The sequence below is a fragment of the Humulus lupulus genome, chromosome X (assembly GCF_963169125.1).
Source record: "Humulus lupulus chromosome X, drHumLupu1.1, whole genome shotgun sequence".
Lineage (NCBI taxonomy): Eukaryota > Viridiplantae > Streptophyta > Magnoliopsida > Rosales > Cannabaceae > Humulus > Humulus lupulus.
In genome coordinates this window covers 118,194,744-118,266,832 of record NC_084802.1, presented here as the reverse complement: position 1 = coordinate 118,266,832, position 72,089 = coordinate 118,194,744, and positions in this window count along the sequence as shown.

Sequence of the window (72,089 nt, the reverse complement as noted above, 5' to 3'; positions counted from 1 at the left end):
CCATCAGAATTAATAGATTTATCAAAATATAACTAAAACCAAGAAAGCATCGAAATACCATCAAACTAGAATCGAAATTGCATCGAAATCAGCATCTACATATCATCGATTTTATACAAAAACAAAACTGAGAACCATGCAAGCATCGAAATGACATCGATTGCGCATCGAATGAATATCGTCTTCATTTAATGGTCATCGAAAAACAATTGATGGAGCATCTGTTGAGTATCGATGACACAACATTTCAATTATTTAAAGATATACACATGCACTGAATTTCATCGAATTACCATCGATTAAGCATCGAAATGGCATCGATGTGGGATCAAATGAACACCGACACAAAATTTTTGCATAACTTAAACCCGATCTTCCAAAACGATGCACATAGAATCAAACCCATTTAAAGCTACATTTTTTAAAAATAGAGAATAAAATCCTATATTAGGATTAAAATCAAACCCATTTCATCGATTTTATACATTACAATATAATTGTTTTTTTAAAAAAAAAATATAAAAACCACCCTTACCGTTGCCGGTAATTGAGAAGATGTAGCTTGAGAGAGTTTTGCCTGAGAGATAGTGAGAATGTGAAGTCTAAGAGAAAATTCCACTGAGAGAAAAATGAGAAAATACGGCTAGGATTGGAGTGTTTAATGATAGTGGTGTTTTTGTCAAAAAAAATTATAAATGACATATGTTTGAGAGAGTAAGTTATGTTAGCATTTTAAAAAAATTAGCTATGTCATAAGGTATGTAGTGTAAAAATTCAATTCTGTATTTGTTTTTCCTTCCCTTTTCACTAGAATAAATGTTCAGCATTAATTTTGGAACTTACCCATATTTTTATTTATAATATTATTTGTATTTCTACAGTAGCGAGTATTAAAAGGCAAAGTTGGCATTGTATTTCATCAATGTCGTGAGATGTAAAAATAGAGCACAAATGTGTAGAGGCGGACACATATCGTCAAGCCACGACCTCCTTTTAATGCGGGCTTTCGTATTTGGGTTGGTCTAGGCCCGGAATCTTACTCATTTACAACAAGCCCAAAGACCCTATACCCTGGAATTTTATAAGAGTAAATTACATTGGGAAACTTACAACTATATACTTAATACGGGAAAAAATTCAAAAAATACGGTTAATGAAAATATTTACATACATACGGTAGAAAGTTGTATACACAGGAGAGATATTAATCCGAAAAAGTAACTCAGCTGAAAAATAATTCTACATTAATCGACTATATACTCCAAGCTTGCTACACAAAATAAAAACAAAAAAATGTATTTTTGTTTTTCAATAAAATATAATTACTAACATTAATAAAAAAAATTGTAAATATATAATGATATGAATTTAAATATATTAATTAAATAATTTTTTATGAAATTAGTTATATTTAAAAAAAAACCATTTAATGATAATAAATATTTTCTTATATATAAAGTACTAAAAACTTTGTAAGATAATAAATAAAAAAAATCATTAAAATGGAAATAAGTTGTAACAAAAAATAAATATAACAAAATGAATGGAAAATCAAATTATAAATAAGTAGTTACAAAAATATGAAAAAGCAATAACATAATTGTTGATAATAAATCCTACAAAATTTTGAAAGTATTACTAACCTAAATTTACAAAATTGCTAGTAATTAATCTTGTAATTGAACAATATATTTATAACACATGTCACAAAATAATTAGTGATTACTTCAATAACCCTTTAAAATTATTAATAACTCATGTTTACAAAATTGTTAGCAACTAATCTAATCATAATTAACATTTTAGTAATCATTTGGTAATTCATCATTACAAGTTTAACTCATTGTTACCAAATTGATAACTCATTGTTACAAACTTACACTTAATTGTTACGAAATTGGAAACTCATTGTTATTAATTTGGAACTTATTTTTACGACCTCATAACTCATTGTTATAATATTAGTAACTCTTCCTTGTAAAAATATTTAAATTATATAAAGTTTATAGTAATATTTTTCTGTGTAGTTACAAAATTGTAACCAAAGTGTTGACTGTGTTTTTAGCCAACGACGTGAGAACGTCAATAACGACAAACCTTCAAGAGAATTTAAACGACACAGACAGTTTAATCAAGAAAAATAAATAACACACAAGATTTTATAGTGGTTCAGCCTTGTTCAATCGGTAATAGCCTAATCCACTTAGAGATTTTATTACTTTATCTACACTCAAGATCAGATGAACCAGTGTCAACTGAGTTTCTTCAGTGTAAATTTTTAGGAATACAAAAAGGGTTCTCTCTCAAGGAAAACACACTTTCTCTCTCTAGAACTCAGACCAAATCTCAAATTGCCAAAAGTCCTTTTCTGATCCCATCAACCCTCTATTTATAGGCTTGGGATCCTAAACTAATATCCCCCTAGGATCGGGATATTTTATTACTCATATTATATTTAAATTACACAAAATATTCAAAATACAACAGATTCCTCAATTCGAGTGAGGAATGAGAGATTCCCGCGATGCCCAGACTGATTCTTGCTGAAGCCGTTTCTGGGAATTTGACGTAGTCTGGTCCATTTGTTTGATGAATATCTTCTTCTGGTCGAACACATGCATGCTGGACACACACAAGTGCTGGTCGGACATATGCATGCTGGACACATGCATATGGACCATACTCCTTGGACTGCTCCTCGGACCAAGGTCCGACCAGTCACTTTTTGGGCTCACCTCGGACCACAGCCTTGGGGTCTCCTCGAACAAAGGTCCGAGCACACCTCTAGTCTCTCCTCAGACCAAGGTCCGAACACCTCTCTTGGCTCTCCTCGGACTAAGGTCCGAGCCACACTTCATGGGGCTTCTCCTCGGACATGGTCCGAGCCACCCTCCTTGGCTCTCCTCGGATCAAGGTCCGAACACATGCATGGGGCTTCTCCTCGGACATGGTCCGACCGGACCTCTTGGAGTGCCTTCCTCGGACCAAGGTCCGAGCACATCACTTGTCCCCCTCCTCGGATCAAGGTCCGACCGGACCTCTTGTGGCCTCTCCTCGGACTAGGGTCCGAGCCCATCACTTGGACTCCTCGGATTAAGGTCCGACCGGACCTCTTGGAATGCTATCCTTGGACCAAGGTTCGACCGGGCACACCTTAGCCCAAGTATTCTCCTCGGGTGCACTTAGCTTGGTTATGACATCTCTAAGCAGTCCAAACTCTTCACTGATGTACTGGGCTACTGCTAAGCCAGATCACCCAACTATTCCATGCCACTTGTCAATTCTATTGCCACATCATCATTTTCAAATTTTGGGATAACATTTGCCCCCCAAGTTTATTATATGATACTCTCACATAATAAACTTTTTTCTCCACAGTTGACGGCATTATACAAAAAATAACTGTTCATCTTCCCGCTATGCAGCACAACTTATAGGCCATGATCACTGCAAAAAACTGTCCATGATCGTGGGGAGAAAAAATAGCCCCGGAATGCCAAGGGTCCAAAAATAAATAATAACTCCCACTTTTTTCCCTTTAAATAACCCCACATTTACACATTTTTCTTCACACAAGCAAATCACATTTAAAAAAAAACCCTCCTTTTTCTTTCTTCTTTCTTGGCCGAACCCCTAAGCTTCTCTTCTCTTTGGCCGAATCTTCAAGGACTTCAAGGGAGGCTCTCCATTTCTTCAAGCAATTTCCAAGCAAGTCAAAGGTTCTTCAACCTTGAGTAAGTTTTCTTCTCCATGCTTGTTTTTTTTTTTTTTAAATTTCATGAAAATCCCATGCCATGGCCGAAACCTCCTTGATAGCTTTTTTTTTCTTGAGTTTGTTCATGAATCTCATATGAATGCTTGTATAATGTGTTGGTTTGTTGGGTTTTGAGGATGTTTGTGCTATGGGTAACCCAACATTTCCCTTAATTTCATAGGAATTTCAAGAAAAATAGGTTAATTTGATATAAATCATGAGTATGGGTTTTGGGGTTTTTGATAGCATAGAAATTTTCAAGAACATGAAAAAACCTTTCCACTTCCATGTTTTGATCTTGTATTTGTATGTTTGGATGAAAAAATGTGTTTATGATAGGGAATATAGAACTTGCCTTTTCGGATTGGGTTTTATTTTTGGCTCAAAGAAAATAGGGAATTTTTGGTGAGATTTTGGGTATTTTTAGGGAAGTGGCCGATCGGCCATTGAATTTTCTGGGTAAAAATGTGGTCCGATCGGACCACACGGATTCACCTCCTCGGACACCCATGTCCGATCGGACATCTTGGGCGGTTGGTGCTGGGCTCCTCGGACGCATTCAGCTCGAATGCAAGGCGTGGCACGCCTCTCCTCGAACGTGCTTCTCCTCGGACGCAAGGCACGCCACTTCCCGAACCTCCTTGGACATCTTTCCGCTCGGACGTAGGGCACTAGGCACACCACTCCACGTTAGGCATCCCTTGGCCTCTCCTCGGTCACATGGCATCCGATCGGATGCCTAATTACCCTTTGCATATATGCCGGCCAAGTGTCTCCTAGGACACGCCCTTAGCCCAAGTTCACACTTGTATGCATGCGGATGGGCACACCTCTCCTCGAGCCTTTGGTGTCCGATCGGACCTCTCCTTGCCCTGTATGTGTCTCGTAGGATGGACAAGCCTTCATTGGCATTAGGAAATTTTAACCACTTAGGAAATTTCAAATATTTTTAGGTACCTTTAAGTACTAAAAATCTTTTTTCCATGCATGCTATATTTTTACCACTTAGATAAATTTTTCTAAGTATAAAAATAAATTTTGTTCTTGTTGAATTTTCTCTGTATGGTTACTCACCTCCCCGTTTTTTATTTATTTTTGTAGATGAATCGCTCTGATTATAGGGGAGGTGACAACCATACGGACTCCGATACATCCATCCCGCAGTCAATAGAGACTCCTCAAAACAGCGATTCCTCATCACACTCTTCCACCAGTTGCACTCCCGAGGATCGCCTTCGTCGCTTCAAGCGGATCCTTCCCCGCTCAGCCTTGTACCTTCTTCATGACGAACAGTTTCTTCAACAAGCTTCCCAGTCGACGATGAGGGTGAAGAAATCTAACAGACTTCCCCAGGACCAAGATCCACAAGTTGCCCGCAGAGTGGTGCAGAAGGTGGTGGAGCGCAATCACGCCCGCACTGCAACTCCTTCAGGAGAACCCTCTCAGAAGTTTGCCACCGTGATTCAAAACTTGGCCATTCAAAAGCAACAGAAGGGGAGAGAAGAAGAACCTTCCTGGTTCACTGCCCAAGCTTCAAAGCTTAATCCCGGGTCGTTCCACAAACACATCGAGGCTTTGGGTTTGAGTGGGGCGAGCGTGATATGCCCGGGCTCTCATCAGAGAGCCAATAGGCCTGGTGGAGCATACTGTGCTTGGTCCAGGCATCATGCCCATGTAGGAGCGACACTCCCATTACATCCCTACTTCCGATCTATAGCAGATTATTTCAATGTCTCCCCATTCCAGATCGCACCGAATGGTATCCAGGCATTGTCTGCACTATATATTCTCTACTTCCTGCATGGTTAGGATGAGCCTACCCCTCACGAGGTGCGCTACTTATTTGACTTCAGGAGCAATCCCACCCACAACAACACGGGCTTCTCCCACCTCTACCACAGGCAAAGGGGGACTACATACCTTAGTGGTATCTCCCACAAGTTGAACCCCGGGAAGTATCATAAAGAATATTTCCTTACATCGGAGGGTTGGGTCTTCGAGGCGTTGACAGTATTTTTCCCTTTGTATGATAAAGGGGTTTTCTTAGGAGGAGGAGCAGTCTAGGTTAAGAGGACCAATTGAAAAGTCTCAGCCAAGGTCACAACGACGAGACTTGAAAAAGCAGGCGGAGGGCTTGAGACTGCGGATGCAGTCTCGGCCTCTTTGGTGGGCTTGTTATTCTTGGAGAAGACCCGACCTTGTTTCAAAATTTTCGATGAGGGGGTCTGCTGAGGAGGTTTTCTAGATCCGAATCCATCTTGCCTGTAAGAGATAGTGAAAACAACATAAGTATTCATTCATAGTTAGTTGAAACAAAAGTACAGCATTAGAAGGGAAACCTAACTGAAAGAACTCAAAGTCCAAGAAATATCTAAGTCATCTGAGGATATCTCGATAACTTGAGTGGGTTCCTTAGATGGGCCTAGTTCCTCACCTCACAATGTGGGAGGTAACTCAGAGAGATCTCACCAATCATTCAAGCCATATTGTAATCATATGCCTTCCCATACTTCATTAATTCTATACATTGTTTGGGATTTGGCCAGCCAACTATCATCCCTATGGACTATATAATCTACCCTTGACCAGTTCATAAAGTTATTCTCGGGGTTCTTAAAAGAAACTAAGACATTCGGCTCTGTTCAAAAAGAGTGTGAGACCAACCATACATATTGAGGATAACTTTACCTCCATCAGATGAGCCCAAGGAGGCTTCATCTTGAGCTTCATTCCCTGAGTAAGAGGGTTCGTCGGGGGAGAGAGAGTAGAGGGTATCGAGCTCAAACCCATTTTTTTCTTCCTTGGAAGAGGTTTGGAAGGAGTAGGGACATGGACGTCTTCCCATCTTTGATATTTACGAGTCCCAATGTCATTTGTAGACTCTCCTTCGCCAAGGAGACCACACAGACAGAGCTTGCGCTTGTGAAGTAGGTAATGGAGGGACCACTTGCCATATGGAAGCTTCAAGATTTCTTCTCGATGATCCACCATATCCTTGGATGGAATCAAGCGGTCAAAGTTGGCTACACAATAATGTGGATAAGCATTCGAGCGCAAAAATGATAAAAATTGAGTCTTAAAAATACTGAGACAAGAACTTATGTATGTGTTGGAATGAGTATAATTTGGAGGGGTCAAGACCATTGGTACAAAAGAACTGCTTCTTAAAGTTGGGAGGATGGTTGAGAATATCTTCAAAGAGACTTCTCTCTCTGGGCTAGCTTGATAGAAAATAGAATCCATCTGCGTCGTTGACTCGCGTGGGGTTACTCTTGAGGCAAAAAAGATAGAGAATCTCATATGCCGAGGGCCCCTCCCACCTCATCTCTTGATATAGTGACCTCAGGGATGTTAGGAATCTATAGGAATTGGACTGTAATTGGAAGGTATCTATACCGACCCAGTCGGTAAACTTCTTGAAGTAATATCTTAAGTACAAAAGAGCCCCAGCTCGCATATGTTGCAAATCCAGGCCGCGAGCTTATATTTTCGCTCCAAGTTGCCTTCACCCAGAGCATTGCTGCTCCCCTCGTTAGGATTGGGAGCTTGACAGACTAGCTCTATGGACACTTTTAAACCATGACAAGATAGGATGTCCAAAACGTGCTTTGAGGACGTGACAGAGCTCGGGTAATGACCAGCCTCGAAGAATTCACTTTTTGAAGAGGGGAGAGAAGATGCATGAGGGGTTGAAGTAACGTCCTCCTAATCCAGGACCATTACACTATGTAATTAAATAATGCTTAACTTGATAAACGAGTCATTTGGACTTAAAACGTGTAATTGAAACTAACCACATGTTTAAGTACTAAAAATTTTGGTCAAAAGTCAACCATTTCATTAAAAGAGTTTGATTTCAATACATGGGACCCCAACATAGTTTAAAACTATTACAAACTCAAAATGTATACCAAAGCTGACCAAGACAGCAAAATTATGGTCCAACCCTAGTTCCCACTGATAACCTCGGTCGTGGCGGACGAGAAAGCCGCATATGTACACTTTGCCTCCGAAGCTCTCCAACTCATGGCTGGTCCAGTTTTTCCTTTCCTTTACCTGCACCATTTAGCACCTGTGAGCCAAGGCTCAGCAAGAAAACATAATCATGCTCATAAGCAGTAAATCATTAGATCACAGAATCATAATTAGCATGCCCAGCAGTAATAACCCTACTCATGCATGCGATTAATCTAGATAAGTGACTATAAAGCCACACCAGGGTCTATTTCCCAATTCCTCGTATATCAAGCCTTAAAGCTGGCCAAGCGTACTTGGCACTTATTATTTCAGGTGGCCTTAGGGCCGTTCAAGCGTATATCACACTTCCTGGTTAGCTTAACCACATCGGTCGGTGTTCAACACGCTATTGCTTCCCTCGACTCATAAGCCGAGCCTTTAAACCCTCGATTGATAAGCCGAGCCTTATAAGCTTTCAACTTATAAGCCGAATCTTTTAAACCTTTGACTTATAAATCAAGTCCTTTAAACTTTCAACTTATAAGCCGAGTCTTTTAACTAGATATATCCTTGACTGATAAGCCAAGCTTTTCATTAGATATCATAGATGGATCCTCGACTTATAAGTCGAGCTTTTAGTCAAATACAATAGATAGAGCCTCGAATTATAAGGCAAGCTTTTCAATCGAATATAATCAATAAGCTCTTGACTTATAATCTGAGACTTCCAATCAGATCTAATAGGTAACCCTTGACTTATAAGCCGAGCCTTTCAATCAGATATATAGATAAGCAGTTATTATTTAACACAGGCAAACACAACGCAATCAACATGTTTAATAAAACATTCTTAGCATAGTGATAACCATGTACTATAACTGGGCCAAGCCCTAGACACAGACCGAGTGCAGTTTTCTTACCTCTGGTCCAAGCACTAGATAAATAGAAATGACCCTCGAGCATGATCTCTTTCCGACCCCTAGCGGTACCCTAGTCACAACCATAATAAAATATATCCATCAATATCGAGTGAATAAAGGCTTCTGGACCAAGTCCTAGCCTTTGGGACCTCGAATTCTACTAAACTGGGTAGTAGAACGCTTCCCGAGCCCTTAGGTTTGAGTCCTTGCACTCAAAAACCCATTTTTGCTAACTTTCCAACTAGAACTGCGGCGAACCCCTGAAAGGCCGCGACGTGCCTCAAGTCAGAGAGTGTTGGGAATATATGACTTTACTCTTTGCAAATCAACAATGAATAATGATAATAATGCAATATTCCAAACCCTAGATGTTGATCAAGATTCAAATTCAAAGTATGAATGTAATTCTTGATAATCAAAGAAACATGTTCATGATATGGAGGTTAATCTTGAATATAAGAAACTAAAGGATGATAAGATGAACTTAGATACGTTTAATCTTCAATGTCAACAATGAAAAACATAATAGAACGACACAATACAAGATTAGGGTTACAGAGATATAACCTTTATATTTAGCAACTTGAATCTTCAAACTTGGGGAACTTCTAAGGCTTATACATAATAATGATATTGTTGTCCGAAATCTCTATTCCAACCCTTCCCAATTGCTTGACGCTTCAACTAAGTAGAATGAGATTTGGGATTGAACAAGCCTTAAAACTCATGCAAGTCAAGCAATGCTTGATGAGTTTATTGGAGAAAACCTTGGTCTTAGAAAGCTAGAGAGAGAATGAGGTTAGAGAGAGTTGGAAAGTGTGATCAAGACTTTTCAACTCTAATAACCCATATATATAGTGTTGGTATCATAATTAGTCTAACCAATAGGATTAGAGCATTTATAAAACATTATTTGGAGCATTTTACGTAAGTTGTACGACCCTAAAAGATTGCCCAGGCGATACGTCACCTACTAGCAGGCGATGCATTGTCTGCTAGGGATTTTGAAACCCTTCACATTTTGGCAATGCTACGCCACTTGGGGGGCAATGCATCGCCACCCTCGCAGACTTTGGACCCCTCCAATGGTCCTACAATTTCTCCAAATGCTACCAAACTGTTTGGGAATGTTTGGATACCTCATGGTATCACTTTAGATCCATACAAGTCACTTTTAGATACCTTCTACACAATCTCATGTTTTCACTTCTCTTTAAGTGAAAACCATTAAGTTTTTTTTCACCTCAACATGTAAACATATTAACCATTATATTTAATCAATCTCAACAATCCCCCACTTAGTAAAATATAATCCTCTCTTCTTTGCTTAACAATTTTCGTGCATAAAATATAATATCTTTCGATTTGAACTTTATCTTAGTGAAAGTATTACGAAGCCTTATCGAAGTCATTGGTGTCTTAAAGATTGAACCAATTACTCCTTAATGATAAAACCGGTAACACCACACACACCTCCACTTGACCATTCATTTTCCCACTTTTCTCGCTTAGGGCTCATATGGCCATGTGCTCATCCATTTCATGAATTTTTCGGGGAGAAACTCCAACTCCAATGAGAGGCGGCACCACCTATAAGTTCATACAGGTGAAGTTCTTACAACATATTTGCTACCTTTAGAGACGCTTGTTTCACACAACTGAACTTCATTAAAAGCCTTAGGCTTAACCCTCACTCGGTAGCAACGAACACTAACCATCCTTGGATGGAACTAGTGATTTTGTTAGTGTTGAAACATTTCACCCAATAACTTGTTCTTACCCATTGAAATCTAAGTTCACAAGTTTGGAGTTGGGTTGCCATCATTGGTGAATATATTACTCTAGGAGTTTTAGTTTCATCCCTTTTGAAGAAGAACTTACTAACCTCTTCGCAAGAGGTTTTGTAAATGGATCCGCTAAGTTCTGACTTGTCTTAACATATGAGATCGATATGATTACTCCACAAACCAATTGTCTCACATACTCATGTCTTAGACTTATATGTATAGATTTCCCATTATATTCTCTACCCAATGTGGCTTGACAATCACAAAGTATCTAGATCGTTGATACCTCATCCACGGAAATTGGGATCTCCAACATGAGATTCCTAAGCCACTCAACCTCTTTGGTTGAGTGTGAAATACATGCTTTTTTCTTAGAACCCCAAGAAACTGCTTCTCCTCCGAGCATAAACACCCAACCACTTGTGGAGAGATTATCTCCTACACTTGATATCCAACTCGCATCGGAATATCCTTCAAGTATCTTTGGGAACTTTGAATATTGGAGGCCAAGCTGCTTGGTCCTTTTTGTTAGGAAACTTATACAAAATATTTATTTATTTTCATGTAGATCTAATATTAAACAAGTTAATATGAGACAACCTAGAACATGTTTCTAAAATTGAATCCAAAAAGAAATAATGATAAGAATACTTACATTATACGGATCGGAAATAATGAGTCATTCCTTCAATTTCTCTAACCCTTGCATCCTTTCTGTCACAGAGTATTACCAAGAAACTGAACAGATCTTCAATTTTCTTCACAACCTTCCAAAGTATCCTTAGGATCACCTAGACTAGAGTGGCCAATTCTCAACACATTAGATAGATATAGAGAGAAGAAGAGAAAAGAACAATAAGGCTTAGAAAATGACTTATGTTTAGAGAGAATCTAAAACCTATCAGAAAACCAATGTCTATCATCTGATTTCAACTCTCACTTAACATTCCTTTTATAGAATCAATTAGGTAATTTATTTAATTAAAAAATCAAAAAAATAATAGCCAATAATCAGCATTAGGTCGAAATTATCATGGGCTTTAGGCCCATGAAATTTCCCATTTTATTATAAGCTCGTTGGACTTAAAATCAAGGCCTTCATTATTTTCTATTGATTTAATTAATTAAAAAATTATTCAAATCCTTTATCAAATTAATTATTTATAATTTGAACCTTAACTTAAAATTATTTATTAATTTAGAAACCAATTTATCTTAATTAATAAATCTGCCCTAATTTCTTTTTTCTTCTCTGAATTGTATAACTCTGTGAAACTATCCAAAATTGACCTGGTCAACTTTGATAATTTTAATTGATAATTAAATCCATTAATTGAGAACATCTAGATGATTTTATCCAAGATACAGTGGGGACCATGTGCCTATGAAATCAAGCTCCAATTAGTTTTCATAAATCTAACAAATAAATTTAGTAACTTATTAATTCCTCGTGACTCCACTAAAGACTTGGAATTGCACTCTTGAATTCATAGAACACTCTATAATAAATATTGATACGTTATTAATTATCCATTGTTACAACCATAATTGTCACTCAATCCTCTGTAGACGGTCTACAATGAGATGGGACTAAAATACCGTTTTACCCCTCATTGTATTTTATCCTTAAAACACTTAGCTCTTTGTAAATGATATTTCAGTAAACTAATATTAATTACTGAAATGAGATCTCTATAATTTAACACCTTGAACCAAACTAAAAGGAAACCATCATTTCACTTCTTCATCAGAAGCTGTAGATGTTCATATCTATGGTTAACACTCCCACTCAATTATACTACCGAGTTCCCAAGATGTAAGTATGGGCTAGTCCGTAGGGTAAGCTGGTAACGAACAAGTCAAAGAACTCAAATAATACAATCATTTAGAATACTAACCACTCAGAATTGAGATTGAATTGACCTATGGTCAACTATATGATATGACTAGAATATATAATAACGGTATGTTTACTTATCCTATCAACTATCAATATCGGTCTTGTCCGATGTAACAAATACATCCGATCTTATCTACGTTCCTAATGTTCTAGAAAGAACATAACACTGTAATGTGTAAGTAGAACATATCGTAGATTGGAAAGTCAGTGTAAATCTTGTGCACTGACTAATCTTATGACTAACTTATATTTGAACATATAATCATATTTATATTCCACTGTAATTACGTCACTATAAATACGATTTGCTATATATTTGGGATTTAATAGAAGTTTATATTAAACAAATAACCATGAAAATAAAACATGTGAGCAAAGTGATTGACCAAGTCAAAAAATGATTTCTATTCTTTTATTGATAATACATGAGATTACAAAGAAATTGGGTTTTAATTAGGACATAAAGCCCCAACAAACTCCTAGTTGCACTAATTAAAACTAATGCCTTGATTCTACTAATCCCATTTCCTTGATATGCTTATCAAATGTAGCTTCTGGTAATGTCTTTGTAAACGAATTTGCAAGATTGTCTTCAGATGCAATCTTCATAACCTTCACATCTTCCCTAGCCACATATTCTCGAATAATTTGATACTTCCTTTCTATATGCTTACTCCTCTTGTGACTACAAGGTTCTTTCGAGTTGGCTATCGCTCCTGTATTTTCACAAAACAACACAAGCGGTTTATCCATTTCTGCAATAACACCAAGATCCGAATACAACTTCTTTAGCCAGACTATTTCCTTAGCTACTTCTGACGTGGCTATGTACTCAGCCTCCATGGTGGAATCTGAGATTGCAGACTGCTTTACGTTTCTCCATATCACATCTCCACCCCCAAGAGTAAAGACTATTCCAGAAGTAGACTTCCTGTCATCGACATCAGTCTGAAAATCTGAATCGGTGTAGCCTACAGGGTTCAGAAGACCACCCTTTTAGACTAACATATAATCCCTAGTCCGCCTTAAATACTTCAGGACATGCTTAACTGCTATCCAATGTTTTGGTCCTGGGTTTGACTGATACTTGTTCACTATTCCCACTGCATAGCAGATATCTGGTCTAGTACACAACATGGCATACATCAGACTTCCAACTCCAGATGCGTAAGAAACTTTTCTCATTGCATCTTCCTCTTCAGGAGTGTGGGGAGACTGCTTCTTTTAAGATGAATTCCATGGCGGGACGGTAAATATCCTTTCTTGGAATTTGTCATTGAGAAACGTTCAAGCACTTTATCTATGTAAGCTGCTTGAGATAGAGCTAAAAGTCTATTCATTCTATCCCTAATGATCTGGACACCTAGAACATAACTTGCTTCACCCAAATCCTTCATCTGGAATTGAGTGCTCAACCAATTCTTCACATCTGACAATTTCTTAACATTGTTTCCAATGAGTAAGATATCATCTACATAAAGAACCAGGAATACCACTATTTGATTTGCCTTCAGTTGGTAAACACAAGGCTCATCAATATTTTATTCAAAGTCATAGGTTTTGATTATTTCATCAAACCTAAGATTCCAGGAATGAGAAGCTTGCTTAAGTCCACAAATGGACATATTCAACATGCAAACTTTTCCTTCTTGTCCAGCTACTTTAAAACTTTATGGCTGATCCATATAAATGACTTCGCCAAGCTTTCCATTAAGAAAAGTTGTCTTGACATCCATTTGCTAGATCTCATAGTCGAGAGCGGCTGCTATGGATAGGAGGATGCGAATGGATTTGAGCATGGCTATCGGACTAAAAGTTTCCTCATAGTCCACGCCTTCTCTTTGGGTATAACCCTTTCTCATTAATCGAGCTTTATAAGTCTCAATATTTCCATCAACACCTCGTTTCTTCTTGTAGATCCACTTTATAATATAATGTTTTAGATTAAATAAATGTGACAAAGTGTGTCACATATTGTAACATATAATAGAGAGTTACAATATTTAGATATATGAGATATATCCAAATAATGTAACATATTTGGTGTTACAAATTTGTAACTTCCAAATATTACCCTTTATTGTGTAAATTGTTGTTACACAATATTGAGATGAATTTCTTAAAGCCATATTTGATATGGTTGTTAGAGATATGATTTTAACCCCAATAATGTGTTTTGGGAGTTACAAAATCATTTGGGAGGGTTTGGAACCGTTTGGAAAAACAGCACATTTTTTGTGCTGAATTTGGTCAGTGGCCGCGGCCACAGGCCAAAACTGACCAAATTTTCAGTTTTTTCAATCTTTGTTGAACAGCTCAAAAAACCCTAATAACTCCCAAATCTCTTTTTTAATTCCATATTAATCCAATTAAACATTGGTAACAGCCATGGGGGTTGGTGGAATTTGAAATTCAAAGGGTGTCTCTAAACTCTATAAATAGGAGCCTATAGCTCACTTGTAAGACACAACATTTCTATCCATTAGAGCACTTGGCTAGAAACACCTTGAGGCTTGATAATTCCAGAAAGCTTTTCCAATATCTGAGAGAGATCCCTTAGTGTTTGAGTTAGGGGGAAATAAGCTTTTGGACAAAGGTTTTAAACCTTGTTCAAGTTGGTGATCCCCAACCCTCTTCACTTAGGTTGTGTAAGTGAGAGTTTCTTGTATTTCTGTTCTTCTTTCTATTTTTTTGTTTTATTCTTATTCTCTTGTTCTATTTACTTGTATATTTTGTTTAAGAGTTGTAATCTTTTCTTTTGGTCTAAACACTTTATTTTACTTGTAATCTTTTGCTTAGAGTTGTATTCTCACTATTCTCTTCTTTATCATCATCTTCTTCATTTTCTTTGTTTATTTGTAATTTTTAGTTATAGAGTTGTAACCTTATTTAATCAATTTATATTTATTTGTAATATTATTGCATAGAGTTGTAATATTATTATCATTTCCATTGAGGCAAAACAATTTTTCCTAACACTAAAGTCACTAGGTGCTTCGACAAGATCCCAGACGAAATTTGAGTACATGGACTCCATTTCTTGTTTCATGGCTTCGAGCCATATTTCCTTTTCAGGGCTTGCCATTGCCTGTTTGAAAGACAACGGATCATCATCACCAGTGTCAACAACAACTATATTGGTTTCACCATCCAAAACATAGCGAATTGGGTTCCTAGAAACCCTCCCACTACGACGAGGCTCCATGACTGTTTGCTCAGGAACAGTGGTACTTTCTTCATTTAAATCGACGTACGTCGGTTGGACATGAAGAGTGTGGATTTCATCATCAACTCGAGTTGATAATGATGGAACATTGGTTGGATTCAATTCTTTAACCATCTCCTCTAAAACTACTTTGTTGCGTGGTTTGAAGTCTTGGACATAGTCATTTTCCATAAAAGTAGCATTCGTAGAAGTAAACACTTTCTTTTCTGAATGACTATAGAAAATTCCACCCCGAGTACCTTTCGGATAGCCAACAAACATGCGAACTTCAGTTCGCAGTTCTATCTTTCCTTCCTTTTTCCTCAGGACGTGGACGGGACACCCCCAGATTCTATAATGGCATAAACTAGGTTCACGACCATTCTTGCGTTCTAAATGTGTTTTGGGGATTGATTTAGACGACACGACATTGAGAATGTCATTCGTGGTTTCAATTGCGTGCCTCCATAACGAAGTTGGTAGAGTTGAGTAACTAAGCATGCATCTAACCATTTCCAATAAAGTTCTGTTCCAGCGTTCTGCTACACCATTTTGTTGCGAGTACCTGGGGCAGTAAGTTGTGATAAAATCCCAAGTTCAGTAAAATGATCTTGGAATTGCATATCCAAATATCCTCCATCCTTATCAGATCACAAGATCTTTAACGTTTTACCTAATTGGTTCTGAGCCATTGCTAGGAATTCATGAAACTTTGAAAATGTTTCTGATTTCCTATGCATTAGGTAAAGACATGAGTATCTAGAGTAATCGTCAATGAATGTGACGAAATACTCAAAATCACCCCTGGCTTGTACATTCAAAGGTCCACAAACATCTGAATGCACAAGTCCAAGTGGTTCTTTGGCCCTATCACCCTTTGCAGAGAATGGATGCTTGGTCAGTTTGCCTTCTAGACAAGATTCACAGATAGGTAATTCAGCTAAGGTGAGTTCCCTCAAAGGCCCGTCCTTTGTAAGTCTTTGAATCCTATCATAGCCAATGTGACCTAGTCTCAAGTGCCATAAATATGTCATATTATCGTTACCAGTCTATTGACGTTTATTGGTCCTAGGTTTAGCTACTTTGAATAAATCATTGTTAAGAGTGAGGGGTTTGTTAGGTCACAGAATATAAAGCCAGTTTTCCAAACATCCAATACACAATTGTGATCCATTGAAAGAAATAGATATATTTGAACTTGTGAAAGTCATAACAAATTGTTCTAATTGCAACATGGAAACTGAAATTAAATTTCTACTAAAATCCAGAATAAAAAATACATTATTTAAAATTACAAATTTATTTTTGAACTTCAGACGAGCTCTTCCTCTAGCTTGGACCGCAACGAACGCTCTGTTCCCAACTCGAAGCTTTAAGCAGCCTTCGTCCACTTCCTCCCACAATTCAAGAACCTGTAAAGAGTTACAAACATGGTTAGTAGATCCAGAATCAATAATCCAAACGAATTTATCATTCTCTAAAACACATATTTCTAAGATAAATGAACTATAATCGTTACCTTTGTTTTTCGCTGCTAGAAACTTGGGGCAATCCTATTTCCAATGCCCCTTCTCTTTGCAATGAAAACACTTACCTTTACCTTTCTTGTTTTTCTTGTTCTTCCCCTTAGGCATCTATGTGTTTGGTTGTGCACTCATCATTGCAGGCTTGGGGTTGTAGCTTTGTCCACCTTTCCTCTTGTTTCCAACTTTCGAAGACGAAGCTTGGTTAGATTTAGCCTTAGCTAGATCAGCAGTAGTAGTAGTCATTGTCTTATTTTCTCCTCCCTTACTTGGTCCACCCATGAGCTATGTCAGACCATAGTTGAGTGTATTCAACACATAGTTGGTGGTGAACGTCAGGAAAGCTGGAAAGAGACTATCGAGGATTAAGCCAACTTGAGTTTCCTCATCTATTGTTGCTCCATGCAGTTCAGCTTCTTGAAAGTAGTTTGTCATTTTGATCAGATGATTGCAGACATGTTGAGAAGGTGCCATTCAAGCATTGGCATATTTCTTGGTGGCCTCAAAATGAGTCTGCGCTGACTTGGCACCAAACATGTCTTGGAGCTGGTCTAGGATTTCGTAGGTCATCTCGACATTCTCAATCTTTGTCTTGAGATTGTTGACCATACTAGTCAACATGCAGTACCGCGCCATGTTGTTAGCCGCCTGCCAACACTCATACTTATCCCTCACAGACTTGGTAGCTCCTTCAGCTGGAACTTCCGGGGATTCCTCAGTCATGACGGACTTGGAGTTGTCACTAATCAACACAATGTTGATGTTTTGCTTCCATTTAAGGAAGTTTTCTCCAGTGAGTTTCTCCATCGAAAGTTGAGAAAGGATGGGAGTAGACACAACCATACTTAAAACTAAAAATTTATCAATAAAATAGAAATCAATCACATTTGCTCAATAAAACTCCTATTCACACAAATTTCAAGAAATAGCACAACATATACCAAAAATATGTAAGATATGAGAGAAAATTCCAAAATAATCATATCTCTATTTCTTTAGGATTTTAACTAATCTATGATATCTTTGTCTTGGTTGGCGAGAGTAAAAAATACCACTAGTTAAATAAAGTTGTAAACTTATTTAATAATTGACACCATTATTAACAATCTATTATTCGATCAAAATAAGAAAACAAAATCTCTTATTTTATGAGCTAGACCCACGGTTTCGATAATCAATAGATCTAGTCCTAGTAGTCACCATAGATGTGAGTCTAGTAGAATTTGACCTATAATTATCTATCTTTCGAAATCTAATGTTGTCAAAATAACTAATGAACACCTTTCGTAGGGGGACGAATCAAAGCGTCTCGAGGCCCCATTAAGCTATTGACATTGTTAAACCAACGGTGGAGATCGAATATAATTCTTAAAATGAGCTCATTATAAAATTAAAATAGTATTTTTATTATTTATTTTTAGAAAATCAATGACTATGGTTCACCAAAAAATTGAAAAAATTAAAATTTTAAAACCAAAGTTCTATAATCTTCTATTAATTCTAAAGTGTCACATTGAAACAAATTCAATTAATTTGTTGCTAATAAATATTTAGGTTTAACTAATATAATGAACCTATACAATTAAGTCCAACTCAAGTAAATGGGCCTTAACAATTGGGCTTGTGTGGAGGAGGGTTGGGCTCAGTATGTCGTTCCCACTACTAAGGCCCCCAAACTTCCATACAAGGTCCAAAAAACAGGAATTTAAACCTTCGTTTTATTAATTGTTATTAATTGATTAGGCCCACTATAGTCATGCAAAACAAATGGGCCTTCACAAGTGGAATCACCCACAAGATAGGAATTTAAACTTTACATTTTCTAATGGGCCCAAATAAAACCTATCATTTTATGAATATTTTATTTGGCAAAGTCCATATATCTAGCAAACATATGAGCCACTATATGCATCTAAGCCCAATTGCAAAAATACCACATATAGTGCAGACATACATGTTATAATTGGATGGGCCTAATCATGTTACTATATGAGCAAGTCTAAAAGTTAATTTAAATCCCATTAAAAAAATATTTTGATAATTGGTTGAAAAAAATGATATTTTTCAAAATTTAATCAATTTTAAACTTTAAAATCATTATGTAAACTGTTTTTCAAAAAATATCTTGTGTTGTTACAATTATAAGCTAATATTTTAAACATTTTAAAAAATAAAATATTAATAGTTATAACGACCCTAAAATATCTCAAAACAGTTAAACAAATTCAAATATTCATGAAAATATCTAACTAACAAATTTTAAATTTCAAATAATTTAAATATTAAAAACTATAGAATAAATAGATATTTAAATTTTCAAATAAAGATTTAATAGAAATAACAAGTATTTAAAAGAAAGTATCTTATATATCTGATATCTTAATTATAATATTTTAATACATTAAAATATTTAAAATAAGTTGTTAGTATATTTTTAAATTTGAATTTGAATCTTTGTAAAAGTATCTAATTATTTAAATCTCAACCAACAAAAATATCTTATTTTAAAAAATATTTTTAAATGATAAAACAAATATGATATTTTTGGCTTTGATTATAAATCATTAATTTTCACATTTTAATTTCTTTAATTTAAAAAAAAAATATTTTTTTTTGACGAACAATACCCGTGTTGGGTATTGTTCACGGTGCCTGGTGTGCACGCAGGTGCGCATGCGCAGGTTTGCACTGGTTGCCGAGGGTCGCATGCAAGGAACACTGGGTGACTCGCACAGGAGCACGCGTTGGTGTGCGCGCGGATGCGTGCACGCAATGGCATCCAAGCCAAAAAATTTCTGAAATTTTTTTGGTGTAATTTTTCAAACCAAAACAATTTTCTAATTAATTTTTCACATGTTTTACACAAAATAAAATATATATAAAAATTAATGGCATAGAAAACACAAAAAAATAGCCTAAAATTGCTAATAATCACATAGAATTCAATATGCTTCATATAATCATGAAATCCATCCAATTACTCAACACATCAAATAATTCAATTTTTAACATGTTCATGCATGAAAATAAAGATTACCAAAGACTCTGAGGCCAGTTGTTAGGAAACAAATACATGATCTTTATTTATTTTCATGTAGATCTAATATTAAACAAGTTAATATTAGACAACCTAGAACATGTTTCTCAAATTGAATTCAAAGAGAAATAATGATAAGAATACTTACATTATACGCAGCGGAATGAATGAGTCACTCCTTCAGTTTCTCTAACCCTTGTATCCTTTATGTCGCAGAGTATTACCAAGAAACTGAACCGATCTTCAATTTTCTTCACAGCCTTCCAAAGTATCCTTAGGATCACCTAGACTAGAGTGGTCGATTCTCAACACATGAGATAGATACAAAGAGAATAAGAGAAAAGAACAATAAGGATTTGTAATGACCCAACTATTCTAAGACCTTGGACCATTAGAACTACTAAACATAGCTATTACTTTGAAGAACATATACATAAGAAATAATAAGAACTTTATTAAAACCTCAACATAATAATGTGAAAATACAAAGAAAAATAGAATTTTTGTATGGGTACCCATTATTTAAAACATAAAACATAATTTAAAACTAAATAAAATTATTTACAAAACTAAATGCGGAAAATACATAGAAACATAATTTAAAAAAAAAACTAAAGATAACGTCATCCTCGATCGACTCGCAGCCCATTCATTCCATTCATCCTCAATACACAAGTCAAGCCACCAAGAATCCTCCTACCTCCGTATCTAGTTTCCTGCATCACACTAAAAAATAAAGGAATGAGCCTAATGCCCAGCAAGGAAAATCTAACAACATACAACATAAATCATAAACATGAGGCCATATCATAATCGTATGCTATAAAACATATAAAAACAACATCTATTACAATGGCTATCATACTTCTTGGGACTTTCTAGCTAGGCAATCATATGCCCATAAATTTACGGGGCTAGTTATCTAAACAAGTCATATAAATTTATGGGGCTCGTTATCTAAACAATCATATGCCCAAGGAATCTACTATTGGGTCTTGTTATCTAAACAAGTTCTATATTTGTTATCTAAACAAATTATGTGATTGTTATCTAAACAATTCATATACTAAAACAACTAAAAACATATCATACATATAACATAAACATATATCAAAACATAAAAGCATACAAAATCTATCCTATTTTCCTTACCAAAACCGGGATATTTGAGAACAAATGCGGGACTTGGAACACTCCAAGAAAGATCTTTAAATTTTAAGAACCTTAGTTGACCTTATGGATTGGTCTAACTTCAATATCGAAATACACTAATCCTCACTTCCCAAGTATTTTATAAAGCTTAAGAATGACAAAGATTTTTCCCAACCCAAGTGTTTATCACTCTATGGTAGCACTATCACCTTGGAATCTCTGATCACAGCTTGAAGAATGAGGGGAAGGGCTGGGTACTAGGTCCTATTTATAGAGGTAAGGAGTGAAACTAACCCCATTTTGATTTGAATAAAAATAATGAATATAATTGAAAATATTTGAATATTCATCAATTAGAGGCTTAAGACTCGGTCAAAAATGTTAAGAGGTATGTCTAAGTAGATAAGCCTTATTTTCAAAATTAAAAACAAATTTTTGAAAAAATAACCCACTAAGGTCGATATATTGCCCCTATATGGCAATATATCGGCTCTGCCCTAGTCCCGAGCCTTCGTTCGTACGTTCGTGCAATGCCAACGTGTTTTTCGTATCCTTCGTTAGGCGATATATCGGCTCCTAGCTGCGATATATCGGCATACGTGAATATTTTAAACACGTAATTGCACTTTTTCAGCATAATTTGAATGGGATAACCACTTTGACTGAGTCATATTACGACCTTAACAGTTTCCGGTGAATACTAAAGCTTATATTTCTTTATTTTATCATCAAAATACTTAATTTCTTAATAATCATGCTTATGACAAGTGTCATATTCTTATTGGCTCTAACTAAACCTTAGGTTATAATTAAATAATATATCTAGGACCAGCAATATTAATCAAACCTTATGTTATAATTAATATTCTTAAACTATAGGTTAAACTTATAAAATCTATAAGTGTTGCTACGAGTGTTCAACTAAGTCCCGGCTTGAACCAAAATCCACAGTAATGAACATACTATAACTACTACTAGCTATTACTACTACTACTATCTAACTAGCTAAGTAAATTATGGGACTCTACAATTCTCCCCTACTACAAAGAATTTCGTCCCCGAAATTTACTTATCAAACAATTCCGGATCTCGGGCTAACATGTCCTCCTCCAACTCCCATGTTGCCTCCCGTTCAGAACTATTACTCCATAGGACTTTGACTATCGGAATACTCTTAGACCGCAATTCTTTCATCCTTCTATCTAGGATGCTAACCGGTCGTTCCTCATAACTCAAGTCTTTCTGAAGTGCTATCGTATCATTCTTGAGGACGTGAGATGGGTCTGACACATATCTACATAGCATCAAGATGTGGAACACATTGTGACTATCTGCTAGAGCTAGCGGTAAGGCTTATCTATATGCAACTGCTCCCACTTTGTCCAATATCTCAAAAGGACCTATAAACCTGGGACTAAGCTTGCCTTTCTTCCTGAACCGCTTCACACCTTTCATAGGAGATATCCTTAAGAAGACTTGATCTCCGACTTTGAATTCCACATCACGCCACTTGGCATCCGCATAACTTTTCTGATGACTCTAAGCAGCGAGCATACATTTTCTAATCAGCGCTACTGCATTCTGAGCTTCTCTAACAGCTTCAGGTCCAAGTAGTTTCCTTTCTCCTACCTCATCCCAATGTAGCGGCGATCGACATCTTCTTCCATAAAGCAATTCATAAGGTGCCATCCCGATTGTTGATTGGTAGCTATTGTTGTAGGAGAATTCTATCAGTGGAAAATACTTACTCCATGGTCCTCTGAATTCAAGTACACAAGCGCGCAACATATATTCTTAAATTTGTATGGTACGCTCGGATTGACCATCGGTCTGTGGATGAAATGCCATACTAAGACTTAACTTGGTACCCATGGCTTGCTGCAAGCTTCCCCAAAATCTCAATGTAAACACCGATCCTCTACCAGACACTAGTGTCTTAGGAATTCAATGCAGGCTTACTATCTCTTGAACATAAGCGGCTGCGTATTGTTCTACTGTATATGAAGTCTTGATAGGCAGAAAATGAGTTGACTTGGTTAATCTATCTATTACTACCCAAACCGAGTCATGTTGTTTATTTGTTCTAGGCAAACCCATCACGAAAGCCATGGCTATGTCGTCCCATTTCCATTCTGGAATGCTAAGTGGTTGCAATAAGCCCGCAGGCCGCTGATGTTCTACTTTCACTTGTTGGCATATTAAGCATTTAAACACATACTCTGTGTTATCCCAAAAATTTGAAAAGGATGATGTGGCAATAAAATTGACACGTGACATGAATTAGTTGGGTGATCTGGCTTAGCAATAGCCCAATGCATCAGTTAAGAATTTGGACTGCTTGAGAGATGCCATGGTCAAGTCAAATACACCCGAGGAGAATATTTGGGCTAAGGTGTGCTTGGCTCAGACCCCAGTTCGAAGAGCCCAAGTGTTTGTTTCAAACCCAAGTCCAAGGAGCATAAAAGAGGGGTTTGGACTTTGGCTCGAGGGACAAAAGCAGAAGGTCCGATCGGACCTTAGCTTGAGGAGCCTCTCAGGTATTTGGCTCGGGTGTGCTCGAGGTAAGCCTCCCAAGGTTCTCTAAGTATTTGGCTCGGGTGTGTCCGAGGTAAGCCTCCCAAGGTTTTCTAAGTATTTGGCTCGGGTGTGTCCGAGGTAAGAAGCTAAGGAAAAGAAGTCCCATGCAAGCCAAGAATTGAGACTTAGATTTTGGCCAAGGGAAGGCTACACAATGTCCGATTAGACATAGTTAGGAGATGCTAAAGGAGGTTGCCTCGGACTTGTCCGAGGTGAGATGTCAAAGAGCTTGGCTCGGACCACCTTGGTCCGAGGAGAAGGTAAGAGGAGCTTGGCTCAGACCTCCTTGGTTCGAGGAGAAGGCAAGAGGAGCTTGGCTCGGACCACCTTGGTCCGAGGAGAAGGCCACAAGGTTTGATCGGACCTTGATTGGAGGAGGTAGGCTCGGACCTACCCGAGGTAAGAGGCCAAGGGAGTTGGCTCGGACCACCTTGGTCCGAGGAGAGCCAAGCATGCATGACCTTGGTCCGAGGAGAGCCATTCATACATCACCTTGAGCCAAGGAAAGCTTGGAGGAGTATATTTGACCAATACTTGCATGTAATCAACATGCATGTGTTGGACCAGGAGACTACGTCAAAATCCCCGGAACGACTTTAGCAAGAATCGGTCTAGGCACCCGGGAATCTCTCATTCCTCACTCAAATTGAGGAATCGGTTGTATCTTAAGTATTTTTTGTAATTTAAATATAATATAAATAATAAAATATCCCTATCAAAAGGGGATATCAGTTGAGGATCCCAGGCCTATAAATAGAGGATTGGTGGGATCGTAAGAGGACTTTTGGCAAATTGAGAGTTAATCTGTGTTCTAGAGAGAGAAAGTGTGTTTTTCTTGAGAGAACCCCTTTTTTGTATTCTGGAATATTTACACTAAGAAACTCAGTTGACACTGGTTCATCTGATCTTGAGTGTGAATACAGTAATAAAATCTCTAAGTGGATTAGGCTATTACCGACTATCGAGGCTGAACCACTATAAAATCTCATGTTATTTACTTTTGTTCATAAACTGTCTGTGTTGTTTTATTTCTCTTGAAGGCTATATCGTTTTTGACGTTCTCACATCGTTGGCTAAAAATACAGTCAACACTCTGCTATATCCTTCTTCATTCCTGGACACCAATATATTGTTTTGATGTCGTGAGTCATCTTGGTTGACCCTGGGTGAACTGAGTACGGGGTACTGTGCGCTTCTTCTAAAATCGCCATCTTAATCCTTTGACCATTTGGAACGCATACCCAATCCTTATATCTCAATAACCCTTGAACTGATATTGAGAAATATGTGGCCTTCCCTTCTCTAACTGCATCCATATGTACTACTAACGTGTCATCATGCCCTTGCCCAATCCGTATATCGTCTAATAGATTTGACTGGATGGACAAGTTAGCCAATTTACCAGTGACTACTTCTATTCCAGCATTGATCAGCTCATGCAGTAGCGGCTTTTCTATTCCAGCTAACGCTGCTAGATTTCCATAATTCATCCTACTTAGCGCATCAGCAACCACGTTTGCCTTTCCCAGGTCGTATAAAATTTAGCAGTCATAATCTTTTACTAGGTCTAACCACCTGCGCTGCCTCATGTTGAGCTCTTTTTGCGTGAAGAAATACTTTAAACTTTTATGGTCCGTATAAATCTCACATCGTTCTCCATAAAGATAGTGGCACCAAATTTTTAATGCAAAGACTACCGCTGCCAACTCCATATCGTGTGTTGGATAGCGTTGCTTGTATTCCTTCAATTGCCTTGAGGCGTAGGCTATCACCTTGTCATTCTGCATCAGCACACAACCCAATCCTTGCTTCGACGCATCACAGTAGACTACAGACTTGTCATTGGGTTCCGGTATATAAAGTACTGGTGCTAATCATAGCTTATCCTTACGCAACTGGAAACTCTCTTCACACTTATCAGTCCAGTTGAACCTTTGCTGCTTCTGGGCAAGGTTGGTAAGTGGAGTGGCTATCTTAGAAAAACCCTCTACAAACCTCCGATAATAACCTGCTAATCCCAGAAAACTTCTTACTTCTGACACATTCTTTGGTCTTGGCCAATTCTTCACAGCCTCTACTTTAGATGGGTCTACAACAACTCCTTCCTTGAATACTATGTGCCCGAGGAACGCTACTTATGACAGCCAAAATTTGCACTTCTTGAAATTGGCGTAAAATTGATGCTCCTTTAGTTGTAACAAGGTCATCCTTAAATGTTCCTCGCGCTCGTCTTCGTCCTTTGAGTACACCAAAATATCGTCGATGAACACTACGATGAATTTGTCCAAAAGACCCTATTCATTAATCCATAAATGCGACTGGAGTGTTGGTAAGACCAAAAGACATAACTAGAAACTCATAATGTCCATAACGAGTTCTAAAAGCTGTCTTGGGAATATCCTCTTCCCGTACCTTGAGCTGGTGATACCCGGACCGTAGATCAATCTTTGAAAACACGGTTGCCCCTCGAAGTTGATAAAACAAGTCGTCAATTCGGGGTAGCGGGTACTTATTCTTAATCGTCACCTTATTCAGCTCGCGGTAATCTATGCACATCTGCATGCTTCCGTCCTTTTTCTTCACAAATAGAACCGGTGCTCCCCATGGCGAATGGCTCAGTCTAATGAAACCGAAGTCTAAGAGTTCTTGTAGCTGTGTCTTTAACTCCTTGAGTTCGGTCGGTGCCATCCGATATGGTGCCTTTGAAATAGGCTCGGTACCCTGTACTAGTTTGATTGTGAAGTCTATCTCCCGTGTCGGTGGCAATCCTAGTGGTCGTCAGGAAATACCTCTGGGAATTCCTTTATAATGCGGACGTCTCCAACCCTTAGTGGTGTTTCCTTTACCACATTCGTGACACTAGCTAAGAATGCGTGACATCCTTTTTCTATCATCCTTTGAGCTTTGAGAGATGAAATAAGTGGTGTTCGTAGTTCTAAAAATTTTCCCATATAGCATAATTTCTGACTGTAAGGAGTCTCGAGCATCACTTGCTTACGTCTGCAGTCGATGGTTGCGCTATGCCTTGCTAGCCAGTCCATGCCTAATATTACGTCGAAGTCTTTGATCTCTAACTCTATCAGGTTTCCTTCTAGTTCTACGTCCTCAATTTTGATCGGTACGCTTCGTACTATCCGTGATGATAGGACTACTTCACCTGAAGGCAACTATGTTACAAACCTAGTTCTACAAGGTTTGTCTAATTTCTCTATTATTCCTAACGAGATATACGAGTATGTTGTTCCTGAATCAAACAATACTAGAACATATACTATCGAGGATAGGGATCTGACCTGTAGCTGCTTTGTTACTATCATGGGCTTCTCCCTAGGTCAAGGCAAAGACTTTGGTCTAGAACCATCGTATTATCCCTCTTCTCCTTTTGTTTGAGTTGTGGACATTCCCTCTTTCGATGACTTTCCTGGACACAAATGTAGCATTCCTTGGTATTTGCACGACATTCCTCAAGATGTTTCTTTTGGCATTTGGAGCACTGCGAGTATTCTACATACCCTGGCCTATCACTTGCTTGCATTCTTTTGCCACCATTGGCCTGTTTACTATCGGGATGCTTTCTCTTCTGCCTATTATTATTGCTATGTTATGGCTGCAGCTGAGTCTTTGTCATTGTCGCAGCTCTTCCACTTGTTGTCGTAGCCAGACAATTTCTACAGTGATGTTAACCGGTGGTGGCGGCGATGCACTCTGAGTAGCAACAGTAGTGGTAGCACGCGCTTCTCTTCTATGAACTAGAAGGACTTCATTAGTCTCATGAGCGGCGTTGGAGTCATCGACATTGGTAATGGTACGAGCAGACCCTCTGGGCGGCAACTTCCGCAAAGTTCTAATAGTCGAGGAAACATATTAGAACTTACCCTAATAGGCTTTAAGGAAAAACTTAATCTAAGCAAACATAACTCAGACCTATAAATTATGATTTCTTATGAAAAGTTTTATAAGCCTTCTTTATAATTAGGGTGTGTATCTAAACTTAGAAAAATAAGCCATCTCTATTATTAACTAAGTCTTTTCAAATCATCCTATATGACTTAATTCTCAGGCTCGAAACTCATCATTGTTCCAAACTTAACCATATTGAGGGAGGGCTGGGATCAGTAAAATCGTTCCCACTACAATGGCCCCCTAACTCTCAATATGGAACCCGGTCCATTGATTTGTATCCACCCTCACCGAACTTGGTCATTATTTATTCTATTTATTATTTATTATGATTGTAGAAAAAATCAAACTCATACATGTCATCAAAAAAAAAAAAAAACAATGATATTCATTTGGAAAAAGGTTTTCACTAAGTACAATCATAAATGCAAAGATAATAAATCAAGAAATAAACTATAACAAATAGACACAATAACTATAACTAAAACATAAACACTTACATTGGCAGTTAGATTCGGAGCTTGAGCGTGTGTATCAAGGAGAACTTCATGGATATGGACTGTTGCTCTGATACCAACTGTGGACGCTCAATATTCCACGCCTGTAAAAGACCCAAAATACATGCTTAGGCCCATGAACGACTAAAGGTTTGGATGCTCTCCTATGGGCCATCACGAAAAATAGGCGAGATGGGCCTCGCTAGATGAGGTCCTTGTGTCTTGGTAAGGCAGGTGTGCGAGGCGTCTCCCGAGTAGCCAAGGCATGATAAACTCACGAGATGCCTGCACATGGGGCGCGAGGCCATGCCTCGCGAGACGTTTGTACGGGACACCTGCACATGGGGCGCGAGGGTGTGCCTCGCGAGACGCTTGCATGAGATGCCTGCACATGGGGCGCGAGGCCATGCCTCGCGAGGCGCTGGCATGAGATGCTGCATGGGTGCGCAAGGGTGTGCCTTGTGAGATGCTTGCAGGAGATGCCTGCACACGGGGTGCGAGGCCATGCCTCGCGAGGTGCTGGCACGAGACGCTGCATGGGGGCACGAGGGTGTGCCTCGCGAGATGCTTGCATGAGACGCCAGCATATGGTGTGAGGCGGAAGTTGATGTCCCGAGGCCATGCCTCGCGAGGTGCTGGCACGACAAGCCTACTTGTGCCTCGCGAGGCCTCGGTGCGAAGTGGACCATATTCACCGAACAGAGCATTTCCTAGCCTCGAGGGGCGGCCTCGCGTGGGGGCGTCCCATAGCCTTGGGGGCTCGGGTGGGGGCCTCTCTTAGCCCCGACGGCCTCGCGTGGGAGCACCTCATGACATCTCCACGAGGGGTGGCCTCATATAGCCCCGCCATGGCTAAGCCGCGAGGGCCTCGCGTGATAACATCTCACACCCTTCATCTCGAGATGGCACCTCCCCTGGGGATCTATGGAAACCCCACCGTCTAGAAGGGAAGGTCCAAGTATGATTATGAAGGGTCATGATGGTACAACCTCGTACGGGGTACGACTTGTAAGGCCCCGTATGTCTGACCGTGGCACTCATGCTGGTCAGGTAGTGGGAGCACTAGGAGCAAGGACATGGCCTGCATAAACTCAATCAGATGTCAGAGTCGACACCACTACCACCTGCACCACTCCTCTGACATTGGTACGGACAAGTAGTGGAGACATCCTCCTGGCACCTGTCCCTATACTGGTTGCAAGACCACAACCTCTGAAACCACTCTCTAGACAGTGTACCTATGTACTACCTGGTCCCCTGGACCACAGTGTATCTAGGGCCATTAGAGCCCACTATATAATAAATCCCAATTCCACATGGAGGAGGGTTGGAAAATTTACTGTAGCAAGGGCACCATAGTGAATGAAAAACTGATTTCACCATTGTTCTTCTGCCATTGTTCTTAGAGTTGATACTTAAATTTCTAAGGCTTTTCTATTGATAATCTTGGTTTTGCAAGTCTTTCCAACTTAACTTAGTTGATGAGTTCTTACTGTCAACAGTTTGGCGCCGTCTGTGGGAAATTAAGTTCCAAGCTACCGTTCTACCATTACTTCCAGCAAAAAGAAATGCCAAGACGTTCAAAGCGACTGAGGGAGCCACGAGAGGTGGAGGTCCACCTTACCGGAGTCCAGCTGAAGGCCTCCATGAAGGAACCCCCTGTAGAGAGGTGGAGCCCCCAAGGGACCCTGAGGTTCACGAGGATGATAGAGAGGCCTCGTCACTGGGCGTCCCGCCTGCAGAGAGTCCTCCAAGAGCACCACCGGGATATGCTAACGAGTTCCCGCTCCCTAGACCACCCCAAGCATCGAACTCCGGCCGGCAGGACCCGGGCCCCTCTACGCGCAGGCACAATAAGCATCCCCGGGTCCATTCCGTGAGCTCGAGTTTGAAATCTCGATTCTATGAAGAATAAATACGTGAGCTCCACCGTAAGAACCAAAGGTTGGAGACCACCCTGGAGAATATGCAAGAGGTGCTGAATGGCCTATTGCAGGGTAAGTCAAGTGTGACCTTGCCCAAGAGAAAAGAGAAAGGTCGTGAGGGGGCAGAGACCACAGTTCCAGTAGACGATGGGAGGACCCGATACTCCACCAGCAACACCCCCCGAATGAAGCAACGTGAACATCCTGAGCCACCGAAGCAGGCCCAGAAGCTAGAGCCGAAGACCAATGCAGCCCATCGCAACGAGGACGAGGTCACCTCTAAGAGAGCACCCTTAGATTTACGAGAGGAGCTCAACAAAAAGAGGGCGGGTAAAAGGACCACGCCCCCTATGGTGCCTCGAGAGGGCAAGGGAAAGGCGGATCTTAACCCGTACGCTTTGAGGGACTCTCTAAGCAAGAGGAGGCAGGACCTGGACACAGAAATGAGGAGCCTGCGAAGCAAGATCGTCACCGCCTCTGGCGGTTAGGCTTTTGAGGAAGAGTTTGACCATGAGTCGCCCTTCGTGAGGGAGATTCAGGCCATTCGGCTCCCTGCCAACTTTAAAGAGCCCCACATGACCCCCTACGAAGGAAGCACGGATCCAAAATACCATCTAGATACATTCAACGACTTGATGAAGCTGAGGGGAGTTGGCAGCGGGGCGAGATGTCATTGCTTCGCCGTCACCTTGAAAGGGCCCGCGTACAAGTGGTTCAAAAGAGTTAGACCGGGGTCCATCAGATCTTGGCAACAACTTTCTGATGAGTTCCTCCAGCAGCACCACGCCGTGCGCGACTACACGATGCCAGGCACCAGCCTCGCAAATGTGAAGCAGGGAGAAAACGAGAGCCTGAAGAGCTATATTCATAGGTTTAATATGGAGGCAGCTAAAGTAGGGAGCCTGACTCACCGAGAGCTGAAAATGGCCATCACAGCTGGAGTACGCCCAGGCAGCAAGTTATGGGATAACATGCTCAAGAGGGAGGTCACAGACTTGGATGATTTCTACGAGCGGACACAAAAATACATTCGCGTGGAGGATGGTCACGAGAACCTCAAAGCTGGAAAGGGCCCATCGCCCCCGATCCCTTCAGCCCGAGGAGACCCGAGTGGTGCAAAGAAGAAGGGGGTTTTTGAGGGAACAAGAGACGATCGACCCCGGAAGCATCAACGCTTTGAGGAGTGTCTACAGGGCCCCTACACCTTTTACACTGACCTCACCCATGCGAGGGAGCATATTTTCGTTGCGAAAAAAAACCAGGTCCCTTTCAAAAGGCCACCGCCAATGAAAAAAGACCGATCCAAAAGAGACCCCAGCAGGTATTGCCAGTATCACAAAGATGTCGGCCACACCACCGCGGAATGCAACCATTTGAAGGTGGAAATCGAGGAGCTCATTCGCAGGGGACATTTGGGCAGGTACATGCGCAAGGAGAGCCAGAGGCCAGAAGAAGGAGCGTCCTCACCGCGGGTGCGGGAGGTGGCCCCAAAAATATAGGGAGAGGTCAGGACTATATTTGGGGGACCAGGATTCGGAGGTGATTCAAGGAAGGGGCGAGACAAGTACGCCAAGGAGGCCAGACAAAGTCCACCACCTTGCGTTTTAAGTTTGGAACAATGCCCCCCGAAGAGATTCAAGGGCGAGAATGACTCATTAACTTTCACTGAAGAAGATGCGCAGGGGGTGCATTTCCCACATAATGACCCCTGGTGCTAACTGCCCAGCTTGCTAACATGAGGGTACATCGGGTCTTGGTGGATAACGGGAGCTCTGTGGACATCTTGTATCTACCAGCGCTGGAAAAGATGGGATTGAGCCTCCGCCACCTAAATCCTTGCACTACGTCTTTGTATGGGTTTACGGGAGATTCGATGCAGCCCCTGGGGGCAATCGAATTAGCCCTCACCATAGGGGAGAAACCCAGGAAAACCACCGTAATGGCTAACTTTGTTGTGGTGGATTGCACCTTAGCCTTCAATGCGATATTAGGGAGACCCTCTCTAAGAGAATTGAAGGCGATAACTTCTGTGTATCACCTGGCTATGAAATTCCCAACCCCCGGGGGAGTAGCATGTGTGAAAGGGGAGCAGAAGGAGGCGAGGCAATGCTATAACATGTCCCTCCGCACAACCACCGAACCGTCTGTACTGATGGCAATGGTTGTGTATGAAGGAGCGACCCACACAAATTAGACCCACACAAGTTGGACGCACGAGTTACGGATCATCTCGAGAAGTGCTACCAGCGAGGCTTCGGCACTCAGGGCAAAAAAAACCTGTGTTTAATTTGTCCTTGTTGTTTTAGCTTAATTAAGTAAGAATCAAAGAGGCTACCTAGGTAACCTCCTAGTTAGATGTAACCCTTTTATTTACAAGGTTGGTTGTAAACCGCACGCTATGAATGAAACTGTTTGCAACTTCATGTGTCACTTTTCTTCGCTACGCGGGCATCAGCCAAAGTGCCTGCCGAAATAAATTTCACCAAACACTTGGGGGGCAGGACAGGAGGCAAAAACATGCAGCTAGCAAGGGGAACCTAAAAAGGACTCATAAAAAGGACCTTCTAACGGAGGATCCTAAAAAGGAACCCTTGCCCTCCTAAAAAGGGCTCCTAAAAAGGACCCTCTAACGGAGGATCCTAAAAAGGACCCTCTAATAGGGGATCTTAAAAAAAAGGGCCCTCTATTAGGAAGACCCTAAAAATGACCCCCTATCAGGAGGACCCTAAAAAGGGCCCTCCATCAGGAGGAAGTGGCCCGTGAAGATAAAGCACGCAACAAGTAGGAGAATCCAAAGAAGGACCCCTTGCACCAGGATCCTAAAAAGGACCCTATGCACCAGGAGGATCCTAAAAAGGGCCCTCCATCAAGAGGACCCAAAAGGGACCATGACCCTAAAATAGACCCTTTAACGGGGGATTCCAGAGGGACCCCCTATATCAGGGCCTTAAGCAAAGTCCTTACAAGGCATCCCCTGGGATCACAAGGATTAGCTACCCTTGCGAACATCAAGGAGGCCATAGGGACTTACAAAAAAATATATGGTAACGACAATAATAAGTCTAGAGCGGCCACCAAGCCGTCTAGCCAAAAAGGGTCCTAAAAGAGACCCTTGCAAAAATAGTACTATGAATAACGACGAGAAGGACGCTTCTCGCAAAAAAATAATAAGCGCGTGCAAGAATATATAAAAGGATAGCTAGGACCCAAGGGGTCAAAATATCCTTATAAAAGTAATCAAGAGGCACCAAAAGAGGTCCCAATGAACCCTTTCACATGGGCTCCGAAGGACCTCTAGCCTGGTAAATAAAAGAGGGGAACCTGCCAAACCCCATCATACAGGCTCAAAAAGGGCCTCAAATGCAGTGGAATAAGAGATAAATAGCAACACATGTATATATACATTGAAAAAGAAAGTTTTGAAGACAGTACAAGAGTTACAAAAGAAAAATAGTAAGAACGATAATATTACAACGACTCAAGCGAGCATACATCTACTACGGGTTGGCAGAGGTAATGAAATAGCAACCTCAGGGCCTCCTGCCCCGGGCGCTCCACCCAGCTGCCCGGGTCACGGCATACTTGGCAAAGGAGGAGAAGTCAAAGTTGGGGTCCTACCTCCATATGCCATAGAGGGCGCGCTCTATAGACCTATGCTCGGTAGTCACCCTCTCCGCTTCTAAAGAGGCAACCCTCTCCTGCGACGCAGCAACCTCAGCTCTAGGAGCTTCAAGATCGATCTCTAGGGAGGAGACCCTCGCCTGAGTAGCAGCCGCGGTAGCCTGGGCACCCTAGAGCTCGCTCTCTAGCTTGGTAACCTTGTCCTGCAGCTCCAAGGCCTTGGCAACCACTTTCTTCCTCTTTATTAATGAGTTGGAAAATTTGGTTTGAACCCTTGACAACTTGGCCTTGGTTTCATTAAGATCTCTCTCAAGCTCCTGAGCCCGTGCAGCAAGACGGTCCCTGTCGGTGCACGACGCAGAGAGATTTCCAGCCGAGTCGGCGAACCACAGAGCCACAGCATAGGCCTGCACAAGAAAGTTAACAACAGCAACAATAAGTGACAAAAGCAAAATATATATGCATAAAAACCTATACATAATAGGGCCGACGCGAGGTGCGGGAACTCACCCAAGTCATGGTACGCCTTAGGTTTTCCCCAATGTCCGACTAAGCAACATTCCCGAGGCCATTCCAGTCATATGCGGGGAGGCTCGAGGCAAGTTGGATGTATCGCTGCCCATAAGACGTCGCAATCCGAGTCACCCAGGGCTCCCCATCCGCACCAGGGGCACCTGGCTGGATGAGGACGGACGACCCGCTCGCCGAAACGGGAGGGGGCGCGGTGAAAGTGGAAAACTAAGGCTCTGGTAGATCAGAGGGAGGCTCCGGAAGGTCGGCGAAATAAGTCCCCGATGGTCCAGGGTCGAGAGGAGCCTGAGTGAAGGCGTCGTAGTGATAAGTACCGAATTTGTCTATTTTTAATTCATTATTCTTCTATTATTATGCACTTGATTATTTATTTATATATGTTTAATTAGTTTATTTTGTGTTTTTAGGATTTTCAAAATATTTGGGTGAAAGTGAATGAATTTGGGATGCATAACAAGCAATGGTTAAGCTCGGAATTACAAGTCTGACACTTCACATTTAATTTTGATAACTTTCAGATACTGGTTTGGAAATATACCTAGAAATAAAATTTTTAGATATTTTTCTTAGATTTCTATAGCTTTTTGAATCGTCCAATTCCGAGTTATATCGAGGAAGTTATGCTTAAAATACTTTCGGTCACTACAGTAGAAGAAAACTGAAAAACGGGAAAACTTGCTATGGCCGCGGCCAGCCTTATTCCAGGCCGCGGCCTGGGGGACAGAACGTAGTGGCCGCGGCCGGAGCCCAATTTTTTGGAAAATACATTTTTCTAGTGGCCGCGACCACCAAGAATCACTGGCCGTGGCCGGAAATCGATTTTTTCTTAAATTTCAATTTTTAAATGTAATTTTTGGGGGGCTATAAAAGGGATTAGGGTTAACTTTTATTATAACTTTGGATTGCGATTTTTAGAGGCTAGAGCAGCAGAGGAGGAGAAAAAAACATCATCATCTATATTCTTCAATCTAGTTTTTCTTTCTTCTCAAAACTCTTTTATTTTCATTGAATATTTATGTTTATGAATATGAATATGATTATGGAGTAGTTTTCTTTATAGTTGAGAGTTATTTCAAAACCTTATTCATGAGATCTTGAATGCATTGATGAATTTTATTCCTTTTATTCCCTTATATTAAATTGCTTCTATTTTTCTATTTGAATGTCGTGGATCTTGTAAAATCTTGTTTAGATGGCCACTAATTAAGGTTTTGCATTGTTCTACTATCATCTTAGGATTTCTATTCACCTAATAGTTTAGGATTCTAAGTAAAGTGATAAATTGCAATTAAGGTATTGTAACGGGTATTTTAATTGTGATGAGAAATAGAACCTAGGTTAAATGAATTGCATGCTTAATGAATTTTTTGCGTAGATTAACTTGTTTCCACAAAGTGTAATGCATTTACTAGGTTAAATAGATTGCATGCTTAATGGGTTTATTGCTGGGTAAAAAGGGTTAATTAAGCGCGCTTAGCTTTAATTAATTATTTTAGGGAAATTGGGATAATTGACTGCTTAAGTGTTATCTGCGGGGTTAATAGTTTAATTGGGAATAGGGAATATTATTCATCAATGTTGATAGATTGATTGTTGAAGGTGGAGAGTAATTCTTGACTATTTCTTTAATATCGTTATATCCTTAGTTATTCAATTGTTGATATTTATTTCATTTTACGTTTTCAGCTATTAAAACTAAAACCCCTTTTTAATTTTAGTCTAATATTATTTTGAATAATAATTTGATCATAGTCCTCGTGGGTTCGACCCTTATTTACCGCTATACTGAAGTAGCTGGTGTAAGTGAAAAAAATATATATTTAAATTTGATACGGCATACGACACGCATCACGTAGCCCTCAGGGTCAGGGCAATCATAACACCCCGGAACAGCCTGCTGGTCTTGAGATTGAGGGGCTATGTCCGGATCATAGGAGGCACATGGAGGGCATCCCCCAGGAGATGGAGGCAGCTGGTGAGATCCCCCGCGGTCAAGGGGGGCTTCCTCCGGCTCTTCCTCATCCTCATCCGGGCAAGGCTCGGCCAAGGCCCCCTTCATCTTCGTGGACCCAGAGATGGTCCACAGCAACTTGGGGTCTGAGACAGGGGACAATTTATAGCGGTTCAGATTCTTCACGGTGAATAGGCACACCGCCTTTTTCATAGCGGGGTCAGCGCTGAGGAACGTTCTCATGTCTCTCGCTTCTAACCCGATAACTATGGGTTCAGCGAATTGCTCTGCATAATACACGCCATGGTCGATATGAACGTAAGTCATGAAACAATAAGTTGTAAGAAAGTAAAAGAGAGAAAGTGATGCTCAGGGTACTTACTGAGAGTGGCCCGAAAGTCATCGCGGACAGAGAGGGGGCCTTCCACGAAGAAAAAGTCATGCTTCCAGGACCCCGGGTTGGACACTGAGCCCTCTATCAAAGTGGCCTCGTTGTTGGCTTTTTGTAAATAGTAAAAGCCCTTGGACTTGGGAAGGGGCATGAGGTTGTAGAGGAAATGCACCTCCGTCGCCGTAGGAGCACATTTAAACAGCTTCGTAAATGCAACGAAAAGGTAGCTTAAAGTCAGCCAGCCATTGGGAGCCAGCTGAAGCGGGGCAAGGTCGAAGTAGTTGAGGACCGCAATAAAGAATGGGTGTAACGGGATGGTACCACCCGCCTTCAGGATGTGCTCGCTGAGGGCCACGAAGCCGGGCCTAGGATTGTCAGCCCGACATGTCTCCTGAGGAACATATAATGCGTACTCCGGAGGGACGCGATAGTGATCCACGATGTCCATCAGTTTTTTTTCGGACACACGCGACACCAGTTCGGTTGCCAGTAAAGGAGCATCGTCTGGTTCATTGGAAGCCACCTGTCGCCGTGCCCTCGGCATATCTGCAAAATCAAAAGAAAAATGTGAGGAAGAGACAGAACACTTGACCCTCCATTTTTTCTTCCTAGCAAGAGTCTTCCATCGAGGGAGCTACTGTGGAAGTGCTGAGCTAGGAAAAACCGAGACTAGGGGCTGAGGAGAAGTGGAGGTAGCCCCATGACAGTCATTAAGCGAGGATGGGCTGGAGGGCTCAGGCGGAAGGTGTTCCTCCATAAACTCCAACTCCCTCTGCAACTCTAAGAGGGTCACCCTAAGGCTCGCTACATGGTCACTAAAGTCTGGGGGGAAAGGTGCTCCGTCTCCTCTCAACACCGAGTCAATTTTTCTTTCCACCACCCAAATTTTACGCCTAAGTTTAGCCATGTACTCAAGATGGCGGATACGGGCCTGCCTTAAGGAGTCATAGTCCTGATAAGGGTTTTCCTCAGGGGACTCTGAGTCTGAGGACAGGTAAATAAACTCAACCCCCGAAGGTATGTTGAACGGGCCGTCACTGGCCATGAGACCTCGTCCCGAAAGTGAAAAGGGGTTCACGTATAAATGAGGGGATGGCTACAAAACACAAAGTAATAGGCTTAATATATCTAGATACAAACATCCTAAATGGCCCACTACAGGGTATAAAAAAGAGGGGCGTGCAAATGGTCAAACTCATTACAAGCTCAGGCCAAGGTACCCCATCCCGAGTAATGCTAATTTGGACCCAAGGAACGTGAGGGAAAAAGAAAATATACCTCAAGTAGATAAGATGGAGCGTTGTCGAGGTCGAAAGGAGGTCGAGGACCAAAAACACCAAACGGTCGAATATACGCGTCTGCAAAAATAGACCAAAAGGATGTGTTAGCCTCCAAATAGACACACCAAAAAATTAGCTCATATGCAAAAAAAAGAAAAATGATGATGAGATGAAAAAATAAAATGAAGGAAACTATGGCAAAAATGAAGGAGTGGGGATTGAACCCCTTACCTCTTGGAAGAAGAGGGATTCTCAAAACCACTAAGCCAATGAAATATGGTGCAAATAATAAGCCTTGCATGAGGGCCTATTTATAAGAATCAAGGAAAATAGTCTACAAGAGCACCTAAAGGTCCTCTCCATGACTAGGGGGCAAGTGTGGACGCTCAATATTCCACGCCTGTAAAAGACCCAAAATACATGCTTAGGCCCATGAACGACTAAAGGTTTGGTTGCTCTCCTATGGGCCATCACAAAAGATAGGCGAGATAGGCCTCGCTAGACGAGGTCCTTGTGTCTTGGTAAGGCAGGTGTGCGAGGCGTCTCCCGAGTAGCCAAGGCATGATAAACTCACGAGATGCTTGCACATGGGGCGCGAGGCCATGCCTCGCGAGACGTTTGCACGGGACGCCTGCACATGGGGCGCGAGGGCGTGCCTCGCGAGATGCTTGCACAAGATGCATGCGCATGGGGCGCGAGGCCATGCCTTGCGAGGCGCTGGCACGAGACGCTGCATGGGGGCGCAAGACGCTTCCAGGAGACGCCTGCACACGGGGCGCGAGGCCATGCCTCACAAGGCGCTGGCATAAGACGCTGCATGGGGGCGCGAGGGAGTGCCTCGCGAGACGCTTGCATGAGACGCCTGCATATGGCGCGAGGCAGAAGTTGATGGCCTGAGGCCATGCCTCGCGAGGTGCTAGCACGAGACGCCTACTTGTGCCTCACGAGGCCTCGATGCGAAGTTGACCATATTCACCGAACAGAGCATTTCCTAGCCTCAAGGGGCGGCCTCATGTGGGGGCGTCCCATAGCCTTGGGGGCTCGCGTGGGGGCCTCTCCTAGCCCCGATGGCCTCTCGTGGGAGCACCTCATGACATCTCCACGAGGGGCGGCCTCATATAGCCCCACCATGGCTAAGCCGCGAGGGCCTCGCGTGATAACATCTTGCGCCCTTCATCTCGAGATGGCACCTCCCCTGGGGATCTATAGAAACCCCACCGTCTAGAAGGGAAGGTCCACGTATGATTCTGAAGGGTCATGATGGTACAATCTCGTACGAGGTACGATTTGTAAGGCCCCGTACGTCTGACCGTGGCACTCATGCTGGTCAGGTAGTGGGAGCACTAGGAGCAAGGACATGGCCTGCATACACCCAATCAGATGTCAGAGTCGACACCACTACCACCTGCACCACTCCTCTGACATTGGTATGGACAAGTAGTGGAGACATCCTCCTGGCACCTGTCCCTGTACTGGTTGCAAGACCACAACCTCTGAAACCATTCTCCAGACAGTGTACCTATGTACTACCTGGTCCTCTGGACCACAGTGTATCTAGGGCCATTAGAGCCCACTATATAATAAATCCCAATTCCACATGGAGGGGGGTTGGAAAATTTACTGTAGCAAGGGCACCATAGTGAATGAAAAATTGATTTCACAATTGTTCTTCTGCAATTGTTCTTAGAGTTGATACTTAAATTTCTATGGCTTTTCTATTGATAATCTTGATTTTGCAAGTCTTTCCAACTTAACTTAGTTGACGAGTTCTTACCGTCAACACCAACTGTAATGACCCAACTATTCAAAGACCTTAGACCATAAGAACTACTAAACATAGCTATTACTTTGAAGAACATATACATAAGAAATAATAATAACTTTATTAAAACCTCAACATAGTACTGTGAAAATACAAAGAAAAATATAATATTGGTATGGGTACCCATTATTTGAAACATAAAACATAATTTTAAACTAAATAATTTTTTTTACAAAACTAAATGCGGAAAATACATAGAAACATAATTTTAAATAAAAACTAAAGATAATGTCATCCTCGATTGACTTGCAGCCCATTCATTCCATTCATCCTCAATACACAAGTCAAGCCACCAAGAATCCTCCCGCCTCCGTATCTAGGTTCCTGCATCACACTAAAAAAATAAAGGAATGAGCCTAATGCCCATCAAGGAAAATCTAACAACATACAACATAAATCATAAACATGAGGCTATATCATAATCGTATACTATAAAACATATAAAAAAACATCTATTACAATGGTCATCATACTTCTTGGGACTTGCTAGCTAGGCAATCATATGCCGATAAATTTACGGGGCTAGTTATCTAAACAAGTCATATAAATTTATGGGGCTCGTTATCTAAACAATCATATGCCCAAGGAATCTACTATTGGGACTTGTTATCTAAACAAGTTCTATATTTATTATCTAAACAAATTATGTGATTGTTATCTAAACAATTCATATGCTAAAACAACTAAAAACATATCATACATATAACATAAACATATATCAAAACATAAAAGCATAAAAAATCTATCCTATTTTCCTTACCAAAACAAGGATATTTGAGAACAAATGTGGGACTTGGAACACTCCAAGAAAGATCTTTATATTTTAAGAACCTTAGTTGACCTTATGGATTGGTCTAACTTCAATATCGAAATACACTAATCCTCACTTCCCAAGTATTTTATAAAGCTTAAGAATGACAAAGCTTTTTCCAAACCCAAGTGTTTATCACTTTTTGGTAGTACTAGCACCCTGGAGTCTCTGATCACAGCTTGAAGAACGAGGGGAAGGGCTGGTGCTATCCCCAAGATTTGAAAATGATGACGTGGCAGTAGAAGTGACAAATGGCAAGGAATGGCTGATCTGGCTTGGGAGTGATCCGGTGGACCGGTGAAGATTTTTGATTGACCAATCAAGTGTCATGACCGACCAGTCATGTGCTTGACTGACCTGTCAAGTGTCATGACCGACCAGTCATGTGCTTGTCTGACCAGTCATGTACTTGTCCGACCAGTCATGTGCTTGTCCGGCCAGTTAGGTGCTTGTCCGACTAGTCAGGTTCTTGTCCGACCAGTCAGGTGCTTGTCTGACCTGTTAGGTGCTTGTCCGACCAGTCGAGTGTTTGGCCGACCGGACATGTGTTTGGTCGACCAGTCAATTGTCTTGGACGACCAGGGAGGACGTGGTCGATCAGTGAAGTGTTTTGGCCCTTCAGTTTTCCTTCTAGGTGTGATGTTGACAGACTAAGCAGAGTAGTGCTACGCAAAAGATCCCAGTAACGGCTTCAGTAAGAATCGGTCGTACCTACGCGGGAATATCTCAGAGTATCCCACAAAAGTAGTGTATTGTTGTATTTTGAATATTATTATTTATTAAATGTAGGAGAATAACAAAACATCCCGATTATGGGGGACTTCATTTGTACGATCCTGAGCCTATAAATACAAGGCTCATGGCATCATAAAAAGGATTCGGATTCTAATTTTCCAGAGAGAGAATATTTGTATCTTGAGAGAAATATTGTATTCTTTTAATCTGCACTAAAGAAACTCAGTTGACTCAGGTTCATCTGATCTTGAGTGTAGATTCATAATCATAACTCTAAGTGGACTAGGCTATTACCAACACATTGGGGCTGAACCACTAGAAAAATTGTCTGTGTCGTATTTTTCTCTTGAAGGTTTTTTGTCATTTTGACATCTACACGTTGTTGGCCAAAAACGAGGTCAAAATTTTGGTGCTTTCATTGAGAGCCTGAAGAGAAAGATAGACAATCACTGTAGCATCATGGCGCCTAAGAACACCAATGCGGCCTCCAAGAAGTCAGGTTCCTCTAGAGAGCATGCTAGATCAGAAGGTCCTGGTCCTCAAGACCAAGAGACTGAGCCTAGAGTCTTGCTCGAGGACATGACTCCAGAGGTTGAACAACTCCAGGAAGCCATGGGGACTTTCCAGGAGGAAATGGCATAATTCAATGCCCGACAGGAGTCGTTCGTTGAAGAAATGGCTAGGCAGAAGGCTGCATTTGAGCAGCAAAGACGGGAGATGGACGCTAGGAGCGAAGAGATAAGGCGACAGTAGGAGGAGGCCGATAGGCGACATCACGAGGCTGCACTCGCTCTGGAGGCAGCTATGCAGCTAGCCCGGGCCAATGCCCAAGCTGCAGCATGAGGAACAGCCGCCCAAGGAGTAAGGACCACGGAAGCTGGTCAAAAAAACACTGACAGACCCAATTCTCAAGGACCAAATAGAAGCGGTAGTAACCCACCTGGTTGAGAAGAAGATGGGGTCCGATCGGGAACTGCCTCAACCTAAAGGGGGAACTCCAGAACCCCGTTAAGGAGCCACCGATCAGAGACTTCCAGATCTGGAAGTCACAAGTCAGGCAGTAAGAAAACTCCACCTGAGCAGGAGCAAAATAGAGCTCCTCGAGGTAAAGAAACTTCGCACTTCAAAGACGGGCATGGTCGTGATGAAGCTGATAGTCATCACATTGACCAGTCGAAGGAGAAGAATGACAACAACCAGCGAGGAGGAAAAGACTGCCCAGCGCAGACAGGAAGGCCACCACTGCATCCCAACCAGCAGCGCAGTGGCAAGGAGCATGTCCCGCACGGCAGGCCTTCCGAAAAAACTCGGAGTACGGTGTTCGATCGGTTAGAGAGGCATACCTCTCAGAAGGATCTAAGAGATGTCATTGCCGACAGGAGAAGGATTGTCCTGGTCGAAGGGCGAGATCCGAATCGACCTACCAGTCAAGTAGAAATACTTGATGATGGTGTGCCGGATAGGAGGGCCCGAATAGGCAGTCCCGAGAATGAGTTCCAAGCAGTGGCCCCAGGCATCCAAGCCCAGCTTGATGCTCTGGCAGCAGCAGTTTAAGGTCTATCGAAACGACCTTCTACAATCGATCCAGTAGACCACAGGAGTGGCAGCCCATTCTGTGCTCAAACTAGAGCAGCCCAGCCACCAGCGAAGTACAAAGCACCGGTACTGCCAGTTTATACAGAAAATGCAGATCTGATAAGGCATGTAGGGAAATTCGAAGACCAAATGGAGCTGCTCAGAGTGAGAGATGACTATCGGTGCAGAGTTTTCCCCACTACATTGTCCGACACTTCCCAAGAGCGGTATTGGAAATTTAAGCCAAACTCCATCACTTCTTGAGAAAGTTTCAGGAAAGAGTTTTGTAGGCAGTTCAGCGTTGCTCGGACCCCTCCAATTTATGCCACTCACTTGGCAGATATTAAACAAGGGAAAGATGAATCTCTCAAAAACTACATACATAGGTTCATGAGAGAAGCCATCCGAGCAACCACGGTTGGAGATGAGGGGAAGATGGTGGCCATTTCTTCTGGCATAATCTATCGGAGTCCTTTGTGGGACAGTATCATCGCAACCCAATTTCAACGTTACAACAATTTCTTGACCGGGTGGACAAATATATGAAATTGGATGACACGATTGAGAAGGGAGAGAAGGGCCTGAACAATCCGAGCGAATCAACTGATCCCCCCAAGAATGGTGGAAGTGATCAAAGTGGTGGTAAGAAACGTGGAAATAACGGGTCTGACTGCCACAATGAAGAGAAGGCTAAGTCGGGACCAAATGACAAGCCAACTAAGTATGAACCTCGCTTCACCAATTACACCACTATTTCGGCCAGCTGGGTGGAGATATATCTCGCAAGTCATCAGGAGGTCCCCTACCGGAAACCCCCACCCATCAAGAAGGAGATGAGTAAGAGAGATTTGAATAAGTTCTGTCATTTCCATGGAGACTATGGTCACGACACGAATGAATACAATCATCTCAAGGACAAGATAGAATTTCTCCTTCGGTCGGGGAAATTGAAAAAATATCGAGTAGAAAAGACCCAAGGAGAGGGAAGTAACAATAATCCTGGGTTTAAGTGACAGCGGTCTCCACCCTTACAACCCGAGCCTGTGGACTTCACTCTTGACACCATATGTGGAGGTCCACATCTGGCTGGGGATAGCAACAAGGCAAGGGAAAGGTATGCTCGAACACTCCGACATGAGTTGGATGCAGCATCGACGTCCGAGGTCATGACTGTAGAGGAGCGGCCTCCGAAGAACCCACGATACAAAAGTGAGTCCCTCACTTACACTGAAGATGATGCACGACACGTGAGATATCCTCATAATGACCCTCTCATCGTGACAGTCCAAATAGCAAACATGAAGGTGAAGAGATGCCTCGTCGACACAGGGAGTTCTGTGAAAATTATCTACAAATCATCCTTTGAAAGGATGAAACTATCTATCAATGACTTGAAGCCATGCTCTCAAGTCATTTATGGATTTACTGGAGAAGGGTTGTCACCAGTTGGAACGATCAAGTTACCAGTCACAACAGGGGATGCTCCCAAGCATGAGACAGTTATGACAGAGTTTTTGATAGTCGACTGCCCGTCTACCTATAATGTGGTTATTGGTCGACCACTACTCATAACCTTGCATGCGGTAGTCTCTATATGGCACCTTTCAATGAAGTTCCCAACCAGTGCAGGCATAGGTTGCATCCGAGGAGACCAGAGAGAGGCTAGGGAATGTTATAATGCCTCGGTGGCTAAAGCACAAAAGGGGGCTAAAGAAAACAACATGATTATATGTGCAGATAAAGAGGATGTAGAGGAGATGGATGTCGACCAAAGCATTACAGTCGTGACCGATCGAGAAAAAATGTTTGAAGAGTTGGGCCAAGAAAGAACTCTTGGTTTAAGTGGACAACAAGCCCCATCCGGTGATGAAGTCAAGGGAATGGACTTTAATCCTCGCTTGGGGGATTATGAAAGTGAGGTGGGACCTACCGAGGAGTTAGAGGAGGTTCCAATAGATGAGAATGACCCGACTAGAGGGGTCAAGGTTGGAAAAAAGTTGAAGTCAAAAGTAAAAGCGCAGCTAGTAGAATTTTTGCGGAGGAATCAAGATGTCTTCTCCTGGTCTCACAAGGATATGGTGGGTATCTCACCAACTGTGATCAGCCACGTGCTCAACATGGATGAAAGCTATCCAGCAGTGCAGCAGAAGAGAAGGTTGCTTGACAAAGATCGAGCAAAGGCTCTTAAGGAGGAGGTAGAGCGGCTAAAGGAAAATGGGTTTATAAGGGAAGCATATTACCCTGCTTGGGTTTCAAACCCAGTGTTAGTGCCCAAGTCCAATGGAAAGTGGAGGACTTGTGTGGACTTTAACGACCTGAACAAAGCATGTCCAAAGGACTGTTTTCCTTTGCCAATAATAGACCAGTTGGTGGACGCAATCTCTAGTCATGAAACGTTGTCCTTCATGGACGCTTACTCGGGGTATAACAAGATTAGTATGCACCCTCCCGATGAGGAGCATACCAGTTTCCGAACAGACATAGGGCTATATTGTTATAAGGTCATGCCATTCGGCTTAAAGAACGCGGGAGCCACCTACCAGCGTTTGGTGAATGGCATGTTCCGTGACTTAATCGTCAAGAACATGGAGGTGTACGTAGACGACATGCTGGTGAAGTCAAAGGAAGTTGAAGGACATGTACGAGATTTGGAGGAATGCTTTGCAGTACTGAGAAAGTGCAGCATGAAGTTGAATCCCCTCAAATGCTCGTTTGGAGTAAGTTCTGGAAAATTTCTCGGGTTTATTGTTAACTCATGGGGAATTGAAGCAAATCCAGAGAAGATAAAGGCGCTCGCAAAAATGAAGTCTCCAGCCAGAGTTAAGGATGTGCAAAGCTTGACTGGGTGGATTGCTGCTCTAAGCAGGTTCATTTCTAAATCAAAGGACAAGTGTGTCCCATTTTTTAACTTGCTTAGAGGAAGTAAGAAGTTTGAATGGACGGAAGAATGTGAGCAAGCTTTTCAAGCCATAAAGGAACACTTGGCTCAACCCCCTATTCTTTCGAAGCCAGTTGATGGGGAAGACCTCTTTATTTACCTAGCAGTCACAGAGCATGCTGTTAATGCTGCTCTAGTGCGAGAAGAAGATAAAGTGCAGCGTCCGGTGTACTATGTTAGCAAGCGACTGATAGGAGCAGAGTCCAGGTATCCCGTGTTCAAGAAGTTGGCCTATTTCTTGGTACTTGCATCATGCAAACTGCGACCATACTTCCAGGCACATCCCATTAAAGTCCTTACCAACCAGCCCCTACGTCAAGTCTTACAGAAGCCGGAGTCATCTAGTCGGCTACTTAAATGGGCGGTTGAATTGGGCCAATTAAAAATAAAATACCAACCAAGGTCTGCTATCAAGGGACAGGCTTTGGCAGATTTTATTGGTGAATGCACAGGGATTGCTGATATTCCCGACCAGCAAGAGCGTGTAACCGAGCTGAGAGATGATCTTCCTGCTTGGCAACCTTTTGTTGATGGGTCGTCAAATGAACATCATTCGGGAGTAGAAGTTATATTAGTCATGCCGGAGAAGGATCGAATTCATTGCGCATTAAGATTCGGATTTAACACTTCTAATAATGAGGCAGAGTATGAAGCCCTCCTAGCAGGCTTGCGCTTGGCTAGAGATGTTTGTGCCCGGTCAGTTGAAGTGAACAGTGATTCCCAATTGGTGGTCTACCAAGTCTTAGGGGAATATCAGGCAAGGGGCCTACTCATGATGGCATACTTGAATAAAACCAAGGATTTACTAGCACAATTCGAAGAGTATACTATTAAGCTGGTACCACGGGATTAGAACTCTAACGTAGACGCTCTAGCAAAATTAGCTAGTGCGAAAGATGCTGAAACTCTGAATATAGTACCAGTGGAATACTTGGCAGAGCCGAGCATAAATGAACAAGAAGCCATGCCCATCACAATAGTTGACACTTGGATGACACCCATCATTACTTATCTTGAGTAAGGAATCCTCCCAGATAATCGTAATAAAGCTAAGAAAGTTATGAGGCAAGCTGCTAGGTATATTATGATGGATGGGGTGTTGTATAGAAGAGGGTACTCTTTGCCTCTACTAAGGTGCATAGCACCCGACCAATAAAAAAACTTATTAGCTGAAGTGCACGAGGGGTTCTGTGGAGATCATGCTGGGGGGCAGAGTCTATCTAAAAAGATTTTGCGGCAAGGATTTTTCTGGCCTACAATGAATGAAGATTCCATGGAGTATGTGAAGAAGTGTGATAAATGCCAAAGATTTTCTAAAGTACCCAGGGCGCCTCCGAATGTCTTGAAGCAAATGCAGAGCCCGTGGCCTTTTGCAGTATGGGGCATTGATCTGATCGGGAAACTACCCAAATGGAAAGGAGGAGTACAGTTTGCAGTAGTTGCTGTGGATTATGTCACCAAGTGGACCGAAGCCGAACCACTAGCAATGATCACCTCGAATAAAGTGTTAGATTTTGTGGTTAAGAATATAATATGTCGCTATGGTCTGCCTAAGAAGATAGTCTCTGACAACGGCACTCAGTTCGATAGTGACTTATTTACCGATTTCTGCACTAGGCATGGCATTTTGAAATTTTTCTCCTCGGTAGCTCATCCACAAGCCAATGGGAAAGTTGAAGCCGTAAATAAAACTTTGAAGGATACTCTGAAAAAGCTTCTAGAGCAAGCTAAGGGTGCTTGGGCGGAAGAATTACCAGAAGTCCTTTGGTCATACAGGACTACTGCCCGGACAGCAACTGGTCATACCCCCTTTTCCTTGGCATATGGATATGAAGCCATTTTTCCTATGGAAGTAGACCCACCATCTCATCGGAGAACCATGTACGACCAGGAGGAGAATCACCAGTTGTTAGCTGAATCTTTAGATTTCCTTGAGGAGAGACGAGAAAAAGCAAGCTTGAGAGTTGTTGCTCATCAGCAAAAGGTGGCCCACTATTTTAATTCCAAAGCCAGAGATTGAAAGTTCTAGGTCGGAGATTTGGTCCTCAGAAAGGTGTTCATTAGAGACCTGGCAGCTGGAGTGCTAGGACCAAACTGGGAGGGACCGTATCAAATTGAGCAAGTCTTGCCACCCGGAACTTACAAACTTGCTTGATTAAATGGAGAGCTGATCAGGAACTATTGGAATGGCGAGCACTTGAGGAAATATTATCAATAAATACTGCTTACAGAGTAGTAGATTTGTCTCAAGTGTTTAACTTGTTATTTAAGTTTGTTTGTGAACTGGCTATTTGCTAACCAGTCATGTTATTTTGAACAATTTTATTTTGTTTGAGACTCGTAATTAGACACGCTTTGTCCTTTTTTTACGAGTAATAAAAGAGATCACGCACAAGCGGTCGAATCTTGCTACAAATTTTGCATATGTGTTGATTATTCATGCTTTGGCAGTGTTCAACTGTCATTACAACTTAAAACAAAAAAGGTTTTCTAGAGGAAATACCGAGCAATGTTCAACTGGTCGGTATCCATCAGATGAATGACCAACATTTAAATAGTTGCATGTTTTTGCAGTGTTTAACTGCTGAAATATCTTCTGTATATTCAATGTGTTTCACGAGTAATAACTGCTCGGACAAATTCGATCAAGTAGCAAGTGATCAAGGATTTTTCAACCCTCAATCACTTGGGGGGCACATAGGGTATATTGGTATACAACTCAACACAAGCAATAAGAAGACGAGCAAAGATATTTGTTTGCAGGCTGACTTGTAAATCTTTGAAGTCAAAAGGGCCGTTAAGCTAACTTGTTTTACAAAGCTTAATTAACTTGGAATTTTCTCAAAATTTTAAGTTAAGAACAACTATTCGTGTGTAAATAAAACGCTATGCTCATAAAATGTTAAAGCAATAAGAGTGCGAGAAAGCATGCTTAGTAGCAACTTATGAAATGTTTAGAATTTCTAAGTTAGAAAACTAAGTACTCATATGAAAATATAAGGCATCTATGTGATAAAACTTTTAAAAGACTCAAGTATAAAAAAAGTGAAGTGTTCATGCCAATAGCTCGGCCATACGAGCAAAAGTACAGTAGCAAAATAGAAAATAAATGTCTACTAGTATGCTAAGGAGTCAGCTAGTCGGATGGAGGCTCATTGGTCGGCTATGGGGCTCCCTGGTCAGGTTGTCACTCAGGTTGATCAACACCCTCCTCAGCATCAGTGGCTTCTTCCAGTCGGAACAATAGTGTGGGAGAAAAAGGTGGTGCCAGTAGGATTAGCTGCCTCCTCAGTAGCCTTTGCCTCGTATTTTGCAAGCTCTTCTGCCTTGGCCTCCTATGTGAGAAAGTCGAGGTTGAGAGGTTTGTTCAGCTTCCACACCTGGTAAAAGCAATTGAAAAAAATCTCCCCGTAGCGAGCGAGATCGGCTTCTTTCTCTCGCTTTAGCTCCTCATTCTCACGAGTCAATTTCTCTAGCTGATCAGTCAATGACTTGTTGATTTGAGTTTGTTTTTGGTTTTCGTTAGCCAGCCCCCTAAGAGACTCATTCCGCTGAGCCACAGTCTTCTCTGCCTGCTCCACCTTGGATTTGAGATCTTTTTCCAAGGAAGTTAAAGTCTCCACTTTAGTTTGGGCGTCCACTAGTTGATCATTTAAGACCTTGATCAATTCCTTGTAGTCTACTGCTCGATGCTGAGCGTGGCTGATAGTGATAAGCGACTGCATGGAAAACAGGAAGTTACTACAAGTAAAAATGATTAATAACAAACTATCTTGTGATAAAATATTTACATTCATCAGCTGAGCGAGCCCTCTTTGCAAGAAGACTTCAACACTAAGCCGAGGCAAGGATTCAAAGCTTTGAATCATTTAAGCATCATGAAGGGTTTGGTCGAGCAGTTCCTTCCCAATGTTACCAACAGTGCGAAGGGGCTCACTTAAGCCAGTCAGGCGAGTGGGGGTTAGGCTCGCAGAGGGAGAAATTGACGAAGGGGTCAGCTGCGGGATTGTAATCAACTCCTCGGGTTGTCTTCCTTGGCTGGTTGGGGTTGTCCTTGGAACTTTGCTTGGGGGGTTTGAGCCACTTCCCTCCCCAGATTTCCTCTTTTGGGCAAGAGTGGTGTTGAATTGCCTGAACATCTCTGAATCTGCAGAAGAGTAAACACAAGATTTGTTAGTAAAAAGTAGAGCAATATGTAGACAAATACTTTACAACTACCAGACGACTCTATAAATCCCGTATAACCAAGTTATTTAAAAACCAAACATCACACTATGACTACTAGACCTGAGTTTAGGATTTGGTCAAGGAAGTCATCCTCTTCATCAGATGATGAGCTTAAGTCTCCATGAAGCTGGATGGTCTTTCCTTTCCCAGGCTGTGTGGGAATGACACGTCTGCATTGGTCCTCTGGCAGGGGTTCCCTAATGATAAGGTCACTCGATCTACGAGAGTAGGGAGACGGTCCAGGAGAGAACTGATCGGTCACTACCTCGGTGTCAGCGTTGGACTGGTCAGTTGCATTTGCTTCCTCGGTTGTACTTTCTACTATGATGTTTTGGTTACTTAGTAATAGCCCCACCATCTGAAGATTATTCACAGTAACCAACTCTTTGACATTCTTCTCCTCGGTGCACATATTAGCCAATTCTTCTGCTTGGGAACACATTTCCTTGGTAGGCAAAGGCTGGTGAAATGAACCCCCATGTGTAAAGGCTAAGTTGTTGGCTTTGATATCTGAAGTAAGAAAATACTCAGTATAGTATTTTCCAGGATTTGACTTATGAGCGATACCATGGAGGTATTTAATCCCTTTATGCCTGTGGAAGAAGTGGAAAAAACTTGTATTCTTGTGGCTTGGGTTAGTCCTGAAGTCGAAGAGATAATGCACTTCATGAGGAGTGGGTGGATCCCAACCTTGCAGGAAGTAAAGGATGTATAGAGCAGACAACGCCTGAATCCCATTGGGAGCAATCTGGAAAGGAGAGACGTTGAAGTAGTCCGCTACTGACCGAAAGAAAGGATGCAGCGGGATGGTAGCTCCTGCGTATACGTGGTGCCTAGACCAGGCACAGTATGGTCCACCAAGCTTGTTGGCTCTCTGATGAGGGTGCGGACATATTACGTTAACCCCTCTCAGGCCTGAGGCTTGAATATGTTTGTCGAACATGCCGGGGTTAAGTTTGGAGGGTTTGGCTGTAAACCAAGAAGGTGTTTCTTCTCCGTCTTTTCTTGGTTTTTGAACGGCTAATTGTTGAATCTCGGTGGTAAATTTCTGAACGATTTTTCTCCGAGGCTTGCTGGGTTTTTGTGTCTGGCGAGGCGGTCTTGAAGAAGCCGCAGTTCGAACTTCACTACATTCCACTACTTTCTATGCCACTCTGCGAGCCACCTGAGGGTCCTGGTCCTAAGGAAGTCTGTTAGATTTCTTTACCCTCATTTCTGAATGTTCAGCCTGCTGATTGAGAAACTGTTCTTCGTGGAGGAAATATAAGGCTGATCGGGGGAGGATCTTTTTAAGACGGCGAAGGTGATCTTCGGGGGTGCGACTGCTAGGAGATTTCGATGAAGAGTCGATGCTTTGAGGAGTATCGCTTGATTGCGGAATGGAAGTGTCAGAATTTGTATGGTTATCACCTCCCCTATAGTTGAAGCGATTCATCTACAAAAAATAAATACGGGGAGGTGAGTAACCAAACAAACATAAATCAATTATTTTAGCAGAAAACTATTTATTTTTATTACTTAGATAGTGGTGAAAATATAGTGTGCATAAGGGAAAAAATAACTTTTGTGCCTAAAAGTTCTTAAAGTGCCGAGGAGTTAAGCCTGTTGTTCGATCGGATGGCGTGTGGTGCCCGAGTGGCTGAGCGTGCCATCCGAATGGCTGTGTGTGCATCTGGGCAGGTGAATGGCGTCCGAGCCAAGGCATGCATGACCGAGCAACTGGCTTCATGTGTGGTGTCTGAGGCGTGTGTGCAGGTGAATGACGTCCGAGCCAAGGCATGCATGATCGAGCGGAGGCGTGTGTGCACCCGAGCAGCCCAGCAGCGCACGCGTCTAGTTCCGAGTGGATGGCTCAGGCCAAGTAGTTGTCTTGTGTCCGAGGGCCAGGAAGCGTGTGCACACCCGAGGAGCCCAGCAGGCGTGTGTGGTGACGGATCGGTGCCCTGTGGTTATGCCGAGGTATCCAAGGAGCCAGCGCGCGTCTGAGGAGAAGACGCGGGGCACCCGATCGGATGGGAGACCAGCCAGCGCGCGTCCGAGGGGCAGGTGTGGGGCATCTCGATCGGATGGGTGTTGGTCCAAGTGGCTGTTGAAGGGTCCGATCAGTGGAACATTAACTCAAACCAAATGAGAGCTTGGAAAAGGCATGCCCAATTGGTTTAAGGGCATGCCCGGATATTCAAAGGAAAAAGGGCCATGGCCGATCGGCCACAAACATTTTTCCCTGAACCCATTTCGTAAAAACCTAAATCCCATAGAGCACAAACACTTTTCCTCACTCAAAATACACAACAACAAGATCAAAATGAGGGATTTGAAAGGTTCCAAAAGTTCTAAGGACCCTATCTATCATCAAATACCCATAAACCCATATATGCAATTTAGGTTAAAAAATTCATTTTTTCCTTAAATTTCCATGAAATTGAAGACAAAATTGAGTTACCCATAGCCTAAACAACATCAAAACAGCCACAATATACAGTATATATCAAGGATTCATACACAAGTTCAAGGGAAAATTTCTTATGGGGGTTTCGGCCTACACATATTTTTTCTTAAGCTTTGAGACAAAAAACACATAAATGGAGATGAGGAAGGACTTACCCAAATATATCTTGAAGAGGTTTTGATTTCTTGAAGAACCCTTGGATTTGCTTGAAGAAATTGGAGCTTTTTCTTGAAGTCCTTGAAGCTTTTGGCCAAGAGGAGAGTTTTTTGGGTATTCGGCCAAGAAAAAAAGATGAGGGAGATGGGGAACTTTTTGCTCTTCTTTTTTGCTTATGAGATTATGGGCACTTATGGGTCTATTTAAAGGGAAAAAGTGGAAATTGTCACTTATTCTTAGACTCTTGGAATTCCCTTGGCTATGTTATCTCCCCACAATTGTGAGCAGTTAATTCCAGTGATCGTGGTCTTCTGTGGCTTCGTGGTTTGTTGCATAGGCGGGAAGATGTGCAGTTAGATTTTTTTTTTTATTATGCCGTCAGCAGTGGAGAGAAAAGTTTATTATGTGAGTATATCATATAATAAACTTGGGGGGAAAATTCTATCCCCAAAATTTGAAAATGATGAAGTGGCAGTAGAAGTGACAAATGGCAAGGAATGGCTGATCTGGCTTGGGAGTGATCCGGTGGACCGGTGAAGATTTTTGACTGACCAGTCAAGTGTCATGACCAACCAGTCATGTGCTTGACCAACTAGTCAAGTGTCATGACCGACCAGTCATGTGCTTGTCCGACCAGTCATGTGCTTGTCCGGCCAGTCAGGTGCTTGTCTGACCAGTCAGGTGCTTGTCCGACCAGTCAGGTGCTTGTCCGACCAGTCAAGTGTTTGGTCGACCGGACATGTGTTTGGCCGACCAGTCACTTGTCTTGGCCGACCAGGGAGGATGTGGCCGATCAGTGAAGTGTTTTGGCCCTTCATTTTTCCTTCTAGGTGTGATGTTGACAGACTAAGTAGAGTAGTGCTACACAAAAGATCCCAGTAACGGCTTCAGCAAGAATCGGTCGTACCTATGTGGGAATCTCTCAAAGTATCCCACAAAAGTAGTGTATTGTTGTATTTTGAATATTATTATTAATTAAATGTAGGGGAATAAAAAAACATCTTGATTATGGGGGACTTCATTTGTACGATCCTGAGCCTATAAATACAAGGCTCATGGCATCATAAAAAGGATTCAGATTCTAATTTTCCAGAGAGAGAATATTTGTATCTTGAGAGAAATATTGTATTCTTTTATTCTGCACTGAAGAAACTCAGTTGGCTCAGGTTCATCTGATCTTGAGTGTAGATTCATAATCATAACTCTAAGTGGACTAGGCTATTACCAACGCATTGGGGCTGAACCACTATAAAAATTGTCTGTGTCGTATTTTTCTCTTGAAGGTTTTTTGTTGTTTTGACGTCTACACGTCGTTGACCAAAAACGTGGTCAACAGCTGGGTACTAGGTCCTATTTATAGAGGTATGGAGTGAAACTAACCCTATTTTTTTATTTGAATAAAAATAATGAATATAATTGAAAATATTTGAATATTCGTCAATCAGAGGCTTAAGACTCAGTCAAAAATGTTAAGAGGTAGGTCTAAGTAGATAAGCCTTATTTTCAAAATTAAAAACAAAAATTAAAAAAAAAAACCCACTAAGGCCGATATATCGCCCGTATATGGCGATATATCAACTCTGCCCTAGTCCGGAGCCTTCGTTCGTACGTCCGTGCAACGCCAACGTGTTTTCCGTATCCTTCGTCAGGCGATATATCAAAATACTTAATTCCTTAATAATCATGCTTATGACAAGTGTCATATTCTTATTGGCTCTATCTAAACCTTAGGTTATAATTGAATAATATATCTAGGACCAGCAATATTAATCAAACCTTATGTTATAATTAATATTCTTAAACTATAGGTTAAACTTATAAAATCTATAAGTATTATTACGAGTGTTCAACTAAGTCCCGACTTGAACCAAAATCCACAGTAATGAACATACTATAACTACTGCTACTACTACTACTACTACTACTACTACTACTACTACTACTACTACTACTACTACTACTACTACTACTACTACTACTACTACTACTACTACTACTACTACTACTACTACTAGTACTACTAGTACTGCTACTGCTATTGCTACTGCTACTGCTACTGCTACTGCTACTGCTACGACTACTGCTACTACTACTATCTAACTAGCTAAGTAAATTCTGGGACTCTACAGGTTTAGAAAATGACTTATGTTTAGAGAGAATCTAAAACCTATCTGAAAACCATTGTCTGTCATTTGATTTCCACTCTCACTTAACATTCCTTTTATAGACTCAATTAGGTCATTTATTTAATTAAAAAATTAATAAAATAATAGCCAATAATCTGCCCTAGGACGAAATTATCATGGGCTTTAGGCTTGTGAAATTTCCCATTTGATTATAAGCCTGTTGGACTTAAAATCAATGCCTATAATATTTTCTATTTATTTAATTAATTAAACAATTATTCAAATCTATTATCAAATTAGTTATTTATAATTTGAACCTTGATTTAAACTTATTTATTGTAACGCCCTGGGTAACCAAGACCGATACACTGTGAGTTTATAATCGTGCAAGACTCGCTAATCAAATCATTTAGTTAAAAACATGAGCCTAAAGTCATAATCGAGTTAGGGTTAAAATATTTTGGTCATAAATAGATAAATTTTCATTTAATTAAACGTTTGGTACATGGGGTCCCAAAAACAGGGTTTAAGGACAATTTACAAACTTTCAAAAGTTCTATACAATCAAAAGCCACTATAATGGAAAACTACGCATTTTAGATTTTACTGTCCTTGTACTGTCCCTCGGTCGTGGCGGACGAGCAACTGAATATGTACATCTCACCCCCAGAGCACTCCAACTCAGGATTGGTCCACAATGACCTTTCCTTTACCTTCACTACGTAGAAACCGTGAGCCAAGGCCCAACAAGAAAACCATAAAGCATAACATATGCAATACGGATAATACGATGATCCATAAGGCAGTTAACCAGATATTCAGCGTGTTAGGTCAGACACATAACCAGTGATGGAAATCAACGATTCAAAAGCCATTCATCTCAGTACTCAACAAGCCATAAACATCATTAACAATAATAAACATATCATAGTCATCATGCAATACTCTGGGTACCCTCTATTTAACCCACTGACTCCGGCTCGCTTAGGCCGAGCTTAGTGATTATTTAATTGACCTCAGCTCTCAGTGGCCGAGCCGCATCCTGTGCGCAAATATCAATCACGACACTCTTAGGCCGTTTATTTCATGCTCACAAGGAAAATCATAACCATACAATATCTGTATTCAAATATAGGGAACCCTTAGTCCCATCACAACCACACAAAAGGGTGCAGTTTTCTTACCTTTTACACATGCACTAGATTTCAAGAGACGGCCCCTCGAGTACAATCCTGTCCCCAAGCCCAAACGGTCACATACCATAAGTAGCACCCTCATTATAATTTGATTCCATAAACCAATCTTGGGACCAATTCCAAGCTCTCGGGAACTCCAATTCCACCAAATGGGGTGGTGGAATCAATCTCGAGCGCCTGGACAACAACCCTAAAAATTACCCAAAAATCAAGTTTTGAAAGCTGAGTAGTGCTACAACGCTACCTGATGAGCGCTACAGCGCTAGAGTCAGAGACTCTAGCCCCCCAGAAACGTAGCCTAACGCTGTAGCGCTCCCAACCTAGCGCTACAGCGCTAGTACCAGAAATGTAAATTTCTGGGTTTCCCTCTTCGAACCTCCCCAAGCTAAAGCTCCAAAAATCTTCCCCAATCATCAGCCAAACAAAAAATTGACCCCATAAACCACTATAGCTCACCCAAAACAACATAATAACACTACAACTTAGCTAAAAACCTCATCAAACACATAAATCAAAATTGTGCTTTGAAGCTCAAGAACACTAACTGAAAACCAAGAAAACACAAGGCAATCAAGGGTCAAAAATCATTACCTTAGATAGGAATTCGACTTAGGCTGCCTCCAATGCCACTCCAAGCCTCAACCCTCAATTCCCAAGCTAGTGTTCCTAAAACTTCATCCCAACAACCCAGTCTTCCAAAATTAAACTCGGAACTTACAAGAACAAGTGAAAACCTAAAACCAGAAAAAATGAAATTCTTACCTGTCCCCGGTGCTAACTCAATAACAAACTGATTCTCCCTGTGCGGTGGCTGCCCTGGTAAATCCTCAAGGAACACATCCAATAACTCATGAACTAATCTGGTCTTTTTCGGCCCTGTTGGCAACACTCTGGTAGTATCCATCACACTAGCCAGGAAACTTATACATCCTCCCTGTAATAAGTCCCTAGCTCTCAGTGCTGATATCATGGGTATGCGGGGTCCACATACCGCACCCACGAACATAAAGGGATCCTCTCCCTCAGGCTCAAAAGTCACCATCTTCTTCCTACAATCAATGGTAGCCCCATATCTAACTAGCCAATCCATGAACAAAATCATGTCAAAGTCCTCCATACCTAACTCAATCAAGTCTACTGATAGCTCTCTACCATCAACCATTATTGGCAGCGCTTCCAATCCATCTCCTACAAACTACCAGTTCCTCTGTAGGAAAAATAGTTCGAAACCCTGCAATATAGTACTCACTAGGTCAACACAATATATCAATCTCCTTACTAGAAACAAATGAATGCATAGCACCAGAGTCAATCAATACAATAAAAGGGGAGCCATCGCTAGAAAGCTTACCTGTCACCACCGAGGGACTAGCCTCAGCCTCTGCTTGCGTCAAGGTGAACACTCGAGCTGGAGTTAAGCTGTCCACCTTCCCTGCTTCCCCTTTCTTTACTGTTGGGAAGTCCATCTTCAAGTGTCCCACCACCCCACATACATAACAGGCCTTTGCCCGACACTCACCCTGATGGCGTCTTCTGCACCTCGTGCACTCTGGGTAGCTCTTCCATGTGTCACCGCCTCCCTGGAGGCCACCCTGAACACCCCGACCCCTCCTATTAGGACCAACAGTGGTCGTAGTGTCAGGGGTCTTCCTCTTCAGATCACCAGGGCTTTCGCCCCTACCATACCCTGAATGTGGAGGCACCGCGTTGTGAACCTCTCGTCTTGCAGAGCTCTCCTTCCAAATCTTGTTTTCTGCATCCTCAGTGGTAAGAGCCTTCTCAACAGCCTGGGCATAAGTTGTCCCCCAGTTGCATTTATAATTCTCACATCTTGGGCTATCATAGCATTAAGCCCTTTGATTAATCTGCCCTACCTAGTTGCGTCAGTAGGCACAAGATCTGGTGCGAACTTTACAAGTCTGTCAAAATTCAAGGCGTATTCTGTAACTGTCATATTGCCCTATACCAACCCCACAAATTCATTCACTTTCGCTGCCCTGACGACAACGTTATAATAATTCTGTCAAAACAAATCCTTGAATCCATCCCAATCCAGAGTAGTAACATCTTTAGTCTGTGATGCCACTTCCCACCAAATATGGGCATCCTCTCTCAGCATATATGTGGGACAGGCAACCCATTCATTACCTTCTACCCTCATAAAATCCAAGATAGAGGTAATCATACTCATCCACTGCTTGACCTTCAGTGGATCTGGTCCTCCCTCAAAGGTTGGAGGATGCTGCCTCCTGAATCGTTCATACAATGGTTCCCACCTGTTCCCAACTTTCGATGTCTGTAAAAGTAGTGCCATAGCAGGTGGCACAATTGCTGTACCTGCTGTAGCACTCCCTGACAGAGCCTGCTGTCTTAGAAGACATATATGTTCTTCTTGGCTCTGAAGCTAGGCTTGCATGTTTGCCAAAATCTGCTGCCAGTTCTTAGGGACTGGCAGAGGGTTCTGGCCCTAGTCACCATCTTTAGTCTTAGACCCAGTGCCGACTAGTCATGTTAATTGCCTTGGACGCATAGCTATCCAAATTAATCTGCAAATAACGACTCGTTGATCAGACTATGATGACAGGGTAATAATCTTTCCATAATCCACCACTGGGAATCAAACAATCACAAGCAATCAAGATATAGGAAATTATCCATATATTCATCCATATGCAATCACTATGCAAATAATCATTCAGATATTCATTCACATGCATAGCAATGCTAATAAGCACTCCTCAATATCATCACACAACAGTCAAGGGCCAGGCCCTATCTGTAACTCATGCTCCCTAGTAGTCATACAGATTAAAGCATTCATTTTCCTTTCAAACACTTAAGCACATATGCACAAATATACAATTACCAAACCTTGAGTCGAGCTTGTCTTTAGCAACGAGTGTACATGTCCAGCCAGTCTTCAGGAACCCTTAAACCTAGACGGCTTTGATACCAAGTTGTAATGCCCTGGGTAACCAAGATCGTTACACTGTGTGTTTATAATCGTGCAAGACTCACTAATCAAGTCATTTAGTTAAAAATGTGACCCTAAAGTCATAATCGAGTTAGGGTTAAAATATTTTGGTCATAAATAGATAAATTTTCATTTAATTAAATGTTTGGTACATAGGATCCCAAAAACAGGGTTTAAGGACAATTTAAAAACTTTTAAAAGTTCTATACAATCACAAGCCCTCTAATGGAAAAATACGCATTTTAGGTTTTCCTGTCCCTATATTATCCCTCGGCCGTGGCGGACGAGCAGCTGACTATGTACATCCCACCCCAGAGCTCTCCAACTCAGGATTGGTCCACAATGCCCTTGCCTTTACTTGCACCACGTAGCACCTGTGAGCCAAGGCCCAGCAAGAAAACCATACAACATAACATAAGCAATACAAATAATCAGATGATCCATAAGGTAGTTAACCAGATATTTAGCGTGTTATGACAGACACATAATGTAACGACCCAAAATCGCTAATAAGGTTTAAGGGCCTTTATTAGTGTGCCAGGAGGGCATTAATGGAATAATTGTGATTTAATGAGTAATTATAAGTTTAGTAACGTTTATATGATAATTGATGGTATTATGTGGATAGGTTCGCAGAGCATGACCCAAGACGATTCTAGGGTCAGGTAGTGGGGAAAAGTCACAACGGGACTTAAGATATGACTTTGGAAAAAGTCGGGGATATTTTTAGATAGCGGGTGGAGATTTGGACTATCGGGTCATGAAAATAAATATATGGAGATATATTTGAGGTTAGGATGTCTAGGTGGGAATATTGGGGGATTTTACCATTTTAGCCTCGGGGACGGTTCCGGCGCCCCGAGCCTCGGGATTGACTTAACGGGTAAGTTAGACATAAGGAAGCTTTTAGAAGAAAAACATAAACCGGCTAAAATCTTTTATCTCAGCTCTCTTTCACGCTCAAAGGGAAGGAAAGAAAACACAGAAAACTTAAGGGGGAACAAGCTGGAATTTCTGAGATTTGTGGTGTGGATTTGGAGGTCTAGCTCAGGAGTAAATCAAGAACTAAAATAGGGATTAAGGTAAGCATCTAATCTTCTTTTATGTGGTTGAATTCTGAGTTCTAGCTGGGTTTTGGTTAAGTGTTGAAGCAAATATGGTTTTAATGTTTTAAGGCAGAATTAAGAAGGAAACTTGGGGACTTAGCTTGGCTATAGCTTGGTGAGGTGATTCAACAGGAAAGGTAAGCTTTAACTCCTGGTTTAGAGGTTTTAAATTGGGTTTGAATGGCTGGTTTATAGCTTTTGGGTTTCAGAAATTGAAAGGAGAAGATTAGAGTGTGCTAGGTTGTCTTTTATGTGGAATTATGTTTTTTAGATCATGTTAAAGGAGTTGGGATTAATTTGTTAGGAGTTGGGAAGCTTTGGGGTGGTCCAAGGTGAGGTTTCAGGATTAGAAATGGTGTAAATTCTGGGTTTGAAGGGGAGGGTCGCGGCTCTGTTCTAGAGCGCTGCGGCCCTAGCATGCAAAGGAGCCAAGGAGGCTCGGCCAAGGGAGCACGCCGCGGCGCCCAAGGCAAGGGCCACGACGCATGTGTGGTTCAGCATGGGAAAGGTTCTGTTTTGAGGCTAGGGTCGCAGCTAGGCTTCGGGGGCCGCAGCCCTTGGTTGCACACATGAGTTTTTGAGGGTTTTAGGCACGGGATGGTGGTCTAGTGTGCTCGGGATTGGTTTCACCACCGTGCTTGGTGGAATTCAGATTCCCGGGAGTTAGTTTTATCACCAGAAACCTATATCCAAGTATTAATGGAACCTTATACCTTGGTTGTGACTAGGTGATAAAGGCTTAGACCCGGGAACGGATCGTGCTAGAGGGGCATTGCTCGTAATCAATAACTGTACAAACTAAAGGCAAGAAAACTGCACCTGGTTGAATATATGTGACGGGACTAAGGGCTCCCTATTGTATATGCTTGAAAAGATGGTATTATGCCATGCAAGCCATTTAGTGAACCAACGGCCTACGGGAGCCAAGGGTTTCACTAGCGCACAGGGCGCGGCTCGGCCACTGGTAGCCGAGGATAGCTTATTATGCATTGAGCTCAGTTTAAGCGGGCCGGAGTCAGTGGGTTAAACAGAGGGTGCGGCCTAAGTCGTCGGCCCTGAATATTATTTGATATGAATGTTATATGTGATAGAATGTATCTTGAATTGGATTGCATATGTTGAATGTCTGTTGAGGATTATCTGATGAGAATACATGCATATTGAACTAATTTCCTGTTAATATTGTTTGAGTTGCTTATGATGTTTTCTTGCTGGGCCTTGGCTCACGGGTGCTACGTGGTGCAGGTAAAGGCAAGGGCAAGTTAGATCAGCCCTGATTGGAGAGCTCAGCGAGCGGAATGTACATAGCCAGGTGCTCGGCCGCCACGGTTGAGATCTAAGCAAGGACATGGAACCTAAAGACTGTCTGTTTTGCCTTAGTATGGCTAGTGGATACTGAAGTACTTTTGGGGAGTCTGTAAACTTATTCTAACTTTGTTTTCGTATGGGATCCCATGTTTACTATAGTTTAAATAAATGAAATGAGTCTTTTGAGACCAAAACTTTTTAACCTTAGCTTTCACATGCTCAGTGACACGTTTTCAAGTTAATGACTTGATTAGCAAGTCCTGCACCTTTATAAGTACACAGTGTAACGGTCTTGGCTATCCAGGGCGTTACAACTTGGAATCAGAGCGTCCTAGGTTTAAGGGTTCCTGAAGACAGCCTGGACATGTACATTCGCTGCTGGAGACAAGCTCAAATCAGGGTTCGGTAATGTGTATATGTGTGTTTATGTGTTTATGTGCCTGAGATGAGTTATGAATGCTTTTATTTACTGGATTACTAGGAAGCATGAGATACTGATAGGGCCTGGCCCTTGATTGCTGTGTGAAAATATTGAGGCATCTCTATTAACATTGTCGTGCATGTAAATGAGTATGTGGATGATTAATTGTATATGGTGCATGGATGCTTATATGTGTTGGTTACCTGTGGTTGATTATGCTCTATTGATGAGTTTTGGAGAAGTTTTTACCCTGTCACCATGGTCTGACCGCTGAGTCGTTATTTGCAGATTGACTTGGACAGCTATGCGTCTAAGAAAATCCGTACAACTAGCCGACACTAGGTCCGGGACCGGTAGTGATGATCAGGGCCAGACTCCCCCGCCAGTCCCTGAGAACTGGTAGTAGTTAATGGCAGAGATGCAGGCTCAATTACTGAGTCAGGATAACAGATTCGTATTCTGCGACAGCAGGCTCCATCAGGGAGTGCTGCCCCTATAGTACCACCTGCAGTGGTACCAGCTGTGCAGCCTGGAGAGGTTGTTAACAAGTGGGAACCGTTGTATGAACGGTTCAGGAAGCAGCAACCCCTAGTTTTTGAGGGTGGACCAGATCCTTTGAAAGCCGAGAAGTGGCTAACTATGATTACAATAATTCTGGATTTTATGAGAATTGAGGGACAGGATATAGTAGCCTGTGCCACTTATATGTTGAGGGAGGATGCCCGCATTTGGTGGGAAGTGGCATCGCTGACTAGGGATGTTGCCACTTTGACTTGGGAAGGTTTCAAGGATTTGTTTGGCCAGAATTACTACAATGTTGCTGTCAGGGCAGCAAAGGTCAATGAGTTTGTGAGTTTGGTACAGGGCAATATGACTGTTACTGAGTATGCCCTGAGATTTGATAGGCTCGCGAAGTTTGCACCAGATCTTGTGCCTACTGATGTTGCTAGGCAAGATCGTTTTATCAGGGGGCTTAATGCTATGATAGCCCGGGATGTCAGGATCACAACGGTACCTGGAGGAACAACTTATGCCCAGGCCGTTGAGAGAGCTCTTACCGCTGAGGAAGCAGAGAACAAGATATGGAAGGAGAGCGCAGTGAGGCGTGAGGGCCGCAGGGAGGTGCCTCCTTATTTAGGGATAGGTAGGGGCGGAGGCCCCAGTGACTTCAAGAGGAAGACTCCTGAAACTTCGGCCGCTCCTGGTCCTGATAGGAGGGGTCGGGGTGATCAGGGTGGCCGTCAGGGTGGCCGTGAGGCATGGCGGACCTATCCAGAGTGCCCGAGGTGTAGAAGACGCCATCTGGGCGAGTGTTGGGCCAAGGCATGTTTTGTGTGTGGGGCAGTGGGGCATCTCAGGAAAGACTGCCCAGCGGTGAAGAAAGGAGAAGCGGGAAAGGTGGATAGCTTGACTCCAGCTCGAGTATTCACCTTGACTCAGGCCAAGGCTGAGGCTAGTCCCTCAGTAGTGACAGGTCAGCTTTCTAGTGCTGGCTTTCCTTTTACAGTATTGATTGATTCTGGTGCTACACATTCTTTTGTTTCTAGTAGAGTGATTGATAGACTGTGTAGACCTAGTGAGTATTGGACTGCGGGGTTTGGGACTTTGTTGCCTACAGGGGAATTGGTAGTCTCTAGGAGGTGGATTAGGGCACTTCTAGTGATGGTTGATGGTAGGGAACTCTCGGTGGATTTAATTGAATTAGATTTGGGAGACTTTGATATGATTCTAGGAATGGATTGGCTGGCTAGGTATGGGGCTACGATTGATTGTAGGAGGAAGATGGTTACCTTTGAGCCTGAGGGCGAGGACCCTTTTGTCTTTGTGGGTGCGGTGTCTGGACCTCGTGTACCTATAATTTCGGCATTGAGAGCCAGGGACTTGCTGTAGGGGGGATGCATAGGTTTTCTAGCTAGTGTGGTGGATACCACCAGAGTTATGCCGGCAGGGCCGGGAGAGACCAGATTGGTGTGTGAGTTCTTGGATGTCTTCCGTGAGGATTTACCAGGGTTACCGCCGCGTAGGGAGATATAGTTTGAGATTGAGTTGGCACCGGGGACAGAACCAGTATCCAGGACACCATACAGGATGGCACCAGTAGAATTGAAAGAGTTGAAGATACAGTTGCAAGAACTTCTGGATTTGGGGTTTATCAGACCTAGCTACTCTCCATGGGGCGCTCCAGTGTTGTTTATTAAGAAGAAGGACGGGACTTTGAGGATGTGCATCGATTACAGAGAATTGAACAAGTTAACTATTAAGAACAAGTACCCTCTGCCGAGGATTGATGACTTATTCGATCAACTGCAAGGTAAGACGGTGTTCTCAAAGATTGATCTTCGATCTGGTTATCACCAGCTGAGGATCAAGGATGAGGATATACCAAAGACAGCTTTCCGGACGCGTTATGGGCATTATGAGTTCTTGGTCATGTCTTTTGGTCTGACCAATGCCCCAGCAACTTTTATGGATCTGATGAACAGAGTGTTCAAGGACTTTTTGGACCAGTTCGTCATTGTCTTCATCGACGACATCTTGGTATACTCCAGTTCAGAGGCAGAACATGAGCAGCATCTTCGACAGGTTTTGCAGAGGTTAAGAGAGCATCAGTTGTACGCCAAGTTTAAGAAGTGTGAGTTCTGGCTACTAGAGGTGACCTTTCTTGGACATATAGTTGGGGCAGAAGAGATTAAGGTGGATCAGTCCAAAGTAGAAGCAGTTAGAGATTGGCCGAGGCCGAGGAATGCTTCAGAAGTGAGGAGTTTCCTTGGGTTAGTTGGTTACTACAGGCGGTTTGTAGAGGGGTTCTCGAAGATTTCTTCGCCGATGACAGAGTTGACAAGAAAGAATCAGAAGTTCATTTGGTCAGAAAAGTGTGAGAACAGCTTTCAGGAGTTGAAGCGACGGCTTATTTTTGCGCCTGTGTTGAGTCTTCCTATGGAGGAAGGGAAGTTCGTGGTCTATTGTGATGCATCAAGGTTGGGTTTAGGCTGTGTGCTGATGCAGAACGAGAAAGTTATAGCTTATGTGTCTCGACAGCTGAAAGAGTATGAACAGAGGTATCCGACTCATGATTTGGAGTTAGCGGCAGTGGCATTTGCACTGAAGGTGTGGCGTCATTATCTGTATGGAGAGAAGTGCGAGATATACACCGACCATAAGAATCTGAAGTATTTCTTCATTCAGAAGGATCTGAATATGAGACAGAGATGTTTGTTGGAGTTGGTTAAGGATTATGATTGTGATATCCTTTACCATCCTAGGAAAGCCAACGTGGTGGCAGATGCGTTGAGCCGGAGGGGCCCAGGACAGTTGTATAGTTCTAACTCAAATCTCAAGAGAATTGGCTGATGAGATGGTCAGGGCAAAGATAGAACTGGTGGTGGGCCAGTTAGCCAGTATCACTTTGCAGTCGACCCTGTTGGAGCGGGTCAAGGAGGGTCAGTTGACAGATGTGCAGTTGCAGGACAGTAGGCAGCATGCCTTAGTGGGGACAGCTAAGGATTATTCAGTTTCAGAGATAGGTTTGCTCCGATATCAGGAATGGATATGTGTTCCGGCGGATGAGGGGATTAGACGTGAGATATTGGATGAGTCCCACACTACGCCATACTCACTTCATCCGAGTACCACGAAGATGTATCAGGATCTACGGACATTATACTGGTGGCCCGGGATGAAGAAGGATGTAGTTGAGTATGTATCTAGATGTTTAACCTGTCAGCAGGTTAAGGCTGAGCATCAACGACCAGTGGGATTGCTGCAGCCTTTGGGTATCCCAGAGTGGAAGTGGGAGGATATTACGATGGATTTCGTGGGGGGATTACCCAGGACAGTTGGACTTCATGACTCGGTGTGGGTGATAATGGACAGATACACCAAGTCAACTCATTTTCTACCAGTAAGATCGACTTATACCGTGGAACAGTATGCAGAGCTATATGTGAGGGAGATAGTTCGTCTCCATGGGGTTCCAAAGTCTATTGTATCTGATCGAGACCCTATCTTTACCTCTAAGTTCTGGGGAGCTCTGCAGAAAGCCATGGGGACTCAGTTAAAGTTTAGCACAGCTTTTCATCCTCAGACTGATGGACAGTCTGAGAGGATGATTCAGGTATTGGAGGACATGCTTAGGGCATGTGCGATTGACTTCGAGGGTTCGTGGAGTAAGTATCTCCCATTGATCGAGTTTTCATATAATAACAGTTATCAGTCCACGATTGGAGTGACTCCTTATGAGATGTTGTATGGAAGGAGATGTAGATCACCTATTCACTGGGATGAGATGGGTGAGAGAAGATATTTGGGGCCAGATATGGTTCAGAAGACTAATGAAGCCATTGAAAAGATTCGAGCTAGGATGCTTGCCTCGCAGAGTAGACAGAAGAGCTACGCTGACCCTAAGCGTAGGAACGTGGAGTTCCAGGTTGGAGACCATGTGTTTCTGCGAGTTTCACCGTTGAGGGGTGTGAGGAGGTTTGGAGTGAAGGGCAAGCTGAGCCCTCGGTTTGTTGGACCCTTTGAGATCTTAGAGAGGGTTGGGCAGGTGGCTTATAGGCTGGCCCTGCCACCGTCTCTATCAGGAGTTCATAACGTGTTCCATGTCTCTATGTTGCGGAAGTATGTTTCTGATACAACACATGTGTTGAGGTATGAGGACTTGGAGCTGCAGACGGACTTGTCCTATGAGGAGAGACCGGTTCAGATTTTGGATCGGAAGGATAAAGTTTTGCGGAATAAGACGATTCCGTTAGTAAAAGTATTATGGAGGAATAACAAGGTCGAGGAAGCGACCTGGGAGCTAGAGGCGGCGATGCGGGATTAGTATCCCGAGTTATTCAGGTAAATTTTGAGGACAAAATTCTTAGTAGGAGGGGATAGTTGTAACGACCCAAAATCACTAATAAGGTTTAAGGGCCTTGATTAGTGTGCCAGGAGGGTATTAATGGAATAATTGTGATTTAATGAGTAATTATATGTTTAGTAACGTTTATATGATAATTGATGGTATTATGTGGTAGTATAATATGAAATAAATATGTGATATATGTGAGAACCACATTATTATGTGGATAGGTTCGCAGAGCACGACCCAAGACGATTCTAGGGTCAGGTAGCGGGGAAAAGTCACAACGGGACTTAAGATATGACTTTGGAAAAGTCGAGGATATTTTTAGATAGCGGGTGGAGATTTGGACTATCGGGTCATGAAAATAAATATATGGAGATATATTTGAGGTTAGGATGTCTAGGCGGGAATATTGGGGGATTTTACCATTTTGGCCTCGGGGACGGTTTCGGCACCTCGAGCCTCGGGATTGACTTAACGGGTAAGTTAGACATAAGGAAGCTTTTAGAAGAAAAACATAAATTGACTAAAAGCTTTTATCTCAATTCTCTTTCACGCTCAAAGGAAAACAAAGGGAAGGAAAGAAAACATAGACAACTTAAGGGGGAACAAGCTGGAATTTCTGAGATTTGTGGTGTGGATTTGGAGGTCTAGCTCAAGAGTAAATCAAGAACAAAAACAGGAATTAAGGTAAGCATTTAATTTTCTTTTCTATGGTTGAATTCTGAGTTCTAGCTGGGTTTTGGTTAAGTGTTGAAGCAAATATGGTTTTAATGTTTTAAGGAAGAATTAAGAAGGAAACTTGGGGACTTAGCTTGGCTATAGCTTGGTGAGGTGATTCAACGGGAAAGGTAAGCTTTAACTCCTGGTTTAGAGGTTTTAAATTGGGTTTGAATGGCTGGTTTATAGCTTTTGGGTTTCAGAAATTGAAAGGAGAAGATTAGAGTGTGCTAGGTTGTGTTTTTTGTGGAATTATGTTGTTTAGATCATGTTAAAGGAGTTGGGATTAATTGTTTAGGAGTTGGGGAGCTTTGGGGTGGTCCAAGGTGAGGTTTCAGGCTTAGAAATGGTGTAAATTCTGGGTTCGAAGGGGAGGGCCACGACTCTGTTCTAGAGCGCTGTGGCCCTAGCATGCAAAGGAGCCAAGGAGGCTCGGCCAAGGGAGGGCGCCGCGGCGCCCAAGGCAAGGGTCGCGGCGCGTGTGTGGTTTAGCATGGGAAGGTTTCTGTTTTGAGGCTAGGGCCGCGTCTAGGCTTCGGCGGCCGCAGCCCTTGGTTGCACACATGAGTTTTTGAGGGTTTTAGGCATGGGAAGGTGGTCTAGTGTGCTCGGGATTGGTTTCACCACCGTGCTTGGTGGAATTCGGATTCCCGGAAGTTAGTTTTATAACCAGAAACCTATATCCAAGTATTAATGGAACCTTATACCTTGGTTTTGACTAGGTGATAAAGGCTTAGACCCGGGAACAGATCGTGCTTGAGGAGCATTGCTCGTAATCAATAATTGTATAGACTAAAGGTAAGAAAACTGCACCTGGTTGAATATATGTGACGGGACTATGGGCTCCCTATTGTATATGCTTGAAAAGATGGTATTATGCCATGCAAGCCATTTAGTGAACCAACGGCCTAAGGGAGCCAAGGGTTTCTCTAGCGCACAGGGCGCGGCTCGGCCACTGGTAGCCGTGGACAGCTTATTATGCATTGAGCTCGGTTTAAGCGGGTCGGAGTCAGTGGGTTAAATAGAGGGTGCGGCCTAAGTCGTCGGCCCTGAATATTATGTGATATGAATGTTATATGTGATAGAATGTATCTTGAATTGGATTGCATATGCTGAATGTCTGTTGAGGATTATCTGATGAGAATACATGCATATTGAACTAATTGCCTGTTAATATTGTTTGAGTTGCTTATGATGTTTTCTTGCTGGGCCTTGGCTCACGGGTGCTACGTGGTGCAGGTAAAGGCAAGGGCAAGTTAGATCAGCCCTGATTGGAGAGCTCAGCGAGCGGAATGTACATAGCCAGGTGCTCGGCCTCCATGGTTGAGATCTAAGCAAGGATATGGAACCTAAAGACTGTCTGTTTTGCCTTAGTATGGCTAGTGGATACGGAAGTACTTTTGGGGAGTCTGTAAACTTATTCTAACTTTGTTTTCGTATGGGATCCCATGTTTACTACATTTTAAATAAATGAAATGAGTCTTTTGAGACCAAAACTTTTTAACCTTAGCTTTCACATGCTCAGTGACACGTTTTCAAGTTAATGACTTGATTAGCAAGTCCTGCACCTTTATAAGTACACATTGTAACGGTCTTGACTATCCAGGATGTTACACATAACCAGTGATGGAAATCAATGCTTCACAAGCCATTGATCTCAATACACAACAATCCATAAATGTCAGATTTACAATAATAAACATATCATACTCATCATGCAATACTCAGGGTACCCTTAATTTAAGTCACTGACTCTGGCTCGCTTTGGCCGAGCTCAATGATTATTTAATTGACCTCAGCTCTCAGTGGCCGAGCCTCATCCTGTGCGCAAATATCATTCCCGGCACTCTTAGGTCGTTTATTTCATGCTCACATGGAAAATCATAATCATACAATATTTGTATTAAATATAGGGAACCCTTAGTCCCATCACAACCACACAAAAGGGTGTATTTTTCTTACCTTTTACACTTGCACTATATTTCAAGAGACGGCCCCTCGAGTACAATCCTGTCCCAAAGCCCAAATGATCACCTAGTCACAAACCATAAGTAGAACCCTCATTATAATTCGATTTCATAAACTAATCTCAGAACCAATCCCAAGCTCTCGAGAACTCCAATTCCACCAAACGGTGTGGTGGAATCGACCCCTGAGCCCCTGGATAACAACCCTAAAAACTACCCAAAAATCAGGTTTTGAAAGCTGAGTAGCACTACAGCGCTACCTGATGGGTGCTACAGCGCTAGAGTCAGAGACTTTAGCCCCCTAGAAACGTAAACTAGCATTGTAGCGCTCCCAACCTAGCCCTACAACGCTAGTACCAGAAATGCAAATTGCTGGGTTTCCCTCTTCAAACCTCCCTGAGCTAAAGCTTCAAAAATCTTCCCCAATCATCAACCAAACAAAAAATTGAGCTGATAAACCACTATAGCTCACCCAAAACAACATAATAACACTACAACTTAGCTAAAATCCTCATCAAACACAGAAATCAAAATTGAGCTTTGAAGCTCAAGAACACTAATTGAAAACAAAAAAACTCAAGACAATCAAGGGTCAAAAATCATTACCTTAAAGAGGAATCCGACCCTTGGCTGCCTCTAATGTCACTCCAAGCTTCAACCCTCAGTTGCCAAGCTAGTGGTCCTCAAACTTCATCCCAACAACCCAATTTTCAAAAATTAAACTCAGAACTTACAATAACAAGTGAAAACCAAAAACCAGAAAAAATAAACTTCTTACCAAATTCGAAATTTCTAAGTGTGGATGGCTGCTAATCCCTTCTTCAAATTGATTTCACTCTTTAATTCCTTCAAAACCCAGCTCTCATGACTTGTGCTCTGTTTCTCTCTTCTTCAAAATTGAACCAAATGACCCAAGCAATAATCTGAAGGAGTCTAACACATGAGAGTCTTTTCCTTCAGCTGTGGGTTTCTAATTTTAACACTAAAAGACCATCCTACCCCTCCTCAAACTGAGCCATACACTAAACCTCAAGGGTAGCTAAGTTATTTCACCACTCTAACTGAAATACCACTTTTCCCTTCTTATTTCACTAATACCACTAACACCAAGGTTACTAATGGTTACCAACCTCAACTAAATATCCCTTACCACAATCGTGACTCTCGACTAATACCACAGGACAGGATCTCCTCATTCCGGAAACACGACACATAACTCAAAATCATACCCTCAACGAGTTCAAATTACAAATATGCTCTTATAAACTAATTAGGGCCCACATGCATATTTAATACTCCTAACACATGTATTTAATCATTTATTCACATATAATCATTTAATCATGCATTTAAACACTAAATCATACATATATACCAATTATGCCCTCCTGACATGCTAATCAAGGTCCTCAAGCCTTATTAGCAATTTTGAGTCGTTTAGATACCAATTTATCTTAATTAATAAATATGTCATAATTTTTCTTTTCTTCTCTGAATTGTATTACTATGTGAAACTATCCAAAATTGACCTGGTCAACTTTGATAATTCTAAGTAATAATTAAATCTATTAATTGAGACTATCTAGATGATTTTTTCCAAGGTACAGTGGGGACCATGGGACGATGAAATCAAACTCCAATAAGTTATCATAAATCTAACAAATAAATTTACTAACTTATTAATTCCTCGTGACTCCACTAAAGACTTGGAATTGCACTCTTGAATTCATAGAATGCTCTATAACAAATATAGATATGCTATTGATTATCCATTGTTACAACCATAATTGTCACTCAATCCTCTATAGACGGTCTACAATGAGATGTGACTAAAATACCGTTTTACCCCTCATTGTATTTTATCCTTAAAACATGTAGTTCCTTGTAAATGATATTTCAGTAAACTAATATTAATTACTGAAATGAGATCTCTATCATTTAACACCTTGAACCAAACTAAAAGGAAACCATCATTTCACTTCTTCAGTAGAAGCTATAGATGTTCATATCTATGATTAACACTCCCACTCAATTATACTACCGAGTTCCCAAGATGTAAGTATGGGCTAGTCCATAGGGTAAGCTGGTAACGAACAAGACAAAGAACTCAAATAATACAACCAGTTAGAATACTAACCACTCAAAATTGAGATTGAATTGACCTATGGCCAACCATATGATATGACTAAAATAGATAATAACGATATGTTTACTTATCCTATCAAGTGTCCATATCAGTCATGTCCGATGTAACAAATACATCCGATCTTATCTACTTTACTAATGTTCTGGAAAGAACATAATATTGTAATGTGTAAGTAGAACATATCGTAGATTGGCAAGTCAGTGTAATTCCTGTGCACTGACTAATCTTAGGACTAACTTATATTTGAACATATAATCATATTTATATTCCACTGTGATTATGTCACTATAAATACGATTAGCTATATGCTCGGGATTTAATAGAAGTGTATATTAAACAAATAATCATGAAAATAAAACATGTGAGCAAAGTGATTGACCAAGTCAAAAAATGATTTCTATTCTTTTATTGATAATAAATGAGATTACAAAGAAATTGGGTTTTAATTAGGACATAAAACCCCAACACTTTTATGGTACCCTAGAACTCTCTCAATCGTTTTCTAATGTTCCATACTTGGATTGCTAGTAAACCTACTTAGTTTACTAGCCGCATATGAAATATCAACCCTTGTACAATGAGCGGCGTACCTTAGACTCCCTAATGCACTTGCATACTCAAGTTGAGCCACTGCTCTACCATTATTCTTTTCAAC